The 60,948-nt window shown below is 58.3% G+C and overlaps 1 protein-coding gene across 2 annotated transcripts; it reads left to right on the top strand.

Moving 5' to 3' along the window:
- Positions 1 to 3,911: 3,911 nt before the first annotated feature.
- CYTH4 (cytohesin 4) lies at positions 3,912 to 33,582 on the top strand. Of its 2 annotated transcripts, none has more exons than XM_059681622.1 (13): positions 3,912 to 4,061; positions 12,890 to 12,972; positions 14,712 to 14,776; positions 15,977 to 16,043; positions 17,765 to 17,883; positions 19,214 to 19,294; positions 20,726 to 20,838; positions 22,571 to 22,719; positions 28,285 to 28,396; positions 30,276 to 30,352; positions 30,705 to 30,776; positions 31,107 to 31,261; positions 32,510 to 33,582. In XM_059681622.1, the coding sequence occupies exons 1-13, from the start codon at positions 4,043 to 4,045 to the stop codon at positions 32,580 to 32,582; spliced, it is 1,185 nt and encodes a 394-aa protein (XP_059537605.1). In that variant the 5' UTR covers positions 3,912 to 4,042; the 3' UTR covers positions 32,583 to 33,582. The 2 variants fall into 2 exon arrangements, with proteins under 2 accessions (XP_059537605.1, XP_059537604.1); XM_059681621.1 differs by lacking the exon at positions 3,912 to 4,061 and adding an exon at positions 4,416 to 4,491.
- Positions 33,583 to 60,948: the final 27,366 nt, after the last annotated feature.

Here is a 60,948-nt window from a genome sequence, read left to right as displayed (position 1 = left end):
AACAGTGCGGATGGGTGGATGGATGGATGGACGGAGGGATGGAGTGCTCTAACAGTGTGGATGGGTGGATGGATGGATGGACGGATGGATGGAGTACTCTAACAGTGCGGATGGGTGGATGGATGGATGGACGGATGGATGGAGTACTCTAACAGTGCGGATGGGTGGATGGATGGATGGACGGAGGGATGCAGTGCTCTAACAGTGCAGATGGGTGGATGGACGGATGGATGGATGGATGGATGGATGGAGTACTGTAACAGTGCAGATGGATGGATGGATGGCGGATGGACAGATGGATGGAGTGCTCTAACAGTGCGGATGGATGGATGGATGGATGGATGGACGGACGGATGGACAGATGGATGGAGTGCTCTAACAGTGCGGCCCAAATGGGTTCAAGGGCAGGTTCTGCCCCCTACTCACTCTAAGTCCCCTCTGTCCCAGGTGAAAGGAGGGCACTAAATCAGACCACCTCTAAGCTCCTTCCAGCTCTCTTGCCCTGGAGCCAGCTGCGTCCAGGTGAGGAACTCTGAGCTTCAGGGCAAGCAGGAAGCTTCACTCACACAGTTTATCTACAAGAGGATTCCAGTGCTGGGCCTTTCCCGTCTCCCCTGGGGCTGGGCAGGCCACTGAACTTTCCACACGTTTCAAGCGAGACCTGCACAAGGTCAGAGTGGCAATGAAGTCAGGCAGCACAGGGCTCGGGTCTGAGCTTTGCTCCTTCCTGGCTGTGTGACTTACACTCTCTGAGCCTCGTCTCCAGATCCATAAAACGTGGACGCAGTGCACTTTGTTGGGCTGTGGATAGGATTAAGTGAGATGCTGTACAATCACTTCACACAGTGCCTGGCGTGCAGAGAGCACTCCATAAATGGGGACCCCCAGACCCCGTATTTGGGGAATGCTGTGTGCTCCCCATAGCCAACTACGAACCTCATCCAGGGCACATGGAAAAGGCAGAGCCCCGTTTTGGGAAGAAGGGCTGACTTCAGGCCAGAAGGAGCCTCAGGAAGGTCCCGTTAAAGGGAGCCCCTCACCTCTTCATCCTTCTTCCTGCCCGACACTCAGGCACAACGGCTGGAGACAGGCAGCCACGCTGGCCCGTGAGGAGACCTGCGGGTACAAGCAGGAAGTTAGAAGGCATCTTTACCATAAGCGATAACTATACCTCCAATTTCCTTAAACCCAATGTTACTTGGATTTTATGTTTCGTGTCAGCAAACCTAATCTCTTCTGTTCCCATTTTGCAGATGACAAAAAACAAGGCTCAGAAGTTCCTACAATTAGCTAAGCCAGGATTTGCATCTGGGTCTCTCTGGCTCCCCTACCACTGATTCTACCAATGAGAGTGTCCCTCCCTCCCAGGCTACCTGCACATGAGCTGGTAGGCCGGACCACAGCTCAAGAGCCTGGAGGGAGGGAGGTATAATCACGGAAGGCTTAACGGAGGAGGTGGCACTTGAGTAGACTCTTAGAGAATGAGTTACTCATACTAACTGAGCCATTCAACCAGCCCTTCGGACAAAAAGGGACATCCCAGATGCCAAACTGTGGCCCTGGGTACAGCATTAGGGCATGTGTTGGGGTCCCCAAGACCAGCCCCAGGTTCAGTGAGTCACCAGGAGGATTCACACAACCAGCACGCAGTCTTATCCATCACAGAGAAAGGACCCAAAGCAAAATCAGTAAAAAATTGATAAATAAAAAAAGCCTGGGGTGAAGGCCAGAGGGAGCCAGGTGCGAGCATGGTCCTCTCCCTCGGAATCACACAGGAAGCACTTCACTCCTCCAGCAACAAACTGTGAAAACATGTGAGGTGTTGCCAGCCAGGGATGTCAGCGGAGACCCAGTGCCCACGGCTTTTACTGGGGTCAGCCACCCAGGCCGCGCTTGTCCCAAACCCCAGACCCCCAGGAGGAAAGCAGGTGCCCAACACAGAGCACCTTGTTCGCACACGCAGCTTAGGCACAGTGAGCCCCTTTACCAGGGGATGGCAGGAACCCTCCCCCGCCCAAGTTCCCAGAGGCCAGCCGAGGGCTGGACTTGCAAGCAGGCCTCAGTCAGACCTGCTATTCCATCACCTTTCTGCACAGGAATGACACCTCTCCCCCGCTTTCTCTTTTTGAAGTGACTTGGGAAATGTCTTTTTGTGCCTCACGCCCGCCCAGATTTGTTGAGGAAAATGTAGTTTGCCATGGAGATCATTTCAACACGTTTCCTAGAAAAAGGCCTTGAGTTAGGCAAGAGCCGAGGAGCAGGCTGGTTTGAGGAGTCCCGTGAGCACCAGGCTGACAGTTAGTCCTGAGCTGCCCACGAAATCAGTTCCAGCCAAGCACGTGCCAGAAATGAGCCTCGGTTTTCTCTTCAGTGAAATGAAGGCGCAGATTTCATCTGTATCAGTGAGCTTTTGCCGCGTAACAAAAGCTGGTGGCTTGAAACAGGTATTTCGTATTTCTCACTGTTCTATGGGATGGCGATCTGGGTTGGGCTCAGCTTAGCGGCTCTTCTTCTGGTGTTGCCTGAGCTCACGCATGAGGCTGTCACCAGGTGGCACTCACTGAGAACAGCTGGGCTTTCCTCCAGATGGTCTCCCATCCCCCACCTGGCTAGCCCTGGCCGGGTCCCTTGGCAACTGGGCAGGGGTCCAAGGACAACGGTGGGAGCTACAAAACTTCTTACGGCCCGGTCTCAAAAGTCAGGTAACGTCACATTCTAGGGGTCCAAGAAAGACACGGCCCAGGCCAGGTTCCAGTGGAGGAGAACCAGCCCCCACATCGTGATGGGAGCAATAGCAGTGCAAAGGGGTGTGGCTACAGGGAGGGGTGGATATTATAGCTACATATGGCATTAAGCACTCCATTTTCCCTATGCTCCTTTCATTCATTCCTCCTCCTCCTCCTCCTCCTCCTCCTCCTCCTCCTCCTCCTCCTCTTCATTTAAACACTCTCGATGTCCCCAACATTTGTCAGACACAGACTGGTGGGGAAAGAAACAGATGAATAAACCAATATATGCTATAAAGTTATAAGGAAAGAGCATTTATCTTATAGATATTTCTTTACACCATACTTTTCCCCCCCACAAACGATTTGAGTCAACAGAGAAGGTACAAGCAGTAAAATTGTGAATTTTAACCACAGAAGGAAACCAAAACTGAAAGAGGAAAGGAGATGGTGTTTGTTTATTGAGCGCCCGCTATGTCCCAGCTTCTTGCGCCCGTTATCTTCCTCCATCTTTTCCGCGACCCTGTCAAGGGAAACGAACGGATGCTCATTGCAGATAAGCGACTTGCCCAAGTTCAGATCAGGCTGAGCGGCAGAGCTGAAAGCCACACACGGGGTTGGGCCCCCACCTCTGTAGGCTACGTTAGAACAGCTGTAAAGAGCTTCAGATTTGACTGTGAGTTTCCCAGCACCCTAAGGGAAAAGGGAAATTGAACATATTGCCCAACTGGCCACTGGACAGGAAAAAGCCAGACATACCATTGGGGGGGGGGGCCGGGGGGTACAACGCCCTTCCTAGCATGGAATTAATTTTTATTTTCTCCAGAGAGAATTGATGAAAGAGCTGGTGGGTGGGATCCGGGGCTCAGCTTTGACTCCAAGAGCAGTGAGCCTTCATTTTCGATGTGAGGGGGCTACTGAGCACATGCTCATGGTCCCTGGAGAAGGCTCTGCCTCCCGGTGACCATCCTCCTGTGTGCGTGTGTGTGTGTGTGTGTGTGTGTGTGTGTGTGTGTCTCACTTTTCCTCCCTACGCCTCCCTTCGTCCCTTCGGCCTCTATCCCTCCCTTGCTCACACCCGAAGCACAGAGAGAGCCTGCGACTTGAAACTCCGTTTTTTTAGGAAGTGCTACGTCAGGGGCCTACGCACAGACCCGGCGAGGACAGGACTTCCTCCCCACACGGGCGGGGCGGGGCGAGCGGGAGCGGGAAGGGGCCTGCTGCGGCCGAGGTGACACATCTCTGCCTGCCAGGCCCGCAGCAGCTGGGCCAGCCGTTCACGGGAGCCCTGGCCGCCGCTCCCCGGAGGCTTTGGAATGGACTTGTGCCACCCAGGTAAGCACCGGGGGACAGCCTCGCTGGGCCTCGGTCTCCTCTTCTGTAGAATGGGGCCATAGCGCCTGCCTCAGGATCCTGGCAGGAAACGATGTGTAAACAGAGGTAACACAGGTGGGAATGCAGAAGCACGCAGCGCTACGGGCTCAGGCTGGCTGCCACGCTGGGCCCCAGGCGCCGGGATGCAGGGAACAAAGCGGGCGTGTCCCTGCCTCAGGAACGTACATTCCAGGGGAGAGACAGACAGGAAGCGCACTCCTGTCAGGTAGCAACAAGCAGAATGAAGAACAGGCAAGTAGGAGAAGGAGGATGGGACAGGGGAGTGGAGAGGCCAAGGGCAGACCTGAAGGAGGACGGAACGGACCGTGCAAAGGCCTGGCGGTGGGGCTGAGAAAGGTGGCACGTTGGTCCCTACGAGCCTGTCTGCGTGGTACGAAGTCCCCGAGGCCCCGGTTTGGCCTCTGGGGACTGAGGGTGGCCTTTGGGGAGCAGGGCACCGCCTGGAGCCCATGGAGGGGCCAGGACCAGGCAGCAGAGGACCGTGGCTGAGACCGTCCCCAGGAAGCAGGACCTGTGTCCGAGGGAAAGAGGAAGGGAGGATGCGCACTGGGAATGGGAGAGAAACGGGGCTGCGTTTTGGGGGGACAGAGAAGAGGGGCCGGGTCCCTGTGCCCTGTGTCTCAGTGGCCGGCGCTGCCCGGACATCCCGAAGGCCCGGGCTGCAGGAGCTGCCCGGTCCCCCGGGTCCAGAGGCGCCAAGCTGGTAGCAGCAGAATCCTTTCTGCAAGGAAATCCTAACATGGAGCAGTCTGAGCCCGCCCCCTGGGGCCCCTCGCCCCACAGTGAGGGAACCACAGGTCCATTTCAGCACCCCCAATTACAGATGGAGCAGGGGAGGCCTGAGGGGGACAGTCCTGTGGGTCACTCCCACCTCCTGACTCCCCGTCCAGTGGTCTCTCCCTACCCTGGCTCCTCCCGGGGGCTGCGGGGACAGGGCTCACAGGCAGTCCGGCTCAGGGAACACATCCTGGGCAAGAGGAGGCCAGCGAGGAGCGGCGCCTGGCTCAGGGCCACCGGGCGGATGCGAGGGGCAGAGGAGACAGTAGTCCCCCCACATGCCTGGCTTTCCATCATTATCGCTTTGTTCTTTGGGGTCACCTACGGGGTCCTTGGGAACAGAGATGGTTGTCCCCAGGATGCAAGTGAGGAAACAGGCTCACCAGAACAAACGGGCAGCCAGTAAATGACAGAATAGGCCAAGCTCTGAGCGGAGAGAGCCGGGTTACCGCGGGCTGATGGGGGGTGGGGCAGGGAGGCCAGAAGGGGGCGTCCCCTCTCTGCCTTAGGCGGGCCCAGGAGAGAAATGGATTCAATGGGGTCAACAGGAGCAGTCTGTGCAGGATTTGAGGTCGTCATTGATTGCTCTATTCACCCATTCATTCTATAAATGGCCCGCCCTGCGCTGTGCAATGCTGGAGCAGCAGAAACCCTGCCATGGGTCCAGCCCAGGGGAGCTGCTGGTCTGGAAGAAGGGGGAGAAGGGAACACATCTGAGGGCAATGACCTAGGTCAGATGTGCAAATGGGCTCAGACCTGGCGCATGGAAAGAAGCCGCTCTTTCCACATGAGCAGGGGAGATCTGGGAAGACTTCCTGGAGGAAGCAGGAGAAAGGGACGATCATGCCTCTGTTGCCCAGACTGGGTCTTAATCACCCCATGGCTAGGTGACTACCCCTCTGAGCTCAGATTTGTCACCTAATGTGGGCACCTTCAGCCTTGCCTGACCTAAACTAAATGAGGATTTGGAGTCAGCCAGACCTGGCTCAGTTCACAGCTCTGTACCAACCTGCCAGTGGCTATGATGGGCCTCAGTTTTCCCACCTGTACAATGGGCAGGAGAGTGGTATAGGTCCCCCAGGGCTGCCTTTGCTCCTCTAGCCATGGGTGTGTGACGTCAGAAGCAGGTCAGGCCCTCTTCCCCAGAACCTGCCAGGAAGGTGAGGGACCCAGGCAACAAACCCCAACATGACCAATGGCCGTACCGGGTTGGTGCAGGCAGGCCAGGTGCAGTTAAAAATAGAGTAGAGACAGCCCAGCTGTGGGTAGGAAGCCACACGCAGCTCGATGCTCACACCCACAGGGCAGGCTGGGGCAGGAGCAGCTCCGCCCCCCCCCCACCCCCCACAGCCCCTCAGCCCCAGTGGCCCTCCCACCAGCCTCTGCGGAGCCGCTGCCCGTAGGGCCCAGGAGAGCACCTCGCTGTGCCCTGGAAAAGAGGAACCAGGCCAGCTGTCCTGGAAGCAGGGCTGCAAGCAGAATGGGTTCTAAAATTACGATGGGAAAGAGGAAGGACAAAGGGGAAGTGGAGAGGAGCAGGGCAGATGGCCGGGCGGCACCAGGCCACACACCCGGGCGGCCCCGTGGCCAGCCGGGGGCAGAGGGCAGCCCCAGCACAGGCATGGGTGTGGTCAGTGTAAAGGTGCTTCTGGGAGGTGTGAAAAGCACAGAGCCAAGTGGGGGTGACGGTTGTTATTACCACGTTGGGTTTCTTGTGTTTTATTACTGTTTTATTTTATTACTAGAGACCTAGTTCATGAAATTCGTGCGGGGGGGGGGGGGGAGGGGGGGGCTCAGCCTGGCCTGCACCCTCTCCAATCCAGGACCCCTGTGCGATTGGGCCTAAACCGGCAGTCGGACATCCCTCTCGCAATCTGGACATCTGGCTCCTAACCGCTCGCCTGCCTGCCTGTCTGATCACCCCTAACCCCTCTGCCTGCCTGACTGACTGATCACCCCTAACCACCTCTGCCTACCTACCTGATCGGCCCTAACTGCTCCCCTGCTGACCTGATCACCCCTAACTGCTCCAGTGCCTGCCTGATGGCCCCTAACAGCCTCTGCCTCGGCCTCCGCCACTGCGGCTTGTCCGGAAGGACATCCAGAAGGTCGTTTGGCTGTCCGGTCTAATTAGCATATCATGCTTTTATTAGTGGTGATGATGATGATGATTAAAAGCCTACCCCTGTGAGCCACACCAGTACCTGAAACAGGCTTGGAATCAGAAGTGGACCCTCTCAGCTCATGTCCTTCTCACACTCCCTGAACTCAGTGTCCTCAACTCTGAAATGGGAAGAAATCCCCACTTTTTAGCCAATAGGTGGAGGGTCAGAAGGTGCCTACATACCACCTTCCAGCTGTGTCACCTGGGGCAGGTCACGTGACCCCTCTGAGCCTCGGGTGTCTTGTCTATACAGTGAGGTGAGAAATACCTTTCTTCTTCTAGAGCTGTCGTGTGGATCAAAGGAGATCTGGGTGGGAAGAGCCTAGAGCACACAGGGCCTGGCACATAGTAGGTGCACAACTAGCACCCCTTTCCTTCGTCAGCGGCTTAGCTAGTTTATTGAGCCACACGACCCAGGCCTGCTGCGGCGAGTGGGAAGGAGGCGGGAGAGGGTGATGCCCAGCGGAGCACGGGAGGAAGCGGAGGCGCTCCTGCAGAGAGGAGAAGGAAGGTTATTCCGGGCACGGGGAACAGCATACGCAAAGGCCTATGGGAAAGAGCACATGAGAGCAAGTGAAGGGCGGCCAGGGAGGCCTCAAGTCCAGGGCAGGGGGCGGGGCACGGGGTGTGGCGAGGATGGGGGTTGGAGTCTTTATCCCCAGGACAAGGGGCTGCCAGGGGAGGCTGGGTTGGAAGGGCAGATGGAGGCAGGGAGCCATGAGACAGGAACCGGTGGTCAGGTGGGGGTGAGGGGGCTATGCAAACAGAAGAGATGGGTGGGGCTTGGTGAGAGAGGAGACAGGAGGGTGAGGGAGGTGAGGGTGCCTCCTGGGGTTGTGGCCGGTGTGTCTCAGGGACCATCCTAGCGCCCAGGGAGCCTGGGAAGAATTGAGGGGAAATTCTAGGACTTCCGTTTTGGTCCAAACGGCAAACAAGATGACGGCCAGTGCCCAGAGGGGTAGCAGGGTCTGAAACTCAGGGAGCAGTTGGAGCTGAGGGGCTGTGTGTGGCTCCTTGGCCCAAGAGAAGACAAGGGAAGTAAAGAGAGACAGTGGGAGAGGAGAAGGCAGCCTAGGCCTGGGTCACGGGAGCCCATGGCCCAGCCCTTGACCATCGACAGTGGGGATTGTGCATAGAAACACTGAAACTCAGCCAGGTCTCTCCCCATGGCCTCCCCCAGCAGGCGTACCCTGGCCAGAAGCCCACCTCAAAACACAAGCCCCAGCCAACAGGAAAGCAGCAGGAAGTAAACAAACACAGCAAAGAATCTGATCCTTCACCCCACGGTCAACTAGAGGTGACTGGGTCTTTCCACGACAGCACTCAGCCCCCCGCCCGCTCCTGCAGTGCCGCCTCCCTGCCATGCCCTTGCCCCTGACTCCACACGGACGGACGGCCCCTCACGCCTTCCAATCCCAAGTGAATCCCGGGACACAGTCTTGGGTGTCTGCGAACCAGGGTTCTGATCCCAGCACTGCCACTTCTCGGCTGTGTGACTTAGGGCAAGTCACTGGGCCTCTCTGAGCCTCCGTGTCTTAAACTAAAAAAGAGCCACTTGACAGAGCCGTCAGGATGAAATGACAAGTTATATGACGCTACCAGTGCTGGGGTCCAGCCCCAGCGGGTCCAGGGGTCCCCAAAGGTGTGGACGGAGTCAGTGAAGAAGGAATGACACGGAGACAGTGTTCAGTTGATCAGCAGCCTAGCCAGGATCTCTAGCCAGGATCTCCAGCCAAGTTCTGGTCTCGATCTCCAGAGAGGTTCTGCTTAGGATCTCCAGCCAGGTTCAGTCCCCAGGTTCTAGTCAGGTTCTCTTGCCATGTTCTATAGTCAGGTTCAGTCCAGGATCTATTGCCATGTTCTCTCCAGCGAAGTTCTTCTGTCTCCAGGCTCCGTGTAGGTTCTGTCTTCTGAATTCTGTCTCCTGAGTTCTGTGTTCTGAGTTCTGTCTCTTTCTGTCTTGTTACAACTGTATTTATACCAGTTGATTCAATCCTATCAATCTCTATTACAAAGGTTAGGGAGTTTCTTATCTCCATTCCAGGGAGAAAAGATTATGTAGTTTAAGCATGATTGTTCGTAGTTAAAGGGATTAATTACCCGCCTGGCACTTAGTTGAGGGGTTTTATTCCCTCCCTAACTTCAGGGGAAAATCCCTACCTGGGGATTCAACCTTTCTCGGAGAGGTGACCTTGGTTAAAACACAGTGCCAAGAAGGTGAGCAAACATATTAAGAACCGTATGCCATATATGCCAGGTCCCTTGAAACAGCAAGGATGGACCGGCTCCCGGCATACCAGCATGGAGTGGGGGTTTCTGAGCTTAAGGTGTAATGGAGCTCTTGCTTTGTGCCCTGGTGTTGGGGCCACCTCCCCCTCCCTCTGGAAACCAGGAACTCCAGGCCTGCAGAGCTCAGAGTTGCAGGAACAGAAAGGAAAACTCCCGAGTGAGTCACTAGGGGGTGGATCTGTGTAGATTACCGACTGGGGACAAAGCCCCACTTAATGGCCACTGATTTAGGGTGCAGAAGATGGTGCCCATCCAGGCAGGATGTGGTCTCCAAGCCGACACCGCAGCTGCACCTTCAAGAGGCTCATTGCTCAAGCATCTACCAGGCCAGCACTCCCCCAGCATCTGGTGGGGAAATGTTGATCGGACCAGCGGGACCGTGGCTACATGCTCTGCCCACACGTCCTTTACTGTAAAGAGGGTCCCTCCATCTGATGTGATGTCATGCAGCGTTCTGTGTCGGAGGATGAAACCCTCTGGGAGCCCTTGGAGGCCGATGCGGCCGAGGCTCTGTGGGCAGGAAAGGCTGAACACACATCCAGAACATGTGTGAGTTCTGGTCAAGATAGATTGCTGGTCTCGGCAGAAGAGAAGGGATCCCGCGTGATCAACCAGCTGCCAAGTTGTTGGTTGGGTTTTTCAGGAAACCACGGGTCGCTGTTGCTGGCAAGTAGGCAAGTCAGCAGTGGCGGTAGCTGGGGAAGCCTGGCGAGTGGGTCTACCCAGAGTCCTTGCCCAGGCCACACGGCTACTTTATGCATGTGCCACTGCACCAGCACTGGGCTGGCCGATCAGACTGGCTGATGTCAACTGGCCGAGTCTTGGTGGTTGCGTGCCTCTCCTGTGATGGGTGCGTGCTGGGAAGCATAAATGTGCTTTCTGTCTTCCCACTCTGTGCCCACTCCCATAGGCCGTCGACTTGCCTCTTCCCCAGATCTCTCTGTTCGCAGCCTTCTAATCCTTCTTCTTAGCCTCCAGCCAAAAAGTCAAGCTACTCTCTACTGCCCATGATTGCATGTATATTCTTTTTTTTTTTTTAATTTCAGAGAGGAAAGGAGAGGGAGAGAGAGATAGAAACATCAGCGATGAGAGAGAATCATTGATCGGCTGCCTCCTGCATGCCCCATACCGGGGATCGAGCCTGCAACCCAGGCATGTGCTCTTGACCGGAATCGAACCTGGGACCCTCTATCCACTGAGCCAAACCAGCTAGGGCTGCATGTATATTCTTACTTCCCGACACTTCTCTTTCCACATGAGGAGGTTGACCAGGTGCCCTGCCCAAAGTTCTGCGCATTGGGAGGACTTCTCACCGCTGTCTCCACAGCACCTTTGAGTCACACAAACACCGAGCCACACATCCTAGAACCTAGCTCAGGCATTTTCCTCCTTTGTCAGAAGATCACCAGGGACCCGCCCATGCAGCCATGGTGTGAGCTGAGGGGCACGCCTTGGTGCCACAGCGGAGGATGACATGGGGGTCTGGGCCACCCGTCCAAGGACCTGGCTGGAGTCTTCTAGTTCTGCTCATGCTTGCTACTAGGTGAACCACTTACAATGAAGAGCTATTGGGCTTTCTTGACTTTAGGACTTGAAGGGTCAGACGGACCCATCTTGGCTACTTGGCCAAGGGAACCCTGACCATACACTGCACTTGCCACAGTGCTGCAAGACCCTTCCCTCTGGGGACACAGCCTCTTCTGCAGTCAGTAGGTTTGGGGTCTGATGACTGGCTCGGGTCCAGAAACGAGGCAAGGGGTCTTGACCTTTTGTGCTGTCGCTGCCCTTTCGGAGGGACATATCCTAAGCGAAGCAGCTCCATTTGGCTGAGGTAGTTTCCTGGAGAGGGACCCAGCATCAAGTGGTCAGCAGGCTACCCGCCCCCCGATCCCCAGTAGCTGAGAGAATGGACACCTGGGTCCTGAAGAAGAGAGCTGCATGGCACAGCAGAGCACCCGTTATACACATGTTGGACCCTTACCATATGCCAGATACATTGAACAACACTCAGCTCTTTTAATCCTGACAACCACACTCTAGGTAAGGGTTATGGTTCGTGACTCCCAGATCAGGACACTGCATTGGTTACGTTTCAGGACTGACTGCTGTTAACGAGACTCAGCATAACAGTGACAGAGACATTCCCAAAACTGATTTCTCTCTCAGTGAAAAGTCCTAGTGGGGAGCTGCTGGTGAGGTGAATATGATGACTTTTCTCCACACAGTTGCCCAGGGCCCCGTCTCCTTCTAGCTTGCTGTCCTGCCATCTCAATACCCAGCTTCCATCTCAAAGTCCAAGACAGCTACTCCTTCAACAGGAGGGAGAAGTAGGGGAATGGAGGACTTGATGTTCTCTGCATTCATTCAGGAGAAGTAGTATCTGTCCTCGTAAAACCTTTAAGAAATGGTTTTACACTTCCTGAAGCGAGGACTTGAAAGTCAGGAAGGGTTTGGACAGGCAGACAGGACAAGGTGTGCGGTGGAGGAACTGCATAGGCAAAGGCAGGGGAGTAAGATGGAGAGTGAGACAACACAGGGCAGTGAGGAGCTGGCAGGCCGGACTGGCAGGCTGTGGTTGAGAATGGTGGGGAGAAGGCTGGCTGGAGAGGCCAGGGAGACTGTGGAGGACCAGAGGAGGGCTTTTCCTTCAAGTGATGGGGAGTCCATGGAGATTTTGTCCAGGAGAGTGTTGTAGCTGGAACAGGAAGCACAACTGGGGAGTAGAAGCAAGCCAGCTGGCCCGGCGTGTGGGAATCATCCTAGCACCTTGCACAGAATTCTGACCAGCACACACTCATCTCCTTTAATTCATTTCCAGGTGACGTGGAAAAAGCTTTGTAGTTATCCCAATCCACGGTCGGCCCTGGTTCAGCAATTCATCCCTGTAGGACCTTAGCCAGGTCAACTCACTGCTCTGAGCTTCAGTGTCTGGGACAGAAACTGTCAGATGTCCCCCAAAATCTAGTCTCCCCACCTCACATAGTAAGGCCCACCCTATTACAGGCTCATTTCTCAGCCTCCCTTGCAGCCATGTGTGACCATGTGACTACATCTGGCCAATAGGGTGTGAAGCAAAATGATACACCACTTCCTGGTTGTGCAAATAAATAAGTGAATAAATGAGAGACATGTGGTCCAGTAAAAGAATAAACTAAAGTTCCAGGGAGGAATGAATGCCTTCCTTATTGGCTCTTTCTAACTGCTGAGGATGCAGCAATGAACAAAACAATGAGTGTAATGAATACAATAGAAAAGATGCAAGTACATGAGATAATTTCAGGGCACCTGTACCAGGAGGGTAGTAGAAACAGAAAGCTGGGTAGGAGGGGAAGGCATGGGAGGGGCTGACTTAGACAGAGTGGTCAGGGAAGGCCTCTTGGAGGTGGTGACATCCGAGCCCAGGCTTGAGTGAAAAGGGCCAGCGAGTCATGGGTTTCTGGAGGGAAGAGGGCCCTGAGAGCTAGCTGGTGCGGCTGGAGCTGAGGGGTGAGGGGAGGGCAGTGAGTGAGCGAGTGACCACACGGCCTTCTCTCTCCAGACCCCGCGGAGCTGAGCAGCGGGGAGACTGAGGAGCTGCAGCGGATCAAATGGCACCGGAAGCAGCTTCTGGATGACATCCAGGTGAGTGCACACTCACAACTGTGCATGTGAGTCACTCACACATTCACACGGATGCACCCTCCGACCCTGCTGCGTGTGGAGACCGCCTGAGGCTCTACAGCCTCCTCGCATGGTGGGGTCCACCAGCCCTCGTCCCCGTCCTGAAACGGGGATCATTAGGTCAACATCATGCCAATCCATGCCCAGCACTTGCCAAGTCACCAGTTTTTCAAATGTTAGCACATCTGGTTCTCAGCAGCCTCTGAGACAGACTCTGGTTCTGTTCCTGGAATATGCTGAGCCCAGGGCTGCCCCGGGGCCTTTGCACTCACCGTCCCCTCTGCCTGGGACTCTCCCAAGCTCTTGTCATGGCTCCTCCTCATTACTTCATTCTCAGCTCATGTGCTGTCTCCTCTTAGCGGCTACAGTTGCTGGGACCTCACCCCAGCCTGACACATGTCCACCTGTTTCTTAAAGTTTTTACAAGTGTGCAGGGCAGAGTGAAGGTACAGAAGGAAGGGGCACTCAACAGGTATTTTATTGAGCACCTACCATGTGCCAGACATTTGCTATGTCATCACTGCGATCATTATCTGCACAGTCATTTCATGCCCCATGACCATCACAATCCCAACCCCACCAACTGTGAGCTCTGTGTAAGTGGGCCTGGGTCTGTCTTGCTCACCCCTGTATTTGCAACCCAACAGTCAGAGCATAGTAGGTGCTCAATTAATACTTGTGAGTGAACCCCCACTTTATTTGTGGGGAAGCCACTCGGTGACTCAGCTGCGATCACATGGACAGGAGCTGACTGGGCACCGATATGGGCTCCAGGCCCCATGCTGTCCTTGTGTCCCAGAACAAGCCCCTGGGGCCACCCCATCCCACAGATCTCAGGGAAGGAAGGGGGGCGCTGGGTGCCTTTTAGGGGCTCATGCTGCTGCCCTGCAGGGGAATGCTGGACAAGCTGCCACCTCTCCCTGTCGGCCCAATGGTGGCAGTTGGCTGAGGCAGGGCTTCTCCGCTGCCACTGTTGCCCCTTCAGGGTCAAGACAGAACAGGCTGGGGGCGGGGGGGGGGGGGGGATCTGGGAAAGCAGAGGCTGAGTCAGACCTTAGGTGACATGTCACCTCGCCTCTCTGCATCTTAATGCCCTCTTCTGCAAGCCCCATGGGGATGGCAAATTCCCTGAGAAGAGGCCAGAGCTGTCTAGTGCCCGGTGCACCCACAGTACCTGGCACACAGCGGGCACCAAGTCAGGGACAAGTGGAAGAGTAAACAGATGGGGGGAAGCTGGAGAGGATCCGGGCCCTCCCAGGGCTGGAATCTGTGCTTTCTGCCTGGGGACGGGGGCAGTGGGAGCCATGGAAGGAGTTTGAGCAGGGGCAGGGCAGGCACCAGTCTGCTTCAGAAAGATGGCAGCTGGGCGGGGAGGAGGGCTGGTGGGGTGGGCTTGGCAGGACGGCAGGAGACTCTACAGCTGCAGAGGAGAGAGAGGGGAAAGCCGGGAATAGGGTGGGGACTTGGGGACGACACCCCCAAGTCAGGAGATGGTGGAAGAAAGAGAGTAGACGGAAGCAGTTTGGTTTGGGACTTTGAGGGTAGGTGATATCTGAGAAGGGGATCTGTCAGGAGAGAGCAATGTGGGGGTCACGCTGGGGTGGGAGTGGGTGGGGGAAAGTTGTGAAACCCCTTCTATCCCAGCTTCCACCCCCTGACTCTCCCTCCCACTCCTGCCCCTCCCCCACTGCCACCCACAGAAGCTGAAGGATGAGATCGAAGATGTGTTTGCCCAAATTGACTGCTTCGAGATTTCAGAGGAGAGGTGAGTTGTCAGCCAGGGGGCCCTGGAAGTTGCCATGGTGTCGTCCTAAGGATGTCACACACCATGAATGAGCAGGGCCATGCCTGGTCTGGGCCCTTGGGAAGTCAGGGAGGGGGGCCCGGAGGAGGAGGCAGGACGGTGAGACAGGAGCAGGGCTGGCTGGTCCCTGCTTCCAAGCACCTCCCTCTCTTGAGAGACAGCCCCATCCTCCCGTCCTCTCCACCCAAAGTCTCTTCCGGCCCACCCTGACCTACCCCTTGACCAATCACCACCCAGGAGCATCCCAGGATGGGAGGGGAGAAGGAAAACTCAGCCCCAAGGATGAGGACAGGGAAGCCAAGGCTCAGGGGGAGGAGCCTGGCCTGTGACAGGACAGGGGTTGGTCCACTCCACCCTCAGGGTGTCATTCAGCTGCCCCTGCTATGGGAGGGCTCCCCACTGGCTGTCACCTGGGGCTGGTCCCCTCCCCTCTTGGGGCCTCAGTTTTCCCACTTGTGAGATGAGAAGGTTGATCCTGACATCACCCCATAGGGCCCCAGTATCCCAGGAAGTCCCCACCCTGCCCTGCCACCCCTGAGCTCTCTGCCGCCTCCACCTGTCTAGCCCCCACACGTGCATACAGACACTCCTATCCCGTCTCTAGACTCCCTCCCTGCTCAGGCCCCAACCATAACACAGGACATGTCCAGAGCACCAGCCACCTGCTGTTTCCAGCCCTTTAACCTCCCAACAGTGCTGGGAGCTGGGGTGATGCTGCCCCATTTTACAGATGAGGAAACTGAGTTCCAGAGAGATGAGGGGCTCTCCCTAAGAGGCTGGGCCAGCAAGGGGTGGGGCCCATTTGCACCAAGAGGCTGGCTCCACTTGCACTCTCCCCACAGCCTCCTGTCATCTTGCCCGCACTCCAGCCCGGGGAGCTGGGGGGGGCCCTAAGTGCTCCTCCTGAGAACTCTGGGTTCTCAAGACCATGGTGCTGGGCCCATTGGGAGAGTTTGGTGAGGCGGCTCTGGGAGGGCCCAGACCCTGCATTTCTCATGCTCACAAGGCCTGCCCCCCCCTCCCCCCCGGAGGCCCCTCGGGAATATTGGCTCTAGCTGAGGGGACAGGAGTTCGCAAGGTGTCTGAGGGTCCTTGGAGACTGGCTGGAAGGGCGTGCCCTGGGTCCTGGGGCAGCCCACGCTGACACCTTTGTGCCCACAGCCGGATGGCCCAGAAGGAGAAGGAGCTGTGCATTGGGCGCAAGAAGTTCAACATGGACCCCGTGAAGGTAGGCAGTGTGAGGGCTCGACTCACGGGGCCGGGTTGCTGCATGCCAGCCACCTTCGTAATGCTCTTGCTTCCCTCCGCTGACACTATAACCCATCCTGCAGATGAGGAAACTGAGACCAGCAGGGCTCAGCCTCCTGTCCAGTCACGCTGGGGGCTCTGTCGCCAGGGCACAGCAGCCCAGGCGTGAGGTGGGAGCCAGGAGGTGGGGGTCCATGATGGCCATGGCCCTGGGCTCCCTGGGCACTAGGCCTGTTTCCTCCTCTGTGGGGAGGGCATCAGACACGATGACCCTTAGGTTTCGGGGCTCAGTCTCCAGAAGTACCTTCCAGGCACGGGTCCGGGGGAGCCAGATCTGGCTGCAGGCACAGAGCGCTGAGGGCGCAGCTCCCCTCTCCCCTACCCCAGCCCCGCCCCTGCCCTGCAGGAGGGCTGCGGGCTCCTTTCCGGTGGGAACACAGACAGGAGGAAGCGTGAGCTGACACATAGCGGAGGTGGGCAGGGCAGCCAGGGGCCCTGGAAATTCACTGTTCTGGCTCCAAAGGCTGCCTCCCCTCCCTGTCACAGGCCCACGGCATCACCCACCCACTCACCCCCCACGGCCTCACCCACCCACTCACCCCCCACGGCCTCACCCACCCACTCACCCCCCACGGCCTCACCCACCCACTCACCCCCCACGGCCTCACCCACCCACTCACCCCCCACGGCCTCACCCACCCACTCACCCCCCACGGCCTCACCCATCCACTCACCCCCCACGGCCTCACCCACCCACTCACCCCCCACGGCCTCACCCACCCACTCACCCCCCACGGCCTCACCCACCCACTCACCTCCCAAGGCCTCACCCACCCACTCACCCCCACGGCCTCACCCACCCATTCAGCTCCCACAGCCCCAGAAATTGGACCCCTCTGCCCCATACCAGGACCACACACACACACACACTCCCCGCCCGAGCACCTTGGAAGGGCCACTCAGGGGTCCCCAGGACCCTCTGCCTGGCATTCGGAGCCCCCCACAAACTGCCCCCCCCAGCTTCCAGAAGCTTCTTTCACCAAAAGGAACATGAAGGACCCATCACAGAAAACCAGGGGCAATCTCTCCAATGCCTAAAATGAGAAAGATGGACCCCGAGAGCCGGAGTCATGGGGAGAGACTTTGTGATATTGTCCAATCAGAAAAGCAGGTTTTGGTGCGAAGGCGTGACCCGCTCCCACTCCCATCTAGAAAGGGGGAGAAGGCCACCGTGGCACTGCCTACCTCCGAGTGGTAGGCTTGGGCAATTTCTCCTTTTGATTTCGTGTTTTCCTAATTCTTATGCAACGGACATAGATTCCTTGCAAGAAAACAAATGAAACACCCTTTTTAAATAATGTGAACTTTTAGGGGACAAAAGGAATGGCTGAATCACTGAATCTTAACATTTTAAACCAATGGAATCATTGACGCTTACAGTCAAAGCGTGTCAGACTGAGGGGAACCCTGGGGAGCACCTGGCATGAGCCTGGTTCATGGCAGACGCCCCGTCTCTCTTTGCATGCCTCCGGTGATGGGGAACTCACCACCTTACACAGGCAGCTTCTATTAAGGAGGGACACAACTTCCCAGAGCAGGCTGTGCCAATGCCAGATGCCAGGCCCCGGGGCTTGGGCCACGGGGGCTCCCTCCCTTCCTCCTCCCAGGCTGGCTGCTCATGGCTCTGTGTACCATGTCCAGGGCATCCAGTATCTCATTGAACACAAGCTGCTGACCTCCAATGCCCAGGACATTGCCCGGTTCCTGTACAAGGGCGAGGGTCTCAACAAGACGGCCATCGGTACCTACTTGGGGGAGAGGTAAGGGGGCGGGGCCCGAAGGAGGCAGGGAATGGGGTGTGCAGGTGTGTGCACGCAGGTGAGTGTAGATGTGCATGTGCAGGCGAGTGAGGAGTGAATTATGTCAGGAAAGTCATAACTCCTGCAGCTTGAGGAGGCTGTCCCTTCCCTCCAGATGCTGAACCAAAGCCTGCCTTCCTCCCTTCCTCCCTCCCTTCCTTCCTTCCTTCCTTCCTTCCTTCCTTCCTTCCTTCCTTCCTTCCTTCCTATTTCCTCCCTTCCTTCTTTCCTTCCTTCAACAGGTAGACATTTGTTAGTATCTATCCCATGCCAGGCACTGTTCTAAGCCCCGGATTTAGACCAGTGATCAAGACAGACAAAACTCCTGCCCTCGGGAAGGACAGATTCCAGTGGGGAAGACAGATTCCCAAATATGTAAAACCTGTTAGAAAATTATAAATTCTTTGGAATCCAAATAAAGCAGGGACGGGAGGTGAGAGGGGCTGGGGACCACAGGGCAAGGGCTGTGACTTTAGCACAGACAGGAATGTCTCGTGGAGAGGTGATGTTCGACTGAAACTTAAAGGGGGAGAGCAGGGTAGACATCTAGGGGAAGAGCATTCCAGGCAGAGGGAACAGCATGTGCAAAGGCCCTGAGGCAGAAACATGCTCGAGGAACAGCAGGCTGGCAAGACTGGAAGAGAGCAAAGGAAGGAGGGAGGAAGTAGTAGGTGACAAGGTAAGGGTCCACGGGAGGCTCTGGGCAGAGGAGTGTCTGAGAGGACCCCTCTGGCTGCTGGGTTGAGGGGCTGGGACTGCAAGGGACCCGGGTGGAGCTGGGCCAGCAAGCCAGCCACCCTTCTCGCAGGCTCCCCAGAGGACCCATTTCTCCTGAGCGAGCAGGGAGCGCGGGTGGCAAGAAGGGCAGCACCCCCTGGTCTAAGAGCCGGGAAGAGGGAGGCACAGGGGTCGGCATAGTCGTCTCGGTTGCACAGATCAGGACACTGGGGCTGGGGGAGATCCAGTGGCTTGAGTGGCGTCCCAGGCGGGCAGTGACAGAGGGAGGGTCTGACTCAGGGAAAGCCCTCCAAAGCCAGGCTCGCACCCCGAGTGAGAGCAGCGCTGGTGGGCGGTGGGCGTGGTGGGGGTCTGTTCAGGTGTGGGGGGGCACAGTGTGCGCGTGGGAGGGGGTGCTGTGGGGTCAGACAGATGTGAGCAGGCCAGATAGAGGCTGGACCCAGAAGGAGGACATCTGTCCCCTCCTGTCCCTCCCCCACCTCCATCCCCTCCAGGCGGTTCATACCAGAAAGTTCCCCAATGCATCCCACTCTCCCTTCTGCCCCCTCCCCAGGGACCCCATCAACCTGCAGGTCCTCCAGGCCTTTGTGGACTGCCACGAGTTCGCCAACCTCAACCTCGTCCAGGCCCTCAGGTGAGTGGTCCAGGGCCTGCCCGCGATGGTGGCACAGCCAGGGTGGGGCTGCTGGGGGCATCACGAGCCGCACGGGTAAGAGCACAAAGTGTCAGGAGCCAAAATGAATGAATGGCAGTGCCTGCCGCATGCAGCTGGGGCTGCTGAGACAATTGGCTGGACCACCTGGAACGGCACCTGGTTCATTTCTGCTGCTGCTGCTGGGATTACTATGTTACCACATTACTATAATAATACTTAATCACTGTAACTGTTATTACGATTATTACTGCCATTCCCACTACTATTCAGAATAGTGCTTGTTTTATTTATTTTATTAATACAGCTTAGCATGTATTGCATTATTATTACTTATTATCCTATATAATAAAAGACTAATATGCAAATTGTCCCCTCGACTGGGAGTTCGACCAGCGGGTGGGGCTGGCCAACCATTCTCGGCCCCTCCCCCCTGGCCAGCCCCACCCCCGATCGCCCCCCTCCACCCTGATCGGGGGCGGGGCCGGCCAACCAACCGCCTTTGGCCCCTCCCTCAGGCAGGCCAGCGGACCCCACCTGTGCATGAATTTGTGCACCGGGCCTCTAGTTTTCTAATAGAATATTATTGTGCCTATTTTTATTTTTACAATTACAGAGGCATTATAGCATATCAGTTAGGAGCACAAACTCTGGAGCCAGACTGCCCAGTTCATATCTCCGTCCTGCCACTCACCCCCTGTGTGGCTTTGGGCAAGTCACCAAAAACCTCGCAGTGCCTGTTTCTTCATCTGTCAAATGGGGATAATAATAGTACCAACCTCATACACTTGTGAGAACTAAATGAGAACGCGCTTAGAATTGGGCCCACAGTCAGTGTTTAGGGAATCTTGGAAAATTAGCTCCCAAAAGGGGGCCTTTGAGCTGGGCTTTAAAGGATGAATAGGAGTTTTCAAGGCAGAGAAGAAAGGAGCCACCACTCTGCAGGCCATGTGGCCTTCCCTCTAACTCATGCTCTTTGAGAGAGAGGGCTGGTTTCCAGCAGTCATTCGCTCACTCGTTCACTCACTCAACAAGGCCTGTGGAGCAGATGCTGGGTGCCTGGGGCTGGCCCAGGGCCCACAGTCAGACCGCAGTACCTGATGGCCAGGCAGGGAGAGCTGCAGAACCCGGGCAGGCAGGGAGTCCCGCTCCGGCTGAGGTGCACTGGGGCCACAAAAGGTGCGAGGACTCAGACGGGCAGCGGGCAGCACAAGCTCAGCTCTGTATTCTGGGGAAGGAAAAAAAGGGCATTTCTTGGAAACCTCCTGCATGCCCGGTGCTTGCAGAGCTTGGCTGACAGATTCGCCCGTTTACAGGATAAAGAGACCAAGCCTGGGAGAGGCAGACTGGCTTGGCCAGGGTCCCCCGAGAGCCCCACCCACCCCGCTGCCCACAGCCCTGTTCCTCCCCCAGGCAGTTCCTCTGGAGCTTCCGGCTGCCGGGCGAGGCCCAGAAGATTGACCGGATGATGGAGACGTTTGCCACTCGCTACTGCTTCTGCAACCCAGGCGTCTTCCAGTCCACAGGTGCCAGTGTGGGGCGGGACCCGGGGCTCCGGAAACCCTTAAGCCAGCGGTTCTCAACCTGTGGGTCACGACCCCTTGGGGGGTCGAATGACCCTTTCACAGGGGTTGCCTAAGACCATCGGAAAACACATATATAATTACATATTGTTTTTGTGATTCATCACTATGCTTTAATTATGTTCAATTTGTAACAATGAAATTGGGGGGTCACCACAACATGAGGAACTGTATTAAAGGGTCGCAGCATTAGGAAGGTTGAGAACCACTGTCCTTAACACCTAGAGCGCGATTGCGCTCCTCCTGACTTTCGCCAAAAGTGCCGGGAGCGCTATCAAAGCTTCGAAATGGCGTCCAGTTCTAAGTCTGCTTTTATTAATGATGATGATATTGCTAAATATGTCAACGTAGTAAAGTTTTCCTTAAGTTTTTGAATATGTAACCTCATTTACTTGCGATTCATAATTTTTTTCCTAAACTGCTATAAAATCAGCAAAAATGCCTTGGCAATTTTAGCATAGTTCCTAGGATATTGGTTGGCACTCAAAGGGTTAAGCATCGCCAGGCACGGATCTGCCTCCCAAAGCACCATGCTTACCCCACTCCCTCTGGTTTCTCCCAGTACCCAGACCCTGGGAGCCCAGATCATTCCAAGCCCTCACTGAGCACCAGCTCTGTGCCAGCCCCTCTACTGGGCACTTGTTGGGCAGAGCTGCCGCTCATGCTCCTCGGGGGAGGAGGCAGGAAACCATGGCCCTGGGTGCTGGGCAGCAGCACCTGTCTGAGGGCAGGGACTGGGGAGTCAGCATTTCCAGGATGGCTTCCCAGAGGCAGTGGGGTCTGAATGGGGTTTTGAAGGATGAATAAGAGTTCTCCAGAAGATCAAGGGCCGTGGTCGGCAAACCGCAACTCGCGAGCCACATGCGGCTCTTTGGTCGCTTGAGTGTGGCTCTTCCACAAAATACCATGTGCGGCCGCACACGTACAGTGCGATTGAAACTTTGTGGCCCATGCGCAGAAGTCGGTATTTTGTGGAAGAGCCACACTCAAGGGGCCATAGAGCCGCATGTGGCTCACGAGCCGCCGTTTGCCGAGCCGCAGTTTGCTGACCACGGGTCAAGGGGATAAAGGGCAGTTTGAGCAGGAGTTCCAGTTCAAGCAAAGGCCCTGGGCAGGACATAGCCGGACTTCCCAGGCTCTGGACACACACCCCAGAGCAGCAGTCGCCTCCCTCCCAAATGCTCCGCCCAGCGCGCAGCCTCGCTGCCTCGCGCGTGAACATCTGGATCCGAGAACAGGGGCCCCACGATGCGGCCAGATTACCAAGCAGCACTGACTAAGCCCTGAACAGCGGTGCCAACAATAAGTGCTCCCCGAGACCCGGGAGGCAGAGAACAGCGTGGGCAGAGGGGCTGGCGGGCTCGGTGGGGCGGAGCGCTGGAGCTGAGGAGGACCTGACTGGGTAGAAAAGGGGAGGGCAGGGGAGGGGACGCCTGGCAGGGGCCCCGCGAGAGCAAAAGTGCAGGGGTGGGAAGCACCCAGGCCTCCTGGCTGTGGCCGCGGGAGTGGCTTGGGAGCAGGGAGTCCAGGAGGAGTGGAAGGTGAGCCTGGCCTCGAATGCCAAGCCAGGAGGAGAGGGGGCCCTGGAGAGGCCGACCCTTGGTCCCTAGGAGGAGCCGGGGCAGAGGAGGGGGAGCGGCCAGGGCAGGCTCTGACCGGCTGTCCCCACCCGCAGACACCTGCTACGTCCTGTCCTTCTCCATCATCATGCTCAACACCAGCCTCCACAACCCCAACGTCAGGGACAAGCCGCCCTTCGAGCGCTTTGTGTCCATGAACCGCGGCATCAATGCCGGCAGCGACCTGCCCGAGGACCAGCTGCGGGTAAGGGGGCGGGGCCTCGCCAGCCCCGGCACTGATGGATGGACAGCCCGAGGGGGCTCCTCCGAGCTGAGCCATCGGGTTGGCGACTGTCTGGAGACGGACCCCCGTAAGAGGCTGGTCCTGGGATCCCCCTCCCACGTGGCCCCCATGTTCAGAGGTAGACCACCCGGGAGGTCCTGCCAGGCCTCAAGCTTTGAGGGACTCTGGCATCCATCCTTCACACCTTCCAGAAAGGGCGCCTCAGGCAGCCCGTCTATTTCTTGGAATCCCAGATTCTTAGATGCTGAGTGCGTCAGAGCTGAAAACCCTCACGCTCTCCCCCCTTCGGAGGGAGGAAATTGAGGTCTCCCGCAGGCTGCACGTCAGCTTAAGGGCTGAGCAGAGCTCAGGGTTCCCGTCTCCTCGTCAAGCAGCGCCCACCCGCCCGGCCAGCCTGCTCCAGGCCCAGTGGAGTACAGCCCTGGGTGACTTGAGCTGTGCTCACCATGGGGACACGGCCATGGAGACACAGAGGACACTACCTCCCTCTCCTGGGGGGCAGGGAAAGGGGTCGCCCTAGAAGGCTCCACAGAGGGGGTGACTTTGAACTGGGCCTTGCAGATTGAACAGGAGTTTCCCCCGAGGAGAAGCAGAGAAAGGTCACTTCCGAAAGAGGAAGCAGCCAGAACCCAGGCCTGGCCTGGGTGGGGAAGGGAGGGGAGTCCGGATTGGCAGGCTGGGGTGTGGGTGCCCGTGGACAGTGATGGGCGGCACGGTGGGGCCAGAGTGTCCAGGCCTTTGGATGGCAGCCTCGGGAGTTGGCCTGTTTCTATGGGCCACAGGGAGTCGGGAGCAGTTCTGCAAACACTGGCGTGAGATTCAGAGCCTGGCTCAGCACAAATGAATGGACAGTTCATTTCTCGGAGTGGACAGGCCCAGAGCTCCATAGAGCCCCAGTTCCCTCCAGGCCAGAGCCCGGCAGGTGCGGGGGAGAGTGTGAAGCCCACGCTCCCGGCTTAGCACCGTGTACCTCCTGCAGAAGCCGGGGGAGCCTGGGTCCGGAATGAGGCTGGCGCCCTCCCTGTCTGAGAAGGGCCCTCAGCCCCCCACGCTTCTTAGTCCCAGAAGGGAACATTGATTGTGGTGGGAGCTCTGGTCAGATCTCGCCTCCCCCGTCTGCCTGCCGCGTGACCTTGGGAATGACTCACCCTCTCCCAGCCACCAGCCCCTCAGACAACAGGGATAATGGCGCCTGTGTCACGGAGCTGCTCTGAGAGCCAATGTTTTCAATGCAAAGGGCACAGCCCATGCAGGGACAGAGCACGGGCTCAATTGGTGGCTTGTGCCACTGGTAAGAAGAATGAATAATGATTTTAACACCCGGCACTTAGTAAAACGCCTGAAACATAAAAGGCGCTCGAGAACTGTTGACTCATCTCGTCATGGCACTCCCGGCAGGAAGCCGGGCACACGTCTGGCAGTTAATGAGTTAATGGCCAGCCAGCCCAGTCCTGCCTGGATCCCCGGATCCACCCCCCCCCCCCCTTGCCACAGGGTAGGGTCAGCCCCCACGGGGCCTTTCCCAGCACCTCCCTCCTGGATCTTTGCTCAGTTTAAGCCTTTTGTTGATCACAATCCCTTGCATTTGTGTGGAGCTTGTAACTTCCTGCTCACAGAGTTGGCCGGTCTGTTATCTCAGTTTTGCCTCAGACTCTGCCTGGGGGGTCTGGGAAGGGTTCATCCTCCTCCTTGGCCACTGAGAGAGGCAGGGACGGAGCAGAGCTGAGAGGTCAGGCCACACCTGAGTCCTGGTCCCCACGTCCTGGCACATGACGTTAGGTAAGTGGCTTGACCTCCCTGAGCTCCCAGCTCTCAGGATTAGTGTAGGAAGGGAAGGTACTTAGCAAAGTACCTGGTACAGTTGGAGGGGCTAATTCATCCAGAAGCTCCCGGGGCACACGGAGACCCACCCAGGCCTGGTCCTTGCTATCCAAGGCTTTCACAGGTCGCTGCTGTCGATGGCCGGACGGTGGAAGGGGGGTCTCCTTGCCTTCTCTCTCGGCCTCCTCTTCCTCATATGCAAAGCCAGGACTCGGCTTTCAGCACCTTCGGATATTCAAAGTTGGCCCCTTTGCGGGAGCATTCCTCATGGAGCCATCCCAGCCCGGGCCCTGCGGAGGACCCGCAGTGCTTTGAAGAGCCTGATATAGGAATTAAGCTGCTGCAGGTGCAGCCCCTGAAGAGAGGCCACGCCGAGGGCTTGCGGACCATGAGGGTGCCCAGCTGGGAAAGGCCCGGACAGGGGCGCGGTGGGGTTGAGGGATGGGTGGGTCGAGCAGGTCTTCCCTGGCCCTCGTGATGGGACAGGCCACAGTGCCTACGAGACTTGGGGCAAAGACACAGGGTGTGGACTCAGAGGATGGAGGATCAAATCCTAGCGCTGCCTTTATGGCTGTATGACCTTGAGTCTGGGCCTCAGTTTCTTCATCTACAAAGTGGGCTGATGGCACTGATCCCACGTCATCCTCCTAGAAGCAGAGATAATGCACTTCAAGTCCCTGGCACTTGGCAGGTGCTGGAGAAATGAGAGGAATCACTTACCGTGAGAGCGCTGCCCAGAGAGGGAGCGAGGGTGTGAGAGGAGAAGGAGGAGGGTTACAAGTGGAGAAACTGAGGCTGGGCAGGGGAACAGCCTCCCAGTTCAGGGCATCTTCTACTGTGGAGTCCAAGTGACTCCATCAGAACTGGTGGAGCCCAGTGTCTGAGCCCAGTTCCAGGGACTCCACGTTCTCCTTAAGTCTCCCGACCACCTTAGGACTCTGAGCCCGCTGTCAGAAACCATCCCCAGTTTACAGTGGAGGAAACTGAGCTCCAAGAGGAGTAGCTGGTCAGGGAGGGGTTTCATAGTTTGTGAGGAGTTCAGATTCAAAGCCATGTCTGTCTGATCCCAGAGCCCTTCCCTCTGCAGAGACCAGGGGCATGACTTAGGGACAGAGGACTTGGCTGTGTGTCCCTGCAGACAGTCGCTTCCTGGCTAGAGGAGCTTAAGCTCATGTAACAGAAAAGATCAGGGATCAATTTGTCTTCGGGTCGGTCGGCTTCAGGTGTGGCTAGATCCAGGTGCTCAGAGAGGTCGGGTATCGGTCCCGTCTCTTCGTGCTGTCAAATCACCCTCCTCCATGCCAGCTTTCCTCTCAAAGGGGCCCTCCCCAGGCTGTGGCCGGGATGGCTGGCAGCTCCAGACTCCAATTTTGCTTAGTTTAAACTAAAGTCCCAGAATTCAGGCTGATTGGCTGGCTTCGGTCACCCTTCCCTCCCTGAACCAGTCACTGAGACCAGCAGGATGAGATGCTCTGATGAGCCAGAAGGGACCCGTTCACACCCTGCCCTGGAGCCTGGGTGGGGGCAGTGGGTGTCAATACCCCTGGGCAATCTAGACAGAAAGTGTGTTGGGATGGGGTGAGTCCCCAGAGGGACACGGGGCGTGGAAAGGGGATAGATGCCAGTGTCTGATGGCGCCCACCCAGCAGAAGTCAGCCCGGCCCCGTGGTTTGGTGGCGGCAGAAGCAGGGGTGTTCGGTTGGGGGGTGGGAGGCTGGTGTTTATAAGGTACAGGAAACGTGGGGAGCTGAGCGGTTTTCCTTGTGGGGGCAGAATGTGCAGGCGGATATGCTGCGCGCAGAAGCTGCCAGGGCCCCCAGGGGGTGTGGGGCAGGCTCCCCTGCCCGCCTCCTCCGGCTTCCAAATATTTGTCTGTGCTGACAGCTTCGCTGACAAGGCCTCCTGCTGCAGCCCTTGTTTAACCAGCATGAGCCACCCGGGAGTTCCCAGGGCCAGGCTGGGCCAGGCAGGGCATGGCTGGGAGAAGCAGTGGGGCCTTCCGGCTGCTCTGGGGGCTGCAGGGGCTCCAAACAGAGCAAGGTCCCTCTCCTCCCCCGCCCCTTCCGCCCCGCGCGGTCAGAAAGACCTTCCCTAAGCAAACACCATTTCTAAAACTTGGGGGGGATCAAGCAGCCCTCGTTAGATTTTTTCATTTAAAATGTTGAGGCAACCATCTGAACAGCAGCGCACACAAACGCGGCAGAAGGAAAAGATTTGATTATCTTGGGGATGGAGAGCCAGCACTGCGTCTGGTTTTCAGAAGCAGAAATAAACAGCTTGGAATGTTTCCCCAAACACTTGGAAGCCTGGGCAGCTCTTACGAAATGAAGAGGGTCCAAAACGCACAAGGATGACCCATCGCCAACACCCACACTCCGAAGGGAGGTCTGAGCCCTGGCTCGCACCTCCAGTGACAGGCGCTCCTGCCCCTCCCAGGCTGCTCCTTCCATGTTTCAGCAGCTCTGGCGGCCAGAAAGCCCTCCACGGAGAACGGAACTCGCTCTCTGGGACCCCTGCCCCCCAGTCAGAGCCCACCCAGAACAGGTCCTTTGCCTTTGACAGCCGAGGTCAGCGTTTCACCTTGAGAGTCTCCTTCGGCCGGACCAGCCCCAATCCCCCGGGCTCCTCTGTGCCCCCACCCAGGCCACCTGGAAATCCCTGCTGCTGTGCCTGAGCAGGGGTGTTGCCCAAGGAGGCCCTGCCCTTGCCTGCTGTGCCCCAGCAAGTGCATCTATGTGCTGTGTGTGTATCTGTCTGCACTTATATGTGTGTATCAACGGTATTCCTGTGTGTGTGTGTGTTTCTATGGGTGTGTGTTTCTGTGTGTGTGTGTGTGTGTGTGCGCACAAACACGCACGCACAGGTGAACGTGTGGGTGGGTGTACAGGTCCCAGTCACTGAGTGTCCTGTCTCCACCACCGTCACAGGGGTGAAAGTCTTGGACGTGCTCATCTGACCTGTACGCACTTGGCGGAGGGAGTGCAGGTGGGGGCTGTACTCCTCCCTCCTCATCACCTCCTGTGACTTGGAGAGGGGGCTCTGACCCTGTGTAGTCTCTTTACTACCCCAGAACCCTGGCCAGCCAGCCTGTTCTCTCCATTTATTGGATAAGGACACAGCAGCTCAGAGAGGTTGAGGGACATGCTCAGGGTCACACAGCCACTGAGTGACGGGGCTGGGATTTTAACCCAGAGGGCCCAGTGCTCCTGTCCCACCATGCCTCCGTGCCACTGGCTGGGATTCCAGGCGGGGTGTGTGGGTGGGGGTATGGGCGTGGGTGGGGAGCAGCATCCATTCAGTCAGCAAACAGTTGCCAACCTGCTTTAGGCCAGGCCCTGGGGAAGCTGGGCGGCGGGGGGCGGTGACACCCAGGCCTGCCCTGGAGGAGCTCCCCTATTTGAGAAAGTCAAGGCCAGCAAGCAAGCTGAGGTTGGAATACTGATAGCATGGGGGCCACGCATGCGGCGACCACACAGTATCGGAGGCGCTGACCTCCTCTCGCTCTGCACGGGAGGTGGGGGGGTGGAGAACCAGGGGGTCTGGGGGAACCCGGGAGAGTCTCCCCAAGAAGGCCAGGGACCCACGATGAGCTACAGGAGAGGAGAGATTGCCCCAAGGTCCACCTGCCTGAGGCCACAGGCCAGGCCAGGCCCCAGCCTGGGAGGGACGGTACAGCCAGGCCTTTCCCTCCTCCTCTCGGGCCAGAACCTCTTCGACAGCATCAAGAGCGAGCCCTTCTCCATCCCCGAGGACGACGGCGCTGACCTCACTCACACCTTCTTCAACCCTGACCGCGAGGGCTGGCTGCTCAAGCTGGGTGAGGCGCACGCGCACTCAGGCACACGGGCACACGCAGGCACACACTCGGGCACAGTGGGGCACATGCTGACACACTCAGGCACACTGGGTCACATGCTGACACACTCAGACACACTGGGGGCACACGGCTGACACACACAGGCACACACTCAGACACACTGGGGCACATGCTGACACACTCAGGCACACTGGGTCACACGGCTAACACACACAGGCACATACTCATGCACACTGGGGCACATGCTGACACACTCAGGCACACTGGGTCACACGGCTGACACACACAGGCACACACTCATGCACACTGGGGCACATGCTGACACACACAGGCACACACTCATGCACACTGGGGCACACACTCATGCACACCAAGGCACACACTCATGCACACCGGGGCACACACTCATGCACACTGGGGCACATGCTGACACACACACAAGTTGACATGCAACCTCAGGGTGGTGTCGAGCCCGTCCCAGACCTCCTGACTCCCGGTGCGGCTGTCGGCCTGCCCCATCTCTCCATCCGTCTGTCCTGGGAGTGAAGGGGAAGGTGGGGGAGGGAAGGAGAAGCAGGAAGAGAGGCAAATGCTGACAGACCCACAAACCCTTCATCTCCAGTTCCTCTCCCTTCCCGAGGGCCACTGAGGAAGCTAAGGCTCCATGAAGTGAGGGCACCTGCCGGAGGCCACAAGCAGCGAGTGGCAGATCTTGGTGGGCAGAGGGCGGGGTGTCCCTGAGGACAGAGGGGGCAACAGGATGACAGGAAGTGGCTCAGGGGAGCCTCCCCCAACATGAGGGCCTAGACCTGCAGAGAGGAGCCGTGGTGGGTGCTGCGGTGGTGTGGGCGGCAGCTGCAGAGTCTGGTAGGGAAACCACAGGGCCCAGCCCCGGCCCCCACTCCCACTCCTGGACGCCTCCAGCAGGGACCGCTTAGCCGGGCACAAGGGCCTTCTGCGGCAGGCGGGACAGCTGTGACATGGGCAGAATAATCACTGGGAGGCTTGACTGTAGCAAAATGGCCAAGCACTTGCCTCTGGAGCTCTGCCCCTGGGGGGTTCGAATCTCAGCTCTGCAGCAGGATCTTGAGCAGAGACTTGGTCTCCTCATCTGTGAAATGGGGTTAATAACGATCTCCTCCTCACAGGTGCAATTAATAAGTGATTATTATTTAAAGCCCTCTAGAACAGCGGTTCTCAACCTGTGGGTCGCGACCCCTTTGGGGGTCGAACGACCCTTTCACAGGGGTCGCCTAAGACCATCGGGAAACACATATAATTACATATTGTTTTTGTGATTAATCACTATGCTTTAATTATGTTCAATTTGTCACAATGAAAATACATCCTGCCTATCAGATATTTACATTACGATTCATAACAGTAGCAACATTACAGTTATGAAGTAGCAATGAAAATAATTTTATGGTTGGGGGCCACCACAACATGAGGAGCTGTATGAAAGGGTCACGGCATTAGGAAGGTTGAGGACCACTGCCCTAGACTATTGCCTGGCAAATGAAAGATGAATTGCTTAGCCCAGTGCCAGGCAGGGAGCAGGCCAAAGATGGACCGAGGGGGAGGGCGGCAGGACAGCCCAGGGAGTGGCCAGCCACTGTCCGGGGTCTGATCGTGGAGGAGCCTCGCAGGCTGGGTCGGGCAGCTCAGGGAAAACCTGGGGGTGCGGAGCCGCTAAGATTTCTGAGAAAGGAAGGGATAGATCTGGGGAAGTGCGGCCGGCTAGGAGCTAGATGCTGGGGGGGGGGGGGAAGCACCCAAGGCCCTGCTCTTCCGGGGGGAGCATCGCAGCCGGGGGGAGGAGGAGGAGGAGGAGGAAGCGGTGGAGGAGGAGGACTGACTCCGCGTTGGCCTCTCGCAGGAGGCCGCGTGAAGACGTGGAAGCGGCGCTGGTTCATCCTGACCGACAGCTGCCTCTACTACTTCGAGTTCACCACTGTGAGCCCACCCTGCCCCTGCCCCGCACCCCCTCTGCACCTCCACGCAGCAGTCCCCGCACAGAGCTGGGGCCCTTTGAGATCACATGATCCACCTCCGCACCCATTTTACAGATGAGGAAAACTGAGCTACGAAGAGGAGGAGGGGCTGGGCCAAGGGCCAAGGGATTAAAGTTGGGTCTCCTAACTCCCAGCCAGGGCTCTCTCTGTGCTGCTCCCCCTCCAGGGCTGGACAGAGTCTGGGAAGATAGGGGTCCTCCCCTTGGTTTTAGGGAGCCCCACCAGCTCACTCCCCTGTCCACACCTCAAGGCTCCAGTTGCTGATCGTGACCTCCCCTCTGGCTCCCCTGCAGGACAAGGAGCCTCGAGGAATCATACCCCTTGAGAACCTGTCGGTGCAGAAGGTGGACGACCCTAAGAAGCCAGTAGGTGTCGGAGTGGGGACCTGGGAGGCTGGAAGGGCTGGTGGGAGGAGAGGGAGGTTGGGCTGGGTTCTCCAGCAGGTTAGGCCAGACCCCGCCCACCTGGGGGGGGGGGCAGGGAGGGGCTCAGAGCTGCCTCCATCTCCCTCCTGAGGCCATGGACCCTTCCGCCTGCCCCTCTGCCTCTCAGGAAGCAGGCCTGGGGCCAGGTGTGTGCTGCTGCTTGTCCAAGCGGGTCTTACCCAAGAGCCTAGTCCTCTCTGACCTCCTGGAGAGTCCAGCCCAGCCCCCCGCTCCTCCCAGCCCTGCCCTCACCTGGCTGCCTCCCCACAGTTCTGCCTGGAGCTCTACAACCCCAGTTGCCGGGGCCAGAAGATAAAAGCCTGCAAGACGGATGGTGACGGCAAGGTGGTGGAGGGCAAGCATCAGTCTTACCGGATCTCGGCCTCCAGCGCCGAGGAGCGGGACCAGTGGATCGAGGCCATACGGTAAGGGACGCCCGGCTGCTAGGGATGGGCTTCCTGTCACTTCCCAGAAGCCCCTGCTTCTTTCAGGCCTTCTTTCCTGTCTGCAAAGGAGGACAACTCCAGAATCTCCCTCCTGCTTCTGGCATGCAGCTCCCTCCCACCCGTACTCTGTGCGCACTCCTCTAGGCCAGCACAGTGCCAGGCGCCAGGGCACAGGGGGGTGCGGCACCAGCTCCATGGGGCTGGCGGGAGGCGCAGCGGAGAGGTCGCACATCCAGCTCTTTGCCCAGCACCTGACATTGGAGCTCGGGAAGGCGCTGTAGTCAGTGTTGGGATCCTAAGTGGCCCTGGGAAGACCTGGTAGAGATGGAGGGACAGGTGTTCCCGGTGGGAGGACCAGTGTGGGCAAAGATGAGAGAGCAGGTCAGTGTGTGGCACAGTCCTGGCGGCTGGTACTGGGCAGCATGGGGCCTGACTGTGCGGGGACAGGGCACTGTGGGGGCTGAGCAGTGAGAGATGAGGCTGCGGAGGATGGCAAGGCCTTGGCTGCCATGGCAACGAGCTTGGATTTCTGGGGGGGGGGGGGGGGGCGGGCCCTGGGAAGCCACAGGCTGGTAAATAGAGAAGGGGTGTGGCCAGGTGAGAAAGGCTATGGATAGGGGCAATGGAGGGACAGGCCATGGAGAGGCAGGGCCAGGTGAGGGGCGGGATAACAACCTTGACTCTGAGCCACGGGGCGATGCGGGCAAGGGCCAGAGGAAGACATAGGACCAGTGTCGGGACCGGGGCCATGTCCCAGGAGCTTGAAGGGTCTTTTCCCTCAAGCTTGGCCGCAGCTCTATGAGGCTGCCAGTTCAAATCCATCCTCACCTCTGCTTTACAGATGAGGAAACTGAGGCCCAGAGTGGGGAGGGACTAGCCCAGGGCCACCCTGCCAGTGAGGGACAGAGCCAGGCCGGCAAGCAGGTCTGACTCCATCCAGGATCTTTCCACCTCCTCCCGAGAGTCTGATGGAGCCTGCAGAGGGGCGCAGGGACATTTGGGGGGCAGACTTCCCCAGGCTTTCAGTTCTCGGCCTCCTCTTTCCAGCCCTGATCATGGGCCTCTGAGTTAGGCCAGCGAGGCCAGACACACCCGGCCTAGTCCCGGGTCCTGGTTGGGGTCATCTGGCCTTTCCCTGCGAAACCTACGCCCCTATCACAAGCGCTGGGAGATAGGACGCCTTGATGCTAGCTCAGCCCCCCACTCTTTCACCTGCTCCCCTTCCAGGGCCAGCATCACCCGTGTCCCCTTCTACGACCTGGTCTCTGCTCGGAAGAAGAAGATTGCCAGCAAGCACTGAGCTCCTGGGAGGGGTGCTGGGCCAGGCGTCCCGGAACCCCATGACTATGGTACCTGGAGACCCACCTCCCAGTCCAGGGCACCCTTTCCTGGCCTGCAGACATCCTCCCCTCCCCCGTTACTTGGAGCTGACAGGACGGGGAGGCGGAGCTCAGGAAGGTGGGTGGGAACAGCTGAGGGCCCCGAATGGCAATGAGGCCCCTCGGCACCCAGCTGCTGCCAGGAGAGGCCTGAGGAAGCGGGCGAAGAGAAACCAGCCCCCGGCCTCTCTCTGGGCCTCAGTTTCCTTTTCTGTGAATGTCTCCTCGCCCTCTGAAATGCTGTCAGGCCTCACAGCAGGAGGGCCGTGGGGTTCCTAAGCTCCATCCCCAGGGCTCTGTGTGCCTTCTGCCCAGAGCTCACTCCTCCTCCGGTTCTTGGAAAACTGAGGGATGTCTTGGCCCCTCTGGACTCTGTGCTCCCCACCATTGCACCCGGTGAGGGGTGCCTCAGCCCCAGTGCAGGCCCCAGTAGTCAGCCCCTGGCTGCCTCCCTCCTCTCGAACTGCTTCCTCCAGGCAGACCGACAGGATTGCACCAGGTCTACCTAGGGAGCTTCCAGCTGGAGATGTCTGCATTTGTGTACTGAGCTGGAGGGGACTCTGGACTGGAAGCTGTGGGGAGCCCAGAGCAGAGTGGGCTCCGCCCTCGGGATGCCCATTTCAGGGGAGGCGCCGGCAGGACTCCCCAAGAAAATGGCGCAGAACATCCCAGACAGATGTACTCGAGCAGGACTGGTGGCACAACCGAGAAGCCAAGAAGAGAGAGCTTGTGAGCGTGGATTCCAGGAAGTCTGCCTGGAGGCAGCAGCCAAGTCGATGAGTGACACGGAAGCTCATGGCAGAGTCTCAGCCAGGCTTCCCTGCGAGACCCTTGAGCGGTTCCCGTGCTGGTGAGGGGCGGCCCAGCTGGCCCCGCATCCCGGGACCCTCTGCAGCAGCCCGCGGAGAGCTGGCCGCATCCCGGGACCCTCTGCAGCAGCCCGCGGAGAGCTGGCCGCATCCCGGGACCCTCTGCAGCAGCCCGCGGAGAGCTGGCCGCATCCCGGGACCCTCTGCAGCAGCACGCGGAGAGCTGGGCCCCGCATCCCGGGACCCTCTGCAGCAGCCCGCGGAGAGCGGAGCAGACTCCCCAGCACTGACGGGCTCTCTGTCTCCAGAGGGGCCCGGCCTGGAGGAGGATTCCTCCCTGGAGCAGCCTTCTTCTCAGAGGCACTTCTCACCCCCTCACCGGGTCCTGGGGGAGCCCCTGGAGGGAAGTTCCCTGAAGGAAGCAGCATATGGGGTTGCCTCTGCCCCACTGCCAGCCTGAGTGGGCGAGCAAGAGCTCGGGGGTTCCCCCGGGAAGGGGAGGCCACCTCTCTTCTCCCCACCGCCACCCCTCCACAGCGACAGGAAGGCGGCTGTCTGGTGGAGGGAGACCCCCCATCTCTGGGAGTGTGCAAGTGCCTGCTATGAGATGGCACTGAGGAGGCGCTGGGCTGGGCAGCTGCAGGAGGCGGCCTTACAGGACATGTCGGGACTTCCCAGACCCCGGGTCAGCCTGGGAGCTGACCTCCACCTCTGCCACCTCACTGGCCCAAGAAGGGGCAGCCAGGGGTCATGGGAGGAGCACTGGTCTGGGGGTCACAGGGTCTGAGGTCCGCTCCTGCCACTGCCATCCGCTGGCTGGCTGTGTGATCTTAGTCCACTCCCGTCCCCTCAGTCCTCAGCGCCTCCCCTCACTGAGGGGGAACCAGTGACTATCTGGGCACGAGGAGCATGAATCACTGAGATGAGAGAATAAAGTCATGATCCACCTCAGGAGTGAGGCCCTGTCCTCTCTCTGTGACCACTTCTGCCGTCTTTGACCCAATCCTGGCCCTTCACCTTCATCACCTCCCCTGCTGAGGGCAGGAGGGCCAGGCAGGGAAGAGTGGGCACTATGGGGGTGGGGGGGCCTGGACCCTCACCCTCAGGACACTTGAGGCTGCCACACTGGACAGACATCCCCGAGGGCCGGATGTGCCACAGGGCTCGCTCAGAGCAGGGGTGGGGCGAGCTGGGTCTGCCCAGGCTGGGGAAAGGTGAAAGAACTTCCCAGAGGCAGTGCTGCCTAAAGGGAAAGAGCTGCTGCCTGGGGAGAGAGGTGATGAGCTCCCTGTCTGTGGAGGGATGCAAGCACAGCTGGCTCTAATGACCCTGTGGGGTGTTATAGAAGAGCTTCAAGGTGGTGACCTTCCTTTACTTGTACTTCTCACAATACTTATTAGATTCCTCCAGGGTCCCAGGCGCTGTTCCAGGCACTGGTGAACCCCTGCCCACTGGGGCTTACATTCTAGTGTTTCTGGAGTCTAACACCCTAGCAGCCCCCTCCAGGTGTGTATGGTACCCAGGCGGCTCCCAGCCCCCTCTCTGAAATTCCACCAGTGAGTCGCTGCACTGATCAACTTACCCACATATGCATTCACTTGGCCCCTGCTTATTGGGTAGCTGCTGTGTACCAGGCTCCACACGCAGAGCCGGGGGTGCAGAGATGACCAAGACAAAGCCCTTGACCTCTAAGGAGCTCAGATCGGGTGGGGAGACAGATGAGAAAGAGCAGGGACGACCTCTGCTGTTCTGGGGGAGCACAGGGGCCAGTGGAGGCTGGGCTGGGCTGAGGGGCAATCTGGGGGGGGGGGGGCTTCTCGGAGGAGTTGTGCTTGAGTGTGGGCAGCCAGGTGGGGGAAAGGACACATACCTGAGAATGCAGTGAGTTCACCTCATGTCTGTTTCCCAAACCGCACCCACGCGCGCGCGCGCGCGCGCGCACACACACACACACACACACACAGACCGTGAATGCCTCACAGGCCAGACGGTCCCTGCTCAGTGCCTAGGACACAGTAGGTACAAAATAATTGTTGGTTAGACTGAAGTCAACTGAGAAGTCAGCATCAGCAGGTGCAAATGTCTGGAAGCACAGAGAACTGTGGGAAGGGGTGTGCTGCCAGGGGTTGGGGGAATGACCGGAAAGGGGGGGCAGGGCCACATCACAATCCAGGACGGGGAGGGGGGCTTGACTCCCTGGCGCAGGCCCCCTTGCTCCTCCCCTGGGCAGCTTCTGCCCACCTTCCCACCATTCCGCCACTCCTCACTCCGGACAGCAGGGGGCTCCCACCACACATGGATGAGAGGTTCCCAGGCTGCAGTCCCAAGGCCCAGACCGCCTCCCCTGCAGGCATGAGACTCTGCCAGAGCAGAGCCTTGGCCTGGGCAGGCTTGGGGGGTGAGGGTGGGGGGCTGAGAGGAGGAGGGTAATCTTGTCTAGTTGAACCTGCAGGCTCAGGCTCAAGCAGCCCAACAGGCAGCCACAGCACAGATAAGCACCGGCCTCCCCCACCTTCAAGCTGGGCTCTGCCTGGGAGTCAGGACGCCCAGCTCTCACTCTCTGGCTGTGGGCCCCTCAACTTGTGGCTTCCCCTCCTGAGGTGTGATCTTCCTCCCTGAGGTTTGAGCCAGGTGACCTCCATCATACGAACCTTTAACGGGACTTCCATGTGCAAGGGTGTCTCCGACATGGGTGCAGCACAGCCCCTGCCCTGATGGACTGACAGGTGTGGGAGAGGGGGTGGCCAATGAGGAGGTGTCACAAAAGTGTGAGAGGCCACATGGGGGAGTCCTGAGAGCCACCCAGAGGCCCTGGGTTCAAGGCCCAACTCTACCCTGTGTCTTAAGCAAATTTCCTCAGCTCCATGAGCCTCAGATTTCCCATCTATAAAATGGGAACAATTAAATATATGCAAAAATACTTAGAACAGTGTTGAGCACCTACTCAAGGTTATGATAAATGCTATTATTTATTACTGTTGTTGTTATTACAGGGCAGAATGTGTACATGCCTTCATGGAGATATAAAACAGGCTTAGGCCATTGGGGGAGGAAAGATTCATGGGGATGTGGGGGTGGAGATCTGGGAAGGCTTCTTGGAAGAGGTGCCCATCTATTTATATATAAAGAGCCAGGGGACATCGCATCTGAAACAATGGAACGGACGACCAAACAGGCTGAGTGGGGCGACAAGGCCAGCAGGGGGGGGCAGTTGGGGGTGACCAGGCTGGCAAGGGGGGCAGTTAGGGGCGATCAGGCAGGCAGGCAGATGAGCAATTAGGAGCCAGCGGTCCTGGATTGTGAGAGGGATGTCCAACTGCCGGTTTAGGCCCGATCCTGGGGATTGGGCCTAAATTGGCAGTCGTACATCCCCTGAGGGGTCCCGGATTGGAGAGGGTGCAGGCTGGGCTGAGCGCCCCCACCACCCACATGAATTTCGAGCTCTGGGCCTCTAGTTAAAGATAAGCAACGTGAAATCCTAGTTCTTCCAGCCAGTGGGACCAAGAGGAACCGAGACCAGGATTCCTTTGGACCCCAAAAAAAGCCTCGGGGGGCCCAAGAGGATACAGGTTTGAGGAGGGCTGGGTCCTGGCAAGAGCTGGGCTGTGTGCCCGGTGCTGCAATCCCTTGCATCTCCAAGGCCGTGTGCCCCTGGTCACGAAGCTCTGACTGGGGATCCAGTGACAGGGCTGCTGAACAGAGGCCATCGCAGCATGGGGGGCTGGGGGGGGGGGCGGGGAAGCTTGGCAGAGGATGCCCTGGGATGGAGGAGGAGAGGGCGAGGGGGCTCTGAGAAGGCAAGCGGGACCCCTGCCCAGTGCACACTGGGTAACCCAGAGCTGGCAGGAGCCGGGGGTGGGGGCAGGCAGCCGGCAGCCAAGCGGCAGGTGTGAGGGACCTGGAGAAATTGATTTATTAGGGACAATGAGAGGAGCTAAATGTTTGCGGCTGGGTGATGACTCAGACGCTCCCTCAGGGGTCCACAAAGTGTGAGCATCAAAGAAGCAAAGAGGCCTCCTCCCACCGGGTTCTGCCAGCCTTGCACCGTCCTTCCCGGGGATGGAAGGGCCTCCCACCGAGTGTCCTGCGGGCCTGGCCTCCCGGAGGCAGCAGCGGCCTGGCCACGCCCCCTGCCTGTGCCCCCCCTCGCCCCCCCCCCCGCCCCCCAGCATGGCTGAAGAGCAGAGCCTCCTAGGGAGGCACATCTGGGTGAAGTCCTGGCCGTGCCCCAGATTGCTGTGTGATCCCGGACAAGTGGCTGGCCCTCCCCGGACCCACATTCACCAGAGCGGATGGATCCCCACGGAGCCGGCTCGGCCGCCCCTCCCCGCCTGGCAGTGACATTCCCATCCATTCGGCTCTTCCAGACAGCCCAGCGCGGCCTCCTCTGCCTCAAAGCGCCAGCTCCCTCCAGGAGGAGAGCCAGCTCCTGGGGCCTGGGGGGGTGGGGGGGGGGGCGCTGCCTGCCTTCCGGTGCAGGGTTCCAGGCCGGTGCTGGGCTGCGGAGAAACAGGGATGACTCAGAGTCTGAGGCCCGAGGCAGGGCAGACGGAGGAAGGAGCGAGGAGGTGGGGGTGTGGAAGGGGCCTGCAGGGAGGGGGCTGGGAGGAGCAGAGGAGCAGGGACCATAGGATGACCTGAGACCCAGGCCGCTCTGATGGCACAGGCTGGGAGGTGCGCCTGCCCCCCGCCGCCCCCAAGCCCAGGGAGCGACTCAAACCTCAGGCCTAACCCGGAGAAGGGGGACACTTCTCTGGGTCACAGAAGTGCCTGCCCCCCCCAAACCCACTTGGCTCTCCTGGACCCACAGTGCAAGAGGGGCTGAGGCCTCTGCCACCTTTGCCCCACAGGCGGTATTTATGGAGGTTTCCCTATGTTCTCCTGTGAGTTCTTAGCAGCAAATGATCCTCAGAACACGCCCACAAAGACCCAGTGCCCCAGATTTCACCCGGACACCCCTGTCCGCCCCCCTCCCCCCACCCTTCCTCCCACCCCCCTGCAGCAGCAATATGTCACGGCCAAGGCCATCATTCATGGGGCACTAACTAGGACTAGGGCCTCTGCCAACACGCTGCCTCCCAACCTGCCGCCACTCTCCACAGGAGGCACCGCTACCCCCGCTCAGATAAGGGCCCTGAGCTCGTGGGGCACGGGGCCCAGCTGGGCGAGGGCCTGAGCCAGCAGGGAACCACGGCCGTCCGACGTGAGGCCTGGATGGATTCAGGTGGCCGCACGATCATCTTCCAGAGTGGGCCCCTCTGAGAGTGCTGGGTTAGAGGGGATGCTGGGACAACGGGGGTGACCAGGACAGCCACGGGCACCCCAAGACGTGTGGTCACTCTAGGGAACGGACATTTCTACCAGAGCCTGGCAAGGAGGTCGGGGCATCCTAGGTGGCCCTGTGGGCTGGCGGGATGTGACCGTGGCTGTTTAGTCCTGGGGAAGCACAGGGCAGCTATTTCACCCAGAGCAGACTGTCCCGCCACCCCATTCCCATGAGCACTCCCCTTTGCTGGTCTACCCAAGTCCTGCCCCAAGGGGTGGTGGACGGCTGGTCCTGCGTGCAGGGAGCTGTCCACCACCTGCCCTTTGCAGACATTAGCTGCCACTATTATAGTTTGAGGCGGGGCGGGGGGGGGGGTGCGGGGGTGCGGGGGGGGGGGGCTCCCTTGCAGGGCTGAGAGCAAAGGCTCTAGTCAGAAGCGCCATGGGTCCCAGGGGCTGCCCCTCCCAGCCTCCCAGGAGCAGCTGAAGCCCTCCTCCTATAGGAAGTCCTCCCTCACCACCCAGCCCTCTCTCTCTTCTGCGAAAAGCCTCTGCCTGTGAAAGCATCCTTCCCCTTCCCCAAGAGGAAACTGAGGCTCACAAAGGCGATGGGACATGTTCTAGGTTGCCCAACATGGAGGAAGACAGAGGCAGAGGTGTCTATTGGGCGTACTTCATCTCTCGGATCCTCCCAGTAGCCCTCAAGGCAGACAGGATTATTCCCATTTACCAGAGGAGGAAGTGGAGGCCCGGAGCTCTGGGCCCGGAAGTGGCCGCTAATCAACTTGTTTCCGTTGAGTTGCTGAGGCCAGGAGGGCCCGGACCACAGGCAGTTCTCAGCAAAGGGGGGGATTAACTCCTGACCTTTACAGTCTCCGAGATCCTTTGAAGCTAAAGCTTAACTCTCATCTCTTCCTCCCTCCTCCAGGGGATTTGCACTTCATAAATAAGAGCCCAGGGAGAAACCAGCTTTGATGCAAAGACATTTTTATTTTATTTTTTAAAGAAAATGTCCCCTGGAAAAAGAAAAGAAAAGAAAATGTCCCCTGTTTAAAAAACAATGGAACATGCTCATTGGAGGAAATTGGAAAATGCAATGATCAGGAAGAAAAAACTTAGATCAAGAATTCTTCGACCTGATATTCTAAACATTCCAGGTTATTCCCAGCACACCTATCTGCTTTCTGTGTTACACTGCCCTGCAACTATCTAGACAATTTTTTAACGTTCCCTTAACATCATGGAATTCGTATCCTTTCTCCTCGCCCCCCCCCCTCCGTGTATCAGGCAGGACAGGCTAGGTTATGCTGTGGTAACAAATAAGCCCCAAATCTCAGTGGCCTCACACACAAGACTTATGTCTTGCTCACAGTGTATACTCAGTGAAGGGTTGTGAAGGGGTCTCTGCTTGCCACAGTCACTCAGGTCAGGGACCTGGGCTGAGGAGGGGCCAGCCTGACAGGCCACCAGGAGCACTGTCTTGACTTGACAGATTGCTTCTGCTCACATTTCATTGGCTAAAGCAAGTCACATGGCCACCTAACTTCAAGGGGGCAGGCAAGTACCATCCGACCACCTGCCCACAGATGAGGGAGAACAGAAATACGTGGTCAGCAGCTCTGATGCCAATTACATGCAGGATGTGACTCATTTGTCACGACCGACAGGTTTCCTGGAATGCAGGGCTGTCAGAGCTGAAACGGAGCCGGTCTGGGCAAACAGGGACACACCGATGACCTGCACTGTATCATGCCATCCACTCGTCACAAACTCACTTCCCGGTGACCGCACAACAGGCCGTCCAGCAGAGGAGTCGTGGTTTTTCGCCCAAGTCCCCAGCTGCTGGAGACTCAGCTTGCTTCCAGTGTTACATGTTTATAAATACCTCGTCTTAAATATCTTCATGACTAGAACCTTGTCCATCTGTCCTCTCGGAAGTGCAATTACTGGCCACTCTTCAGGCTCAGAAGACCTGCTGCCATTCATATTTCAAAAGGGTTGGACCAACACACGTCGCCTTCCACGGCACAAGCAGGTGCCCACTCCTGAACACTCACTGGAGCCCAGAGCACTCATTCTCAGACCTTGGCATCAGAATCACCAGGATGGCTTGGGCAGCACGGACTGCTGGGCCCCGCCCCAGAGTTTCCAACTCAGTAGGTCTGAGGTGAGGCCTAATATTTGCATTTCTAACAAGTTTCCGGTAATGTGAGTGGTCCTGGTCTGGGGCCACACTGTGAGAAGCACTGGCCTGATGGTGAAGCACCCTGCTTCGTAATCTGACAGGTCATTCTGCTCAGCTGTGTAGCCTTGAGCACATCCCATAATCTTTCAGCCTCAGTCTCCTCATCTGTGAAATGGAGCCACTGTGAGGATCAGCAAAGCTAACGTTGGCACAGCTCTGAAGGTGTGTCATAGCATTCAGTTCCAGAAAGCTATAGTTATTCAGCAGTAGATTAAATAACTCCACGTTCTGTGATATTTGTTCATTTCAATAGAATTGCATTTATTCAAGTTCCGGGCCTTTAATGTCTCTGAGTGGGGATGAATTTTTTTTCCATGTGGTGGTGAAGATTTGATTTCCCTTTTTAGTGTGAATTGTCTGCTTCTGCTCTTTGCCCGGTACCTGCGGGTTTCATTCTTTCCTCCTGGTCTGTCTGGCTCATTACAGAGCAAAGATGACAGACCCCATTTGCTACAAAATTTCCCAAGGTTGCTGCTTGCCTTTCACTGAGGTCATTTTTCTGGCTCACAGGATGGCCAGCTTCATCTGACTTTCCCACTTTTATTTCTGCTGTCACTTTTAAGCGTATTGTCTCCTTTCTCCGGAATGTGAAAAATATAAAGGAACTGGATTTTTGAATGACGGGATTTCATGCACCTTGACAGTTGGGGCGTTGGGGCGGGGGGGGGGGGGGAGTGTCCCCCTGGCTCACCTCAAACCCTCTGTTCACCTTACAGAACCGTGGGCCTCTCAGCACTCCCCATCCCCGAGCCCCAGACACAGCCCTGCGGTCTGTCTCCCCGGCTGCAGAGGCCCTCAGAGCCGGCCGGTGGTTCAGAGCTGGATGGGGTCGTTGGAAATTCCAGTGGCCCATCCTCCCGGGGGACAGGATGCCCGAGGGTGTGAGATTGTCCGCAGCCCCAGACAGCCTGGGTGCTTCTCTCCTCCGGTGCTTTGCCCCTTGAGCTTCGCCTCTCTGGGTCTCTATTTTCTCATCTCTAGAATGGGAATAAAAATGCCCACATCGGCCGAAGGGTTTAATAGATCAGCAGCTGCCCTGCGCTTAGCAAAGTACACGCTCAACAAATGGGACTTGTCTTTGCGCCCAATTCTATTCCCAGGGCGGGGCGTGAGCCCCACGGCCTTTTCCTCTGTTTGGACTGGACATGCAGCAAGACCCTCAGTCCCGAAGTTCCAGGAATGAACCTCGGCGCCTCAGAGCCCTCTCCCCCCGCCCCCCCCCCCCCGGGCCCAGGCTTGGGGGAGCAACCCCAGAGCCTCCCCAAGCAGCTCAGCCCAGCAGCCGGGGCAGGAGCAGCGCCTCCGGTCCCCCGGGCTCCGATGGGCCCGCTAGAGCCCGGAGCGCAGGGGGCTGCCGGCTGACACCCACCCCTGCCTCCCCCAGTCCCAGAGTCCCGATGAGAGCCGCGCCGCCGCCCCTCCGCCCGCAGGCGCGCTGCTGGGCCTCATTTCCATAATAATCAGCCACCGGCTCCCGAAAGGGCTGCCAGCGCCGCCGCCCACCGGGGGACCCTCCGCAGCCCGGCCCCAGCCCGGCCGCTCCCGCCGCCCCGCAGGGAGCCTCATTTTAAAAGCTTTTTAGAAACCGTTGGCGCAGGAGGCAGCTGGGAGCCGCCCGGGACGTCCTTGGCTTTAGAGGGTGGGGGAGTGTGTGGGGTGGGGGGGTGGGGGGGTGGGGGGGGGGGGTGAAACAGTGGTGAGAGGTCACTGCGCGCACGCCTCCCAAGCTCAGAGGCGAGGCGCGGAGGAGGGAAACCGAGGCAACGAGGGACCTTCTCACTGTGGCCCCGCCGCGACCCTAGGGGTGGCTCTCTGATAAGCCCTGAGGCATTTGGTGTGTTCCCAGGTGGTGAGTGGCTGGCAGGACCCCTTCTAGGCTGGGGGAGCCAGAGCGCGAGGCCTCCTGCACAGCCTCAGGCCGTCCCGGGAGCCGGATGCCCGCGTGTGCGTGTGCCTGGAGGTGATCGGACAGCGGGGAACAGAGGAGGGACCAGACTGAGCCGCGCCTGCAGGAGGCTGAGGTCGTGGAACTGGAGCCGGTCTGGTCTGGAAGTCCAGGGGCTTGCATAGCCGAGTTCAAACCCAGCTCCACCACCTCCCAGCCAGGGCTGGGCAAACGGCAGCCCACGGCCAGGTCTTGTCCACCTACTATTTTGGTATAACCAGAATTAAGCCTGGTTTTTACATTTTTTAATATTTAAAAAAATCAAAAGAAGAAGAAGATTTCCTGACATTTGAAAATTATATGAAATTAGAGGCCTGGTGCATGAAATTCATGCATGGGGGGGGGGTCCCCCTCAGCCCAGCCTGCACCCTCTCCAATCCGGGACCCCTCTGGGGACAACCCTCTCACAATCCTGGACTGCTGGCTCCTAATCGCTCACCTGCCTGCCTGCCTGGTCGCCCCTAACTGACCCACCCCCCCTCCACCAGCCTGATCGCCCTTCACTGCCTCTGTGTGGTGGCCTGATCGCTCCCAACTGCCCTCTCTCTGCCAGCCTGGTCGCTCCTAACTGCCTACCCCCCACCGGCCTAGTCGCCCCTCACTGCTCCCCCCCTGCCAGCCTAATCACCCCCAATTCCCCCCCTTGCCAGCCTGGTCGTAGGCAGCCATCTTGTGAGGGTGTGAGGGTTAATTTGCATATTACCTCTTTATTATATAGGATTCCTGAATACAGCTGCTTTTCTAATACAGTGGCAGAGTGGAGTAGTTCTGACCCAGACATATGGCCCCCGAAGCCAAAAATATTTACTACCTACCCCCTTCCAGGACGCCTGTCCACTCTGCTCTAAGGGACAAGTGCTGACATCTCTGAGCCTCGTTTTCCTCATCTGCACAAATGTGAACAATCATAACTGAGGACTGAACAGAAACACAGCAAAGCACCTGCAGTTAGCACCCGTCCACTTCCCCACTCCTCTCCCAGCCCCGCCCCAGGCTGCCTCCCCAATCCTGAACCACAGCCACCCGGATGAAAGCACCTTGAACTCAAGTGTCTATCACCCACCCTAATCCTGGGTGTCCTCGTTCCATGCTCACCAAGTGATCCCCCAGACCACTGACCAAGCCTGGCTGGTTCCACCTCCTGCCCAGCACAGTCCCTGGCACATAGTAGGTGCTCAGCAAACATTTCCTGGATGGATGAATAGGTGGCTACTCTGCCATCATTCCCTTTTTCCCATTCCCTCGGCTCAGACCTTCATCTTCTCCTGCCCGGTCTCCCTGTCCCCCTCAAACTCTCTCCATTTCATTTCCCACCTTACGGAGAGGGTGGCCTGCCTATGTTACCCCTCTCTGCTGGCCCCTCCTTGCCCTCTCTGTCCAGGCCGTGCTGACATAAGGAGCTGAGCTAGCACCCTTCAGTCTTACCAAATACCCCAGCTGCTAGCACCTCCCCAAACCCTAGAAACGGGCTCAGGCCTCCCGGTGGTTGCTCATGCTGTTCCCCTACCCACACTCTTCTTCCTTACCTTCCGATGGGCCTGACACCCTCCATTAGACCCCCCAAGACTCAGTGCCGGCCCTGACTCGGTGGAACCTTTCCAGATCTCTCCCCCACCTCCACCGCCCCAGTAAACAAAGCTATCCTGGCACCAGGGAGATGTCAATGCCATTATGAATATTCATGAATGTAAATGCAAGATTATCCGGGTGAGCCTATGAGTCCCTTGAGGACCAGGAGTGTGGTGGTATTTCTGTCTCGCCAGTCCCGGCAAAAGCATGGCCCAGGGAAGACACTTAGTAAATTTTTAATAAACGGATCAATGAAGGAAGGAAGGAATTAATAAAGATGGGAGCTTGTCCCTCCCTTGCTCAGTACCTGGCAGTGGCTCCCCAGTTCTCCGATACCCAGCCTCATCTGCAAGCCCCATCTGAAGAGGCTCTGTCCCAGCTCCCGGTCTTGTCTCAAACAGGCCCAGCCCCCACGCCTTTGCTCAAGGAGCCCCTCTTCCCAGTGTATCCTCCCCCCTCACCTGCATCTGTGCCTCTGGGAGCCCTGACCATCCTGGGAGACCCACAGGCCTTCGGGGACCCAGGGACCAACTCCTCTCCCATTCCCACATCCCACAGCAGGAGGCAGTGAACAGGGGCTCTGAGGAGGACGACCTGCGGCCAGGGAGAAGCCTGCCTGGGCGGAGGGCGGAGGGGGGTGGGCGGGACATCGCTGCACTGTTGGGAGCTTAGAGATGCTATTGTCTCAAGTTTCTGGCACACAGTAGGTGTTCAACAAACAGCAACTATTTCCAACCCCGGGAGCGGACCTGGAGCTCCCAACCTGCAGCCCTACCTCTCTCCTCACTCTCTCCCTCGCCCCGGACTTGGCCTGCAGCCAGAGACTGATGCTGCCGTGGACAGAATGACAATGAGGCCAGGACCTAAGCGAGCCCATCTGGGAAGCTGAGGCTGGGACAGGGCCTCAGAATGAAGACAGCGCCGGACAAAGACAGGAGCTGGAAGGACTGGGGCAGGGGTAGGAGAGGGCCAGTGGCTGGGGTAGTTCTAGAATCTAGATGAAGATAGGGCGGGGGCTGGATAGGAAAGGGGCAAAGCAGGGCAGGGCCAGAGTGGCAAAAGCACAGGATGGGGGCTGGGGTGGGGCAGGGCTGGAACTAGAAGGGGGGTGGGGGAGGGACAGGGCTGGGGCAGGAACCACAGGTAACAGCTGGAGCAGGGCTTGGGTTTAGGGTTGAGATGGGGCTGGGGTAGGGATGGGGGGCAGGAAAAGAGACTGTGAGAGAGTTGGGGTCAGCCCAGGTCAGGGAAGCAAAAAAAGCAGTTTGAGGAGCAGGGGAGAGAGAGGAATTCAAGCAGGTGCGTGAGCAGGGAGAGGATCAGGGAGTCACTGGTGCTTGAGTCCTGGGGGCAGCGCCCCTGTGCCAACCTCCTCCTCTGGCAGGTGGGGCTGGTGTGTGGCCAGACAGGGCCAAGGACTCACCAGGCCCCAGCCAAGGGGAGGCACTTTCAAAACCAGACCCAGAGAGGAGGCAGGAGGGAGGGGTAAGGTGGGAGCTGGGTGTGTCCAGCACAGAATTCTGGGGCTAACAAACCAGAGGGACCGCTGCCATCCCTTCGGCTTATCCAAGCCCATATCACAGCTGGAGGGTCCGACTCTTACCTGCCCTGCTCATCCCACCTTCCTGCCTTTGCCCAAGCCAGTGCCCCGGCCAGCAATGTCTTTACTTCCCCCACTCACTCCAAACACTTACCCTCCCCCCCAACCTCAACTCCCTGCCCCCTCAGTCTGTGTGCCCTGACTCTTCCGGTCCTCAGACACTCCAGCCCTGACCTCCCTCAGCAATGACAGTCTCTCCTTGTCCCCCAGGGTTCCATGCTACCAGGGTTACATTCCTGTGGTCAAGGGTATGTGCTGGGCCCCCAAAAATGTGCTCACAAACATCACAAAGAAGCTTCACAGCCTAATGGGGAAGCCCGTGATCTTGGGACTCTCCTGGGCCAGGTTCAAGTCCCAGTAGCTTCATTTTCATATTGCAGGAGCCTCATAAATTCTAGGCTGCCCCCTCTTCCCATCCGGTCGGTAGCTGAGAACACACACAGAGCAGGTGCCCAGCAGTGGCTCCTGGGCTGGGCTGAGCCGCCCTTCTGTTCCCAGTGAGAGAGTGGCAGGTGTCTCCCTGCCTGGCCTCCCAGCCCAAGCCCGAGCTGTCCAGCTTGGGAGGAAGGCCCATTGCTCATTCCCCTTGAGTCTCAGCAGCTCCAGCAATCAATCGGTCACCATGGAAACCAGACCTCCAGTCAGAGGCAGGCGCTTCTTGGCTGAGCCAGCACCACCCGCCCACTCACCCACTCAGGCCAGGCTGTGTGGGACCCTCTGGGAGAGACAAGAGGCACCCTAGCTTAATCTGGGGGTACCTGCCTGCATCCTCAAGATTCTGGGACCCCCAGAGAGAGAGAGAGAGAGCATTTTCTGGGATGGATAGCACCCCACCCCAGCTGGCCTCCTGCATTTTACAAGGTGCATCCCCATCCATCACTGCCCTTGGTGCTCAGAACAGACCTGAGAGGTGGGGCTTAGCCCATTGGACAAAAGAGAACGCTGAGACCCAGCTGGGAGCCAGTGAAAGCTGGGCATATACCCGCCCCCTGAGGCCCACCCCCCACCCCCTCCTCCTTGCCAGGGGATTGGGGGAGGTGCCCTTGTCCCCACTACAGCCAGCATCAGCCTTCCCCCTAAATCCACCCCTGATACTTCCAGTGCCCATTAGTGCCAGGCCCACCAGGAACCATTAGTCAAGATCGATGGGCCTGTCCGCCCACCTGCCCACCCACCATGCCCGGCTTCAGCCTCCAGCCCGGGTCCCCCATTTTCCCACAGTGCCAGGCACACGGGATAGACCCAGACTCTGAGTCAGAGAGCTCCAAGTTTGACAGCTCCTTGCTGATGAGCCTGAGCAAGCCAGGTAACCCCTCGGAGCCTCAGTTTCTCTGTTTGGGAAATGGGAATCATTATCCCTGTCTTTTAGGGGAGTGTGGGGTCAACCAAAGGGTGTAGAGACTTTAGCATAGGGCCTGGGCCGTGGCTCGTGCTCAGTAAACAGAGAGACCTCTCTCTCCATCCTGTTGTCCCTTCTCAGTTTCCAAAACCATCCCTCGGAACTGAGCTAAGGTCTCCCGTAGGGCCCCCTGGCTAGGAGGAGGCAGGAGGCCAATGCTGCTATCTATAATAATAAAAGCGTAATATGCTAATTAGGCCGAGGTCCTTCCGGACAACCTTCCCGACGAAGCCGGGCTACGAGGGAAGCCTGGGTCCTGGGTGCCAGAGGGAAGCCAGTGCCGGCAGCTGGGGGAAGGAAGGCCTACTCTTGCACGAATTTTGTGCATCGTGCCTCTAGTTATTACTAACCAGCCCAGGAAAATGTAAATCACAGATGAGGCTTAGAGAAGGGCAACAACCTGCCCCCAGACACAGTGAGGAAGACTCAAACCATCCGTCCGTCTGACCGAGGCCCGCGCCCTCTCTGCTGCAGCCAGGGCCGGTCCCCCTGCACCGCTGCCGCCCACTCTCCACAGAGCCCCAGGCGGACTGAGGACCTGCTACCTGGCACGGGGGGCGCCCACTACCACACACAGCCCATTGGTGCTCGCAGATGCTCCAAGGGGTGGTGGAGGGAGATGCGGAGACTTCTGGGAGGAAGGGAGAGGAGGTTTTCACTTTTCAGCTGAGGTCGTGGCCCTACGCAGCTGCCCCTGTTGGCCCGTTTAGCATTTTTGCCCTCCGCCTAGAAGTCCCTGTTATCGTGCCCTGTCTGCTGGGACCCAAAGGATGCTGCACCAAGAGCCACCTGGCCCAGCAGCCCCGTCCAGCTCAGCAGGGGTCAACTGTGTCAGCCCCACCGACCTGGCTCCAGCTTCCTTCCCCCTGCAAACCAGACTTCAAACCCAGTGCTCTTTACGGTCACCTTTACTGAGCACCTACTATGTGCCAGGCACTGCGTGAAGCCCCTTTACAAATGTTAGCCCGGCCACTCCACTGGGCTGTCCCCTGCTTAGAGATAAGGACATTGAGGTACAGAGAAGTTAAGTGGCTTTCTCAAGGCCACAGCGGATAAATGCCAGAACCAGGATTTGAACTCAGGTCTGCGAGGCTTCAAAGGCCAGTACCTGGGTGCAATACCTGAAGGGAGACACGGGCCTCCTTTATTGGCTCTGCCTCTCCTCCCTGCCCCTTTCCTCGTGACCCCTGTAGGACAGGATGGAACAACTTGACTCGAGCTATTATCAGATTTCTGCTTCCCTGGTCCCTCCTCCAGAAAACAAATTGATTCATCAAATCACACCTTTAATCGGTGCTGGGGACGGGAAGGAATATCAGCCCACCTTTCCATGTGCTGGGAAGGCTTCCCTATGCTCTTCCCGCCATGATTAAATACTAATTGCCACGTGCTCTCAAATCGAGGACTTTAATTTCCTGAAACGAAAAGTACATGTCAATGAGTTCCTCTCCCAAACCATCCCTTCTAAGAGGAGCTAGGACCAGAACACACCTCCTCAAGGCCACAGGCCGGTGCGCCCACTTTTCCCTTCCCCACCAGTCACTTCTGCCCTTCCCAGGCACCTGCCCTTAGGGGAGGGTACCCTGTGGGCAGCACCCAAGAGACTCCTAGGATTATGGGCTCAGAAAAGTGAGACAAGGCCTCCAGCCCTGGAGTCCGAACCAGATGAGAAGGGGGCAAAGACAGCCACAGGCAGGGCCACAGCTGCCTGCTCCCCTGCCACCCAGGTCAGCCTGGTCCTCAGATGCTTCGTCTCAGCCCAGGAGAATGAGCAGAAGGCTGGGCAGGGGCCCAGGGAGGGAGAGCCTGGGAGAGGACAGATGGCCTCCCCTCTCTGGGTCTCAGGAGAGGGTTTGGGGAGGAGTTCAGAGTCAAGATTCCCCCACTCGGATGCTGGAGGTCCTGGCTCACCAGGTCTGGAAAGGGGCCCAGGAGCTAACATTTGTTAAAAGCTCTCCAACGGCTCTGAGTGCGCCTGGGGTTTGGGAACCGCCAGGCCAGTCTAGCCCCTTCAGTTGACAGCTATGAGAGGGGACCCAGAAAGGGTGAGCGTCTCGCTCAGGGATGGCGAACCTAGGACACGCAGGTCAGAGGTGACACGCGAACTCATTTTTTTGGTTGATTTTTCTTTGTTAAATGGCATTTAAATATATAAAATAAATATCAAAAATACAAGTCTTTGTTTTACTGCGGTTGCAAAGATCAAAAAATTTCTCTATGTGACACGGCACCAGAGTTAAGTTAGGGTTTTTCAAAATGCTGACACGCCAAACTCAAAAGGTTCGCCATCACTGGCCTAGCTCAAGGTCACACAGCGAATCAGAGGCTTCGGCCAAATGACTTAACAGCCCTTCTGGCTCAGACACTTCAAAGACGGGGATAAAGACAGAGAGTGAAGTGGAGCGGGGAGACTTAGGTGTGGCACGCGCTGGTGGGAATGGAAGGGTTGGTAAAAATCACGTAAATGGAGCTCCTTTAAAATGGAGCCAGGGCCGCCAGGGGACTGCCTTGTCTGTATAATGCCGCAACCCTTCGGAATGTTAGAACAGGGCAACATCGCCTTTGGCCTGGGCCGAAGCAACAATATGTCCCAAAGAACTGTTTGCAAAGGTCACAGGAAAGCAGGTATTATGACTGCCGGACTGAAATCAAGAACATTATTTAGAATTAGCTTCACTATGCTATGGCATCTGCACCAAGAGAAACACTGTCCTTCTATTGATGTGCTTGTTCCCCTTTCTCATCAGTACCTGCTGCCTTGGTCTCCTAACCAGAACAGTATTGGACCTTCTGCCTGCATCAGTGCATCCGGAAGAGCTATTCATTGTTTATCTCAAATAAATGTTCGTTGCCTCTCACTTGGGCCTTTTATTTTTTAGTTAACTGGTGCCTGAATTGTCCAGATACGAGAACCCTCAAATTCCTACCTGGGAGCCACACTCCCTCCCCAGCAAGGTGGTAGACTTTGAGCAAATTACTCCTCTGCCTCCGAATGTAGGGGGCCTGGGGGTTTGCAACCTCTCCAGGCTCCTATCTAGCTCCCAAACCTCCATCCAGGCCAGCTGGAACGGTGGTTATCACCATCACCATCACCATCATCACCACCACCATCACCATCATCACCATCACCATCACCATCATTACCATTACCATCACCATCACCATCATCACCATCACCATCATCACCATCACCACCATCACCATCATCACCATCACCATCACCATCATTACCATTACCATCACCATCATCACCATCACCATCACCATCATCACCATCATCACCATCACTCTCAGCATCACCATCACCATCATCACCATCACTATCATCACCATCACCATCACCATCACCATCACCATCACCATCACCATCACCATCACCATCATCACCATCACCATCACCATCACCATCACCATCACCCTGGCAGACAGTTGCTGAGCATTTACTCATTCCAGGCACTGAGAGAGCAATCGGCATGGATTACTCTTTTCTGTTCTCTCAACCATCCTAAGAGGGGTCCTGTCCCCTGCCCCCAACCCTTACAGAGGAGCAAAGCGAGGCTCAGGGAGGCATCTCTCACAGGGAGGAAAGGCTCTGTTGGGATTCGAACCCAGGGTGGGTCACTGGCGCAGGGCTTCAGGGCTGGGCAGGGCCTAGGGACCAAGCTGGGGTGGCAGCCCCGCTCAGAGCTCATTATCTGGCTTTGGAGGAAAGGGGCAGGGGGGAGCTTCATTAAAGCTCAGCGATGCGGACCCCACACCAACCTGCAGCGTCAGCAGAATAGCTGGGACTGAGACACGGGGTTGGGGTGATAGGGCCCCCTAAGATGGGGACCACCCCTCCTCCCAACCAGGGGAAAGGGACCCCAGGGGGAGAAATGCGAGTGCAGTGTGTGTGTGTGTGTGTGTGTGTGTGTGTGTGTGTATTACCTCCCAGCCAGGAGAGGACTTGGTCACTGGCCCTTCCTCACCACACACCCATTTCACAGATGGCTTGACCAAGATCTGACGGCAGGAGCGGCTGCTCTCCACAGGGTTTCCAGACTTGATTAAGAGGCTGGGAATTGGGGGGGGGGGGGCGAGGGGAGCATAGGAGACCTGACCTGACAAGCCCCAGGAGGGGAATTTGGAAGGGGACATGGGAGGACTGCCAGGGCACCCCCAGCGGTACCACCTGCGCCTCTCAGGGCTGAGGCAGCAGGAGACTGAGCTTCCCCTGCCCCAGCGCCTCTGTGGCTTCCCTCTCGCCTGCCTGTCCCCCTGCCTGTGCTCCCTCCCTGCCTCATGCCTCTGCTTGCCCCGCTCCTGGAAAGCTCCTCTCTTTCCCCAAACAGACCCTCTCCCAGCAACCCCCTTCCCCCCCCCCCCCCCACGGGTTAACCTAACTGCTACCCAGGCCTCCATTCCTGCTGTACCATCCTAGACAAGTGTCTCAACCTCTCTAAGCCTTAGCAGTGGTCTCCAGTATAACATAGACTTGGCGGGGGCGGCGGGGGGGGGGCAGAAGACCCGGGTGATGGAATGCCACCTTTAATGGCTTAAAAGGGAGGAACCTGTGTGTGCGCACTAGTATTTGCTTCCCTGTACATACGTCTGTCTCTGCGCGGACACCCTGCAAGGGAAGCGAAGTCACAGGCGCAGCCAAGCCGGCGGCCTCCAGGGCGGGGAGCCTGATCCTGGGGGGTCGGGACGGGGAGAGGAGCATCCGGCATGGCACACACTTACCTTTTAAATACAGGCACGTATAAATGCATCAGCAACCCCATGTAATAGATGAAATAAAATGCAAACATTTACCAAACTAAACTTTAGAAATAATATTAGTGCCTATGAGGTGTTGTGAGGATTAAGGGTAATTATGGGTGCAACGCAGACAGAACGCAGCGGTTTCAGGAAACCATCCTATTTCAGTTGTCACTGCTGGCTCTCGAGAGCCCACGATTTCCCTCCCTCTTTTCTCCTCCACCTTCCCCCCTGCTCCTCTGTCTCCCTCTTCTCTCCTCCTCCCTGCAGCCCTTCTCTGGGCTAAAGCACCTTGCCGCCCACCCCAGCCTATCCCCGGGGAGGGTGCCCAGGACGTGTGACAGTGGAGCAGGGCTGCTCTGAAGCCAGCAGAGGAAGGGGGCAGCTTCACCTCCACCAGCCCCCAGGATCCCCCTTGGCAGGGGATTCCCAGCCGGACTTCAGGGATACCCCCTCTTGGAGCTGGCAGGGTCCCAATTTAACCCTTCATGGGTGACAAAAGGGTGCAAGGGGATAGTAAAATCACCAGTGCAGCCCCCAGGGGGGCACTGGTACACCCCTAGGACTTGTATACCCCCTTCCAAGACATATGCCCCAGGTACACACACAGCCTCAGACAGCATCTCCAGGACCCGGCACACTGCTCACTGCAGAGCCCCCAGCCACTCCCGCTCCTCCTCCTCCCCTCCCCTCCCCACCCCTTCCCACCCCTCTCCTCAACCCCCCCTCCCCCCTCACACACACACACACACACACACACACACACACACACACACACACACACGCTCCTCCAGCTCCTCTCTTCAAGTTCAAGGTAAGATGTAACCAGAGATGGCAACAAGTAGTCAGTACCTGGGGCCTGTCTGAGGCTCGGCAGTGTGGCCTCGACCAAGGGCACGGTGGAACTGGGCCCCTTTCAGAATCCGGGCAGGGGAGAGGCCTCACCCTAGCAGGCCCAGAGAGCCACTCCAAGGGGCAGGGCTGGTTGGAAACATGGGGACTGGGTCTTCGGACCCTATAGAAACGCCCTCCTCACTCGCCTCCCTAGCTTTAGCCTCACCCCCTCCAGCTCACTGTCCACAGTGCAGCTTTCAAGGGGCCTGGCACGGGGCTGGGTCTTAGCAGGTCTCTCCCAGCGCACCTCTGCCCGGTCTGAGTCTCTCCTTCTCTCCAGAACCATCGGTGACCCCCACAGCCTGGGGATCCTGTCAACCCCCTCAGCTTGGCATTCAAGGCCCATCAGCCCCGGCCCCCTGGGCTCCCTCGCATGGCCTGCAGCCCTGCCCATAGGGTCCTCTCCCCACACAAACCAGCTTATTCCTGGTTCCCGGAATGTGCCGTGTGCTTCCTCCACTCGCAGTGGTCCTCCCTGGCCCTCGAGGCTCAGCCTCCTACCCCAGGAGGCCTCTCTAAGGTGCAGCCCTCCCTCCCCCAGCTCCCCCCTCCCTCCCACGCCTGCACACACTCTCCTGTCTCCATTCTGGGGAGATCAGTCTGTGCCGCCTGCAACCATAGCCCAGCAGAGGCTGTGGGCTGACCCCTCTCTGAGTCCCCAGGACAGAGTGACCACCCAGGATCAGAGGAATGACAGCAGCTCGGGCAGAAGAGGGCCGAGCAGGGTCCAGGCCACATTCGGTGCCACCAGCGCCCAGCAGGGAAACATCCTCCCTGCCTTTACCTCCAGCCGTGACTGCAGACCTGCAAGGTCAGGGTGATTCGCCCCTTTCGCAGATGAAGAAACTGAGGCTCAGAGGGATTAAGAGACTGGGCCACGGCCACACAGGCCATGTGTCCTGGGCTCCCCTGTTAGTTGGCTTCCAGCTCCATTCAGCCAATGGAAGACCTGCTGGGAGCCTTGATGCGGGAGGATTGAGAAGCCAGGGTATTTCTCCCCTCTCTGCCTGCCTCGGGCCAGCTCCGCCTTCTCTCAGGCTCAGCTCCTGCTGCAATGCTCCCCCAAGTCCTTAGACTCCCTCCCTGTGTCCCCCTGGCCTGAGGGAATCTCTCCTCCTTGTCCCCTTCTAACTCCTCTAGTCCCCCTGAGCAAGCAGTACCCCCTGGTGAGCCCTTTGTCCAGGCCCCAGCTCCACTGCCCCCCACTCGCCTCTCTCTCTCTCTCTCTCTCTCTCTCTCTCTCTCTCTCTCTCCCCCTCTCTCTCTCTCTCTGTCTGCTGCTCGCTCACCTCCTCTAGGTTCCCCAATCTCACCACGCTCCTTTGCACCTCTGGGCCACGTCACATGCTGTTCCCTCTGCCGGGGACACTTCCTGAAGCTCTTTGCTGGCTGGTCCCTCCGTCCCTCCCTCCGGGCTTGCTTATTGTTGGGTCTTGCCGTTGGAGTGCAAGCTCTGGAATTCCAGGCGAGCAGGGTTTGCTGGTCTTCCATGCAGCTGTAGGCATGGCCTCCTCGGTGTCCGGCACAGCCTGGCCTAGCCATCCTCAGTCAGTACTTGCTGATGAATGAATGGATGGATGGATGGATGGATGGATGGATGGATGGATGGATGGATGAATGAATGAATCTGTGGAAGGGTTAGTGGCTAGCAGGGCGCACAGATGGACACAGACAGGCCAGATCGCAAAAGGCCTAAGTGTTAGATTCAGAAGGTGAGTGGGAGCTCACCAGATGCCTGACTTGCTTGTGTCCCCAAGAGCTCACACTGAGCACACTAAAGGGCGTCCCCAGTTCCTACATGCCTCCCTGGCCTTCTCCAAGCGCGCGCACACACACACACACACACACACACACACACACACACACACTGAGCCGGGAAGCCTGAGGGGGCCCGGACGGGACTGTGTGGGTCACCTGGAGGCCACAGCCCCATCAGACTCTGCCTTGCCCAGGGCGGCCCCTCAGGCCCTGTTGCTAGGCCAGCCTGTCTCCTCCTTACCCAGGGAGCCCCGGGAGAGGCGATGTCAGCACAGCCCGAGGCAACCACAGGTCTGGCCACCTGGGTCGGCCTTGGCAAAGAGAAAAGAGACACTGGGGCTGGCCGAAGGGCAAGGCCGTCCCCGCAGCTCCCCATCAAACCCTGGCGCTGGCCCAGCCCCAGCCCCTCCCCGGCAGAGGCGGTGTCCCCCGCACGCGAGCACTGCACCTGGAGTCAATCAGTCCAGACACTCTTTCCCCCGTGGGGCCTGGGAGCTCATAGCTTTCTCTTCCTCGGCGACATGGAGGCGTGACAGGCGAACTGTGACACAGGGATGTGCGGGGACAGGAGGGGGGCGGGAAGGATGTGGCGTAGGGCAAGCCCGTGGTCTCTCTGTGCCTCAGTTTACTCATCTGTGAAAAGGTCATCTGGTTATGCTGAGCCCATTTAGCCAGGCACAAAAGAACCAATACTGTCTAATTCCATGCACATGAGGTACCCGGAATAGGTGAGTTCCCAAGACAGCGAGAAGAATCCTGGTGTCCAGGGGCCGAAGGGAGGAGGGGGGAGGGGGAGTCTGTGTGTAACGAGGACAGCGTCTCTGTGTGGAAGATGGAAGGCTCTGGCATGGATGCTGGTGATGGTGTGCACCTGGGAGTGCGCTCAGTGCCACGGAGCTGTGCACCTGGAAACGGTTAAGATGCTAAGTTTTGTGTTAGATCCTCTCCATCTGCAGCCTGAGGCCTGGACCATCAGGCCCATCTTCCAGGAGAGGAGACTGAGGCCCCCGCCGGCTCAGGAACCGCCATAGTCGAATGCCCTGGGCTAGGGCAGGCGGAACCTGCAGCCACTCCCGAGCCTCCTCTACTACATTGAAACCCAGCCCAGCACCTGGGAGCTGATTAGAACAGGTGCTCCCTGGTCCAAGTCCTGCCCAGACGGGCCCTCCTCCCCGCCCTAAGCACCCCCCTTAGTGGACAAGTCCCTCCTTCCCTTCTCCATGGAGGCCATCTGAGAAAATCCGCACAGAGAAGAAAGGGGGAGAGGAGACCAGAAAAAAGCCAAATAGCCAGACCGGTTTGGCTCAGTGGATAGAGCATGGGCCCGTGGACCAAAGGATCCCGGGTTCGATTCCGGTCAAGGGCACGTACCTTGCTTGCAGGCTCCTTCCCGGGCCCTGGTTGGGTGTGTGCAGGAGGCAACCAATCAATATGTTTCTCTCACATCGATATTTCTCTGTCTTTCCCTCTCTCTCCTGCTCTCTCTAAAAATAAAAGAAAAAGAAAAAGAAAAAAGCCAGATATCCCTGTGAGAAGCTGCTGCCAGCCTCCCGGGGAGGCGGGGGGGATGGGGGGTCTCTGCAGGAGAAGTAGCAAGAGTGGGGAGCTCAGGAGTGGGGAGCCCGGGCCTCCCTCGCAGGGATGGAGCGCCAGGAGGAAGGTGGCGTAGGCAGCGGGTGGGCGGGAGGCGCTTGGAGTCTGGTGATTTCTATCACAAACGCCATTCCCGTCTGGCAGCTGCCACTGGGCGAGCACCTGCTGAAGGTTCGGGGTGTCTGTGGCAAAGCTTGCAAGGACCCTATTGTCCAGGTGAGAAAGATGAGGCCCGGGCCAGGCAATGGACACGTGGACGCGGCTCCACAGAGGTCAGACAGCCGAGCGAGGCCTGGAGTGGGCCTTTGGAAGCACATCTGTCTAAGCTAATAAAATCTGAGGGGGTTGGGGGGAGAGAGAGAACTGATGGAGAGAGATGGAGAAAGGAAAGGACAGAGAGAAATGGAGAGAAAGAGGGAAAGAGCAAAGGAGAAGGACTGGAAGGACAGCAATCCCCTGCGGCCAGCACCAGCCATGGGGCGGCGGCGTAAATGGGAATTAGGTGCTGACGTGGATCCATGTGGCTGCAAGGAGAGGCCGGAGGTGGGGGTTTGAGGGCGCCAGGCTTGCCTCTGAGGGCTCTAGCTGTGGCTGGGGGGTCCCCAAGAGCTGAAGAGGGCTCAGTACCCCACTCCACTGCTGCCCACTTTTCAACACTGTGGCTGGTTGCATGGCGCTTGCCCTCCCCCACCCCCGGCTCCCATCCTGGGCCTTCCCATCAAGCCTCAGAGCCAGGGAGCACTCGCCACAGCTGGGCAGTGCCGCCCTCCCACCCAGCTCAGGGCTGAGTCCCCAGTGACCCAGCTGAGCCCAGAGGTGGGAGGAAAGTCTGGAAACCTGGGTCCTGGTCCCTGCTCTGCACTGTGTGGCCTCCGGTAAGTCACATTCCCTCTCTGGGCTGTTTCCAAGATGGTGGACTGTTTCCCCGGTGGTTCTGTTTCTGGGGCTTTCCTGGTATCTGACCCCAGCTGAGCTCTGTGGTACCGTCTGGAGAGCACCGATTCTGGAGTCCATAGAGGGGTTCACGTCCCGACTCCCATCCATTTATGAAGCACCTACTGTGTGCGGTGCAGAAGCCAGAAATGCTAGCCCTGGACAATTCTGAATCCCGGTTTCCTCGTCTGTGAAACGGGCCAGTGAGGGCGGGCGAGGCGCAGATGGGGCCATTTAAGGGAATTCCTCCCTGAGACGGAGCACAGCCGGGATGTCTTCCTGCCAGGCTCTGCAGTCGGACAGACCTGGGCTCGAAGCCAGGCTCAGCCACTTGCCGCTTGCCTCACCCTGTGGGAACCCTGAGATAGTCTGGCACGAGGGTGGCGCTCCATCTGTGTTAGGTGGGGGGCCGCCCCAGCCTCTCCCCTCCTCCCCACTGCTCCGTGCAACCCCAACCCTCCCCAGGAGAGAATGCAGGCTTGGGCCCTTGGAGACTAAATCTTTCTTAAAGGCCCCCAACCTGAAGGGGTGAAGAGAAGACGGGTGACACAGAGCTTCCCTCACCCCCATCTTCTGCTCCAACATCTCCTTATTGTCCACAGGAGCCCAACTTCTCCCAGCTTCCAGAGCCTTAGACCAGGCTGCCCCTCCCTCCTCCTTCCCCTCCCCTCCTTCTCCCTCCCCTCCCCTTGCCTCCCCAGGCCATCTCCCGGAGCCTGAGGTGCCAATCCACAGGCCGTTCCCCTGCCTGCAGGGCCACTCCTATCTCCTGATGGGAGGAAGGGTCTGGCTGTGGGAAGGCTCCCCGTGTGATGAGAAGGCAGCCCCTGCCCTGAGAGGCTGCCCTCCCCCAGATCCCACGGCTCCCCCTGAGTTTTTTCACCTGCTCCTCCGGAAATCCACTCAAATTTCTCCAAGGGCCCGGGAGCCTCTGGGCTTCACTGTTGATTTCTCACAAGTGATTATTGGTGGCAGAATTTGTCACCTGCACAATGAAAGGAAAATGAACCTTTCATCAGAGCCAGCCTGCAGGGGCTTCAAGAGCTGGAAGGGCGAGGGAGAGGGGAGGGGAGGGGAGGGGAGGAGAAGGGAGGGGAGGGGAGGGGAGGTGAGGGGAGGGGAGGGGAGGGGAGGGGAGGGGAGGGGAGTGGAGGGGAGCCACATTCCTGTGGCTACTCTAGGCCAGGCCTGGGCAGACAGGTCCATTTCAAGCCCCTTTGGAGCAGAGAAACTGGGGCACAGGCTGCTTGAGAAAATTGCCCAAGGTCCCACAGCAGCCAAGGGGCAGTGCTGGGCAGGGAGCTCAGCTGTGCCCACTCAGCACCCGTTCCTGGCAAGGTGGGTCTCATGGGTTCAAGTCACAAGAGCTGGGATCAATGTCGCAGATGGCCCTCCAGCGCTCAGACAGAGACAGAAGGCCCGGAGCGGCTGTGACTCGCCAAGGACACGCAGCGAGGCCGCACGGTGGAGGCGGGACTGCAGGCCCTCCCTCTGACCAGGAATGAAGACATGAGGCAGGTGGGACTCTCCGGACCAAGGTCTAGACGACATCCCTCTCCCCCAACCCTCCCCCTCCTCCCCTCCTCCCTCAGAACCATGGGCATTGTAATGCCCGCTCTGACAACCCGCCCACCCTGAGCCTCAGTCTCCCCATTTCTAGGACTGCTGACCGGCCTAGAGGAGGTGCCTGCCGCCCTGCCTCCCCCTCCGCGGCTGCCTCCGGTGGGGGATTCTGTCTCAGCCCCCCTTGGCTCACTGTCTGCGTTTGCTGCCCCCTCCCCGCCCTCCCCCACCCCCGCGGCTTCCTGCTGCCGCTCACCCCACCCCCACCCCCATCCAGGGCTCCCGCTGCTCAGTGCTAAGAAGATGATCAAAACCCCAGCTGCCAACCATGGCGGGAGGAGAGGCAACAGAGAGCAGCCTCGCTGACACTCTTCATCTTGGCTGCATGTCTCATGCCCCCCCCCAACCCCGTCTTCCCAGCCTCCCCACTGACCTGCAGCCACCCACCCTCTCCCGCTCCATCCCCCAACCTCCTCCAGGCCCTCAACTCCTTCCTGTCCCCAGTCTCCAGCCAGAGCCCCTTTCACAGCCTCAGGCCCGGCTGGTTCCCAAACCCCGGTCTAGTCCTCCATCCCCAGAGCCCTCCAGCCCCTCGCCCCCTCCGGATCTCCCCAGCCTCCTCCCCTAGCCACCCCAATCTCCTCCGGCCCTTTCCTGCCTCATGTCTCTGGGTCCCTGAGGCTGGTCCAATAGGGGGTGGGGGCAGAGCAGGGGGGGCAGGGGGAAGGTCTGGGCACTGTTCGCCCACCTGCTATCCGACAGGACCAAGGCCTCTGAGCCACACTGCAGTGGGCAGCTGTGGTACCACCCCTCCCGCTGTCCAGTCCAAAGGCCACCGCCCTCTCCCCACCCTGAGGGACAGGCACCCTCCTGCACCGGGCTGGCTGTACCTTGTGGAGACCCATCACCACCATCACCACATACACACACAATCCCGTGGACACATCACACACTCACACAAACCCAGCAGACAACTCACACACACAAATCTATGCACACATGCTCCGCTGAGCCAGGAGCTCTAAGCACACCATCAAAGCCCCCGCCACAGCTGGCTCTCAGGGGCCAGGTGGGCAGAGCGCTGGGAACAGACAGACAAGGCCTGGTCTGGGGCGCCCCTGGTCACACTCTAGGAAATTCTACCTCAGCGTCCTCCTCTGCTGCCCCCAACAGGCTGCCTTCCTCTCCTGGTTCTCCTGCCTCCGCCAGGAGCACCCTCTGCGAGGCTCCTTCCCCATCATCAGAAGCCACCTCCTCCAGGAAGCCCTCCCCACATGTTCCGCAGGGCACGTACCCAGGGTGGCTTTGGACCCAGGATGATCTGGGTTCTCTTCCTGTTTTTGACCTCAGGTAAGTTGCACCACTTCTCTGAACCTTGTGTGTTAGTTATGCATAAAAATGGATTATTAATGTCGAAGTCCCTGGCACACAGTGGGTGCTCAGTGAACCCTGAAGCACACATCTCCTCCCCATGAAGGGCCATCCGTCCTCGCTGTGACTCTCCAGTGGCACAGAGGACCGCCTTGTGTGCCAGCCCCTCCCGGACCCTCGGCGCACCTGGTAAGCGTTCCAGTCTGTCCTCCCCCGGATCCTCTCCGTGGCTCCATCAAGAAAACCCACTAACCTCTCCGGGCCAGCGTGTCTTTGTGGTTAAAAGGGGAGGATAATGCTGACCCAGAATTGATAAGAAAATTAAATGAAAACTTGGAGGCCACCATTATTCATGGGCAGATTGTTGAGACCCCTTTGGCCCCAAAGAGCTCGGCCTGTCCACCAGGTGGGCACTTCCGGAGTCTCCCACACCAAGTACCTGGGGAAGGGGCCTGAGAGCCCGAGTGGGGGTGAGGGTGACCTGAGGTTGGGGAGCAGCAAGCAGCCCAGCCAGGGCCCCAGTGCCCTCTGGCCCTGCGCCTCCTGCCCGCTCTTCACTCTGCTCCACCCTCCTCACCTCCCTCCGCCCCGGAGGCCTGGCAG

The sequence above is a fragment of the Myotis daubentonii genome, chromosome 2 (assembly GCF_963259705.1).
Source record: "Myotis daubentonii chromosome 2, mMyoDau2.1, whole genome shotgun sequence".
Classification (NCBI taxonomy): Eukaryota; Metazoa; Chordata; class Mammalia; order Chiroptera; family Vespertilionidae; genus Myotis; species Myotis daubentonii.
Note: the sequence above shows the minus strand (reverse complement) of the source record. Positions and strands in the feature narration are given on the sequence as shown.

Bases quoted from the DNA above. Each gene is read 5' to 3' on its own strand.
- CYTH4 (XM_059681622.1), top strand. The intron at 12,973-14,711 runs GTGAGTGCACAC...TGCCACCCACAG, and splicing joins AGCTTCTGGATGACATCCAG to AAGCTGAAGGATGAGATCGA. The intron at 19,295-20,725 runs GTGAGTGGTCCA...TTCCTCCCCCAG, and splicing joins AACCTCGTCCAGGCCCTCAG to GCAGTTCCTCTGGAGCTTCC.